General features: G+C 44.1%; 1 protein-coding gene and 1 long non-coding RNA gene across 2 annotated transcripts; one reads left to right on the forward strand and one right to left on the reverse strand.

Annotated features, from left to right (window-relative positions):
• Positions 1-1,748: 1,748 nt before the first annotated feature.
• ATP1A1 (ATPase Na+/K+ transporting subunit alpha 1) lies at positions 1,749-34,361 on the reverse strand. The gene is made up of 23 exons (XM_082458218.1): positions 34,065-34,361; positions 22,625-22,729; positions 21,870-21,929; positions 19,532-19,735; positions 18,765-18,878; positions 18,239-18,373; positions 18,009-18,126; positions 17,280-17,548; positions 16,552-16,750; positions 16,188-16,297; positions 14,129-14,263; positions 13,250-13,442; positions 11,808-11,983; positions 9,388-9,524; positions 8,383-8,533; positions 7,601-7,769; positions 7,301-7,455; positions 6,796-6,919; positions 5,464-5,609; positions 5,219-5,349; positions 4,829-4,930; positions 2,566-2,657; positions 1,749-2,106 (listed from the first exon to the last, which is right to left on the reverse strand). The coding sequence occupies exons 1-23, from the start codon at positions 34,074-34,076 to the stop codon at positions 2,078-2,080; spliced, it is 3,066 nt and encodes a 1,021-aa protein (XP_082314344.1). The 5' UTR covers positions 34,077-34,361; the 3' UTR covers positions 1,749-2,077.
• Positions 31,900-43,636, forward strand: LOC309660225. The gene is made up of 2 exons (XR_014263287.1): positions 31,900-33,615; positions 43,215-43,636. It is a non-coding gene; the product is annotated as an uncharacterized lncRNA (long non-coding RNA).
• The last annotated feature ends 28,453 nt before the right edge of the window (positions 43,637-72,089 follow it).

Consider the following 72,089-nt stretch of genomic DNA (forward strand, 5'->3'; position numbering starts at 1 on the left):
TTTTAGCTTCTCCTGACAGGGCTAAAGTTAGTGGGTGAATGTAAAGGGGTATGATGAGGCCAGGGCACTTACTCCTGCTGCCTGTAGGAAGCTTGGAAAAATCTGGCCCTTTGGGAGGCCTGGCTTTGGTGCCAGCTTTGCCTGCTGCTTATCTGCGGTCTCTAGATCAAACGCTTGGCTGTAAAACTTTTTATTCAAGGGATTGTCAAACAGAGAAAGGGCAGAGGTATTCGGGTGGAAAGAAGGCGGGAGGTTCCACTCTGCCCTTGTCCTGCTCTGCTTTCCCCGCCGTGTTCCCAGAAGTCCAGGGCTGCACAGAGGCCTGGCCAGAAAGCTATCCGGGGTCACCTCCAGAGTCTACGGTCTCAGGCTGCTTCAAATGCCTCTAAGTAGGGAATACCCATGACCTTCATCAGGGGTATGTTCACTCGTCAGCTGTCAGGCGTGCCAGGAAACAGACGTGTAGGGAGTAGAGAGGCCAGCAAGCCTCTGACAAGGCTGTGCCAGCCTAAGCACGTGGGGCAGCCTCATTCTTGCCCTCAGAGCTATGTCCTCAGGGAGGACCCAGAAACCACCGGCCCTGAGCCTGAGATCTCTGCTGGTTCTTAGCTTTATCCTAGTTTCCTTATGTTGGGCTGAACAAGTGTCTCTTTAAAAATGACTTGCCTACAGGCATAGAGATCATCCTGGAAGAAAGAGCCCCGAGAAAGAAGGGAAGACTGGTGGGTTGGACTAAGAAGGCACAGACCACCTGGCCCTCCCAGTGCCCCTAGCAGGAGAGGCTGGGGGTAACGACTGGCTGGTATGTGGGCATCACCTGTTCGTTCCCTTCCCATCTGCACAGCTTGGAAGTGAGCAGCACAAGAGGCATGAGCAATGAATTCAGCTTTTCAGAGAAAAAATACCCGAACCCAATCTGTGACCACCTGGCACATCATGATCATTGGTGCCAGAAGTACTCCTCATTGCACTGGCTTGAAGCAAGGACAGCCTTGAAGTACAGGTGGTTAACAGCACGCAGGATGGATTACTGAGCGATGGGACTTGAGGGGGCCTTTTACACTAACTCTTTGAAAGCCGGAGGTATACTTGACCTTGAAGTGAACAGATCTTTCACCTTTTTTCTTAAGTAGCTTCTGGAACATAACCACTCTCTGAAATGGAGCTATTCGATGCTAAATTAGGAACAGGTTACGTGGAAGGGAAGCACTTTGTGATGTCCCAACAGACTGTGTATAGGTGGGTTTCTGTTTCTCAGACAAATCTTGGTCTAGAGACACTTGAGGCTGTCGTGGTGGCGGTGATGATCTGAGAGACCACAGGTGGGGCTGTGACCAGGACGGGAAGAGAAGGCCCTCCCCTGAGGGTCTGAAAATCCTTCTCGTGACAGGTGTGTCCTTCAAGAAGCAGATGTGAAGGCCGCAGGGGGAGTTCCAGCCATACCACCCGCAGTAGCCCACGGGAAAATGGGGAGGTAAGCTCACCCACTCAGACCACAAAAGCACGGGCAGAAAGTTTCCCCTTAATCTGTGGTCCTTAAACTTGAATGTGAATCAGAATCACCTGGAGACTTATTAAACAGATTGCTGGTTAGCTTCTGGTTCAGTGGCCCTGGCTTTTCTGTGCTAACAAGTTCCAAGTGATGCCAATGAAGCTCCTGGCCAGGGACTCGTGCGCTGGGAACCACGGCTCCAGACCGATCACACAAGAAAATCTGGACCGTGGAAGTGATGAGGGCATGAGACCAATTCCATTATAATAGCCATCTTTATTTGTAAAAATCCAGATATAAAATGTATTCTTTCAGTCTTTCCGAGTTTTCCTTTTTACAAAAACAAAAAGGCACATAAAAACCTTTCCCGATGTTGTTCCCACAGACGGATGTTTCTCGGGCAGCCCTCCCCCCTCCCCCCCATATAGCTACATGCTTCATTCCGGGACATCTCGCTTCCCCACATGCTTTGGTGCTTTCCTACCAGGGTAGAATTCCGAATTCCGAGACTGAAGTACACAAAGAGGGGGTGGGTGGTGGGTGCAGAGTGTGCAGCGTGACGCTCCCCGGCGTGCAGGAGGGGGTCTAGTAGTAGGTCTCCTTCTCTACCCAGCCTGGGGGCCACAGAGAGAGACAGAGATAAGTGACAGTGAGTCTTCCTCCTCGGGAGGGGGCAGAGGGAAAGACAGAAAGAATGGACCTCAGGGGAACAAAGCCAATGGGGGTTGGGGTGGGGTGTTTAACCCAAATTCATCTGGCCCCTCAACTGTATTTATTTAAATGCTTTTAAGAGTAACGTGTTAATTGGAAAGATGGTTTAGATTTCTGACCAAGTTTCCACTGCATCCTATTTGGTTTGTATTTGGTCAGTTCTGAAACCTCAACTGAGATCTCCATTCTGAGGATGGGCTGTGACTCAAGTCAGTTTACAGTTGGCTTCCAATGGACTTAGCCAAGCAGACTGACTGTGGAGGAGCCCAAACAAACACTTCAAAGGAAACAGAGCAAAAGCCGGTAGACCCACAGGCGCCCCTCCGCAGCCCGCACCCCCAACTAAAAATGCCTGTACTTACCGCCAGGGCGTCGCCTGATGATGAGCTTTCGGACTTCGTCATACACGAAGATGAGAAGAGAGTAGGGGAAGGCACAGAACCACCAGGTAGGTCTGGAAATAGAATCAAGTGACAATTTATATGCGTACGCACAACTCAAAGGAAAAAGAAACTGCACATCAGCATAGTGATAATGAAATAATCAGCCTGAAAGGAGAAGCCAAGTACAGTCATGGGTAGCTGGCCGAGCATTAACACAGAACACGTGATAAAAACAGCCCGCTGCTGTGTGCTCAGGGCCCGGAGAGGCAGAAGAAAGCGGACTGCCACCTTCAGTTGGGTTTTCCTTGAGAACTGGTTTGTAGGTCAGCTTAGATTTTTTTTTGTTGACGATTCCAGAGCGACTGGACATTTTTCTTTCTTCTGTTTCTAAAGTATTTAAGAAGCTCACTCAAGTTTATCTGTTTGATGTCCTGGCATCTGAAGATAAAGAACTGCCGGTGTGGGTCACAACCAGTTTAATCATCCCCTGAATGTGGTCTCTGACAGTGGGGCTTGGGACAGTCAGGAGTGAGTTGAGTCCCAGACCTGGGGAATAAGAAGCTGAACCCCAGCAGAGATCCGAGGCCTTTGGGGGCCCAGGGGCTGCTGCCACAGTCCCCAGCCTGGAGACAGGCTCCCTAGGCGGCCTCCAAAGGAGGCTGACGCTTTCTTGACTACCAGCTTCCCGCAGCAACCACTGGAGGAAGACTGTCCCAGGACAGAGCTCTGGCATCTCTCCTCCTCCTCCTCCTGTCTCGTGTGTCCTCCACATGCTAGAAGATGACCTCGTTAGACCTGGGGACCCTTGTAACTAAGCCACCTTCCACACTGGATAGAACCTACTGGGAACAAGTTCTCTAGTCATAGCAAAAGATGTCCTGAGGCACCACCAGCCTGCTGTAGGCTGAGATTTTGTAGAGATTTTCCATTTTGGCCTTTTAGAGAGCTCTGATCCTCCTAGCCTCCTCTTAACAAACAATGGCCCAAGATGACAGAATTCAGCTTGGATAAAAGACTTGCCCCTGTTGTGTGCCAGCTCTGTGCAGGGGGCTGGAGACACAAAGTCAAAAAAGATGTCGTGGTCCATGCTCTGAAAATAACAATCTATGCGAGCAGAAGTGACTGACAACAATGGCAAAGGAGGGGTGCAGCTGCACGCGCCCAGGAGGGTGAGATCACATGGGGACAAGCTCTGAGAAAACCAACCTTGAGGAACTATCGGGACTGATGGGGTGAGAAGGGAACAGCCTTCCCAAATATGTAGGCAGAAGAGAAGTACTGAATTCACCCAACATAAGCCTGGATGGGTATAAGGCTAGGAAGACAGACAGGCTGGCACAGTAACAAGACCCTGGATGCCAGGCTCCCCTTGCACCACAGATGATGGGCAGTCAGGGAAGCCAACAGGGTTTGGTTACTTTTGGGATGAGATCAGTGAGAGGAAGTGAAGGGCAACAGGCTAGTCGAGAGAGTCCAGATGGGTCTGAGGGAGCACGGGAAGACTGATGTTTAGATCAAAAGCTTGACTCGTAGGGTCCCGTTTTCTGTGGTTTAGCATATTTTAACAGGTTGCAGCTGCCTAACCTCAACCAGTTAGCAGACACCACAAACACACTCAATGCTTCGAAACACTACTGGAGTTTGTGGCAAATCCTATACGTGAAAATCCAGGTCTATCCAAAGTGCAGTCATTCACCATGTTTAAGGCCAGTCTGGTTCTGGCCAAAGACTAGCGGTCAGCCTCCTCCGGTCCTCCGCCCATGATCTCCTAACACTACCCGTGCTCGACTGGAAAGTAAAAGGACCTCAGATCTGCTTCACCGTTGTCCTTCGAGAGCAGAAGAGTCAGAGGCGCACAGAGGTGAGCCGCTTGCCATGCGACGCAGTGACTGGGTGAGCCAATCAAGACTGGAACCTGTGTCCCCAAACTCCAGGATATCCCCCGCTGGCCTCAAGACGACGGGGCCGTGGCCATGGGGGACCTGAGTGCTCAGTGCAGTTGGCTGGCGAGCAAGCCCAAGGGCCAGAGCCCGCTGGCCCTAGTGACGGCAAGTCCTAAGCACAGTCTGTGGATTTGCTGGTCTGCATTACTGAGTCAGCCTTTCCTCATTTTCCAATCCAGAGGAACTCTTGTACACATCGCCCAAGAGTTCCCACAATAACAGCTACTAACGTGTGTCATGAGAGGAAAAGCCACACTTACTATTTCCCACTTTCTGGAGCTAGAAGAGGAGGGACTTACTTGAGGGGATACATCCTCAGGGCAACACCCATTCCAGGGCAGTAGGAAAGGAAAGCAGCAAGGGCCGTCTCTTCAAAGAGGCCAAATATTAAGATCTTGTTCCTAAAAAAGCAAGGAGTGGGGAAAAGTTAAAAAACACAAACAGAAGTGTATCTTCTAATGCTACGTGTCAAATGGCAGGTCGATGTCTTTATGTATTATTAGTTATACTTAGGAACTTGATTGAGGTCAGATGAAAAAACCTAGAAAACATTTTGCTTCCTCCATTTGCTCCGCAAATAAGTTTCCAGAAACTCTGCCCTGTGTGTCAGGTGCTGGGCTTTTGGCAAAGGGTTTAGACGTCACCAGACCCCTTCTTTGAGCCAGGACCCCTGACTGTGCCCTACTCACTTCATCCCCTGCTGGAAGACAGAATTCCTCCTGGTCTTGCAGATGACCAAGTCGGCCCACTGCACCACCACGATGCTGACAAAGAAGGCTGTGTGGCAGGTGAACTCCACGATCTTCCTCTGTTCGTAGGTCTGAAATGCATAAGGCAGACAGATGAGCCCGCGTGTCCGGAGGCCGTGTGGCCCCATCCCCTGGGGCTGGAGGAGCTCCGTCCAGCACTGGTCAGGCGGGCAGCCCTCACTCACCCACTGCTGCCCGTAGCTATCTTCCACGTCGTTGATCCAGCGGTCATCCCAGTCTACTCGGACGCCCAGCAGGTGAGTCGGGAGGAAGCCGTTCTCAGCCATAATCACAAAGTAAGTGAAGAAGCCCCCCAGGGCCTGGATCATACCTGAGAGGTTAGAAAGACAACTTGAACGCCAGGGCCTGGAGGAAGGTCTTGATCACTCACAGGCTATGACCGGTGGGACGGACGACCCGGGACACACTCCGTGCTCACGCCTGCTCCACTGTGAGTCACTTTTTAGAGCTTAAAAGACGGTGCCCGGGCCTTGCTCTTAAACACCCATCTCTATTACTCGATCATCTGCTTCTATCAGGGCACTTCTATCAGAGCCTTGGGGGTAAAAATCCATTTCCCTACATTTTAATTTCTGAAAAATTACGACTTTCCCTCCCATGTCTCAAAATTTTTACACATCGCCTTTCTGCCAGCCACTGTGGAAATCATGAATGTGGCACTTTCTGACCCCATCTTTCTCCTCCCCCACTTTCAGGCTCGTTCTCCCCAGGATCCAATCCAATCACTGTGCCCTCAACTTCTTGGGGTGGGATCTCATCCCACGCTCTGGACGTAGTCTTCCTTCTGCTCAAAATTAGAGGTCTTTCTGGCCACCAGCCAATCACTTTGTTGTCAGCCAACTGTCAAATCAATCTTTTCCATATCTCCGTAATGTACTAATCTGTCCCATTTTACCCAAGTGTTCGCAGTGATGCAACCCATTACTCCAGAAGAACAAGTTGCTGATGGTGGCTTCACCAAGTTTTCCTAAAGGCAGAGGATTTAGGATCAAAGGGTATTTTCACTGCCCACCACCTAGACCATGCGTTAGCTGGTCATGCGCCACTGGTGGAACAGAAATCAAGCACTGGGGGTGGGGAGAGTGGGCGTGCAGAGGAGCCACTTGGCGGTGACCTATCAGCCAAACCTGCAAACTCTGGACAGTGAGTTAGGGTTTGCAGAGTCAAATGAGTGACAGACACTAGGTTTCCCCAGGAAAAGCTGCCTATGAGTTAATAGGGCAGCTCCCAGGAACTGTGCCTGGCACTGGAAAGGCTCTGTGAGCAGGGGCGTCCTCAGTTCTAAGGCAGACGAGCTCAGTCGCAGGTGCCCAGTCTAAAGAACTATGGTTTCTTGGCAGACAGCAAAAGATTTATTCTCACTTGGAAGGGAATCTAAAAAAAATCCCCAGTCTCACCCTAGGTCATGGCTCATTGTAGATTTGAAAGTCACCCAACATTTGAAGTCTCAGAAGGCAGACATCACCCCTACAGATACTTTAAACCTGCCGGCTCACCAATCTGTCCGTAGGCCATGCTGATCAGCCGCTCGTTCACGAGTTTGTCCGTTTGGGGGTTTCTGGGCTGTCTCTTCATGATGTCGCTCTCAGCCTGCTCATAAGCCAGGGAGATGGCAGGAACCTGGGGAGGAGGGGCGAGAAGGGATTTCAAGTTATCAGAAACCAGCAAGCTGATGTTGTGAACCTTTTGTTTTAGAATTCTTGCCCTCCCTTTAAAAAATGTTTTTCATAACGTGAGATATTACGAGTCCCACTTTCAAAAACAAAAGGGGCAAAGTTATACAAAAGGGAAGATTTCTATCTGATAAATAGATGTTGTCAGCTGTCTCGAGGAATGATAACAAACACTCAATCTTTGATGCTGAGGCTGCCACACATCGGAAATGTCACTACCGAGCATTTCTTTTCCTTACGGTGGCCACGGGGACCCAGAGAGCACAGCGGTGAGTGCTAACGCCACACCTTAACACTGCGGTGTGTGGAAGCCGTGACGGTCACTCACCATGTCTGTCCCCAGGTCGATGCAGAGGATGGTGACAGTCCCCAGGGGTAGTGGAATGTTTGCAATAATAAATATCAGGAAGGGGGTGATCTCTGGAATGTTACTGGTGAGGGTGTAGGCAATGGATTTCTTCAAGTTATCAAAAATCAGACGACCTATGAAAGCAAAAGGTTGCTTTTACTGTAGAGCTTAATGAGAGAGACCAGATACTGCACACATCCCTTAAGCGTACAGAAACGGACACGGCTCGGCAGCATCTGAATGAGGTTTTGCTGGTCGCTTTACATGCAGCACTCTCACCTTCCTCTACTCCAGTCACAATTGAGGCGAAGTTGTCATCCAGGAGAATCATGTCGGCAGCTTGCTTAGACACGTCTGAGCCAGCAATCCCCATGGCAACCCCGATGTCAGCCTTCTTCAAAGCCGGAGAGTCATTGACACCGTCGCCAGTTACAGCCACGATGGCGCCCTGCCAGAAAAAGGAGGGATGCGGGTTAGGAATCGTGTAGTCTAGCGATGGGTATAAGGGAGGTGCGGCCTCCAGTCGCCTCTCAGGACAGACACTGCTCCTTTCCCACTGAGACTCTAGAGAGACGCGGAACCGTCTCAGCCGGGAATGCACACAGCCACAGCCAGATTCCAGGAGTGACAACAAACGTGTCCCCCGCCTTGTTCACAAGGGCTACTCAAAGTCATGACTTGGGCGAGTGGCACTTTGGAAAGCCCCGTTCCTTCACGCATCCCCCCACCCCCAGGTCTTTCCCAGGTATGGGATGCGAGTCTCCTGGACATTCACATCTCCGGTGTACACATTAGGACCCTGCTCTGCTATTCCAGGCGAGTGCCAAAGCTCCGACTCTGGGCCACAGCGAAGACCTGTACAGTGGAGTACGTGTCTCGGCTGAACCGTGATCCAGTCACCACCCTTCTCTCTATGTCTGGAGCATCTTACTGGCACATGTATACTGAGACTGAGAGAAACGGGCTCATGTTTCCACCACTGTTGCTTTTTGTTTTTACTGGAACTGCAATCACCGAGGTCAGTAGCACCTGAAAGAGCCCGGCCCCGGCTGTGCGCTGACCTGTCTCTGGCAGCCCTCCACAATGATGAGCTTCTGCTGCGGAGAGGTCCTGGCAAACACGATCTCCGTGTGGTACTTCAGAATGTCATCCAGCTGCTCGGAAGTCATGTCCTTCAGATCACTGCCATGTACCACGCAGGCCTTGGCATCCCTACCATTAGGACCGAAAGACAAGTCACCCGTCACTTCACCAGCACGATGCTCATCCCCAAGAAGGAATGTTGCCACGCTACACAGAACACTGCGTAAACACCACAAAGCCAGGGGGAACTGTCCCCATTATGTATTACCTGTGCAGTGTTTCACAGGTTACAAAGCATTTTCAGATATCTCATTCAAGACTCACAATAATCACTGGGCAGGCCTGTCTCTCATCCTCCTTTCCCCATCTTTGTAAGACGCATTGAAATAACATAACTCAGTTTTAGGCGGTGACAGAGCTGATGAAAAACCAAACCCAAAGTCGGGTTTGGCTGGGGGTGAGGGGTGGGGGGTGGCCCTAAACCTTAACAAAACATTAAAAACAAAGTTGTCTCAAGTTATCTATTTTACTTTATTACCAAAATCTCCCTTTCTGGCCTGAGCTACCTGGACAATTGTGCCTTGCCCATTTTATTTTGTTAGTGTGGACCTGAAAACGACAAGGTGCTTGGGTAAAGGGCAGTATGGCGCAGTGGTTAACAGCGTGAACTCAGAAGCTAGACTGCCGAGTGTACTGCGTGACTCGGCCTCAGCCTCCCTGCTCTGCAAGGTGGGAGCATCACCTGCCTTCGTGGGTACTGTAGCAAGTGCTTAGAGCGGAAGGCACCATCTAAGTGTGGCTTATGGTGACCGCTCTTATTGAAAACCCTCCCTAGGAACAACAAGGCTGTTTTCTGGCACTAGAGGGGCATCCCTAACCCGGAGCAAGCCTAGAAGAGAACTATGTAGAACACCAAGCTGAAGATGCCCAACTACCAGCACCTGCACATTCAAGGCAACAGTGCTCTGACCTTCCTGCCTTACCTGGGGTTCACCTGGCTCACGGGGATGTTGAGGCGGGCAGCGATGTCTTCTACGGTCTCGTTTCCTTCCGAGATGATGCCCACACCTTTGGCAATGGCTTTGGCTGTGATTGGATGGTCTCCGGTGACCATGATGACCTGTGACAAGGAAGAGGACAATTTATTGAACGCAGCAGCCAAGAAAATGACCTTGAGAAGTCTTACAAGTACGCAAGAGTAAGTGTCAAGGATGACTCGGCTGGAATATCAAAGGGAAAGAAATGCAAATATAAAACCGATAAACATGAACTAGCCCAAAATACAGACATGAGTTCACAGAAGACACAAAGCAATACCCAGTTTTTATCTTGGCACACAATCACACAGAATAAACAATATCTTTTTCCTTTTACACCATCACAGAAAAATACTTAAATTTACTGAAACCAACAAAAAAAATGATAAAAATCTGATGCTGGTGAGTAAAGGGTCAGCATCCTGAAACTGGCCCAGTTTGGAGGGAAAGCAGTAAGTAACAAGAATTCAAATCAGTCACTGCTCTTTTTGACCCCAGATTATATTTAGAATACAGTCGAGGTGGTAGGAGAATAATTTTTACAAAGCTTTTCAGGGCAGTAGTACTCATGAGAATGAGAAAGCGGAGAATCAAACAGCCAGCAACAAGGGAGACTACACGAACTACACTGAACCACACTATATCAGCGTACCTGAACAATACTCTGCAACTTAAGACCAATACAGAGTACGCCAAACATTCCTTCCAAAACCAGTTCACTGAAAACACAGAACACATGCCATTCACTGCATGAAGCGTATTAATTTAGAACAAGGCAAATATTTCAAAATAACACTCTATGACATAAATCACAGCAAGATTCTTTTTGACCCACCTCCTAGAGAAATGGAAATAAAAACAAAAATAAACAAATGGGACCTAATAAAACTTAAAAGCTTTTGCACAGCAAAGGAAATCATAAGACAAAAAGACAACCCTCAGAATGGGAGAAAATATTTGCAAACGAAGCAACTGACAGAGGATTAATCTCCAAAATATACAAGCAGCTCATGCAGCTCAATATCAAAAAAACAAACAACCCAATCCAAAAATGGGCAGAAGACCTAAACAGACATTTCTCCAAAGAAGACATACAGATGGCCAACAAACACATGAAAGGATGCTCAACATCACTAATCATTAGAGAAATGCAAATCAAAACTACAGTGAGGTATCACCTCACACCAGTCAGAATGGCCATCATCAAAAAATCTACAAACAATAAATGCTGGAGAGGGTGTCGAGAAAAGGGGACCCTCTTACACTGCTGGTGGGAATGTAAATTGATACAGCCACTATGGAGAACAATATGGAGGTTCCTTAAAAAACTAAAAATAGAACTACCATATGACCCAGCAATCCCATTACTGGGCATATACCCTGAGAAAACCATAATTCAAAAAGAGTCATGTACCACAATGTTCACTGCAGCTCTATTTACAATAGCCAGGACATGGAAGCATCCTAAGTGTCCGTCGACAGATGAATGGATAAAGACGATGTGGCACATATATACAATGGAATATTACTCAGCCATGAAAAGAAACGAAATTGAGTTATTTGTAGTGAGGTGGATGGACCTAGAGTCTGTCATACAGAGTGAAGTCAGTCAGAAAGAGAAAAACAAATACTGTATGCTAACACATATATATGGAATCTAAAAAAAAAAAAAAAAAAAAGGTTCTGAAGAACCCAGGAATAAAGACACAGACATAGAGAATGGACTTGAGGACACGGGGAGGGGGGAGGGTAAGCTGAGACGAAGTGAGAGAGTGGCATGGACATATATACACTACCAAATCTAAAATAGACAGCTAGTGGGAAGCAGCCGCAGAGCACAGGGAGATCAGCTCGGTGCTTTGTGACCACCTAGAGGGGTGGGATAGGGAGGGTGGGAGGGAGATGCAAGAGGGAGGGGATATGGGGATATATGTATATGTATAGCTGATTCACTTTGTTATAAAGCAGAAACTAACACACCATTGTAAAGCAATTATACTCCAATAAAGATGTTAAAAAAAAAAAAGTGCCAATATAACTGTTGAATTTGTTAAACCATACTACTTTTAAAATAAATTTATTTAAAAAAAAAAAACTTACCAAGTCTTCTGCTCTTTTTAATTTGCTACATTACATTTCCCTTAAAAAGGTGATTTTTTTTTTTTTCAATCCCTCATCTGCAGTTTACACCAACATCTTAATACCATTTGGTCTTCTCTGGTGGTAACTAAAAAGCTTTGGAGATGAGAAATTGATACTCTGGGTGAGAAACACCAGCTGCCACATGGACCCCACAAGGCAACGTCACTAAGTAGGGCGCCCCGAGCTGCTGAGAGGTGATGCCAAAAAGGGGGGCGGGGCATTACCTTAATTCCAGCACTTCGACATTTGCCCACGGCATCAGGGACGGCAGCCCGTGGTGGGTCGATCATGGAGATGAGCCCCACGAAGCAGAGATTATCAACAGGGAAATTCACATCATCGGTGTCAAACTGGAAGCCTTCGGGAAACTGTTCATCTGGCAGGAAAAGGTGGCAGAAACCTGCAGGAGGGCAGGGAGCCTGTGAGGTCTTCCAGTGACAGAGGCAGCAGCAGGACAGCGGCTTATTATTCACTTAGCTTGGAAGGTTTTTAAAAGTCTACTTTTATAACCAAGTGAGTTTTATCGAACGTTTATGAATGACACAGAATGCCTAGAAGAAAAACTGTGCAAAAGACAGAATCCATCACTAAGCCTCAGAGGAAGAGGCTTTGTTCAATGTAGAGCAGACCGACTCGGGCACCATGGTTTCCGGCTCCTAGACCTGCCCACTCAGTTACTGAGACGTGGCACATAGTGTAAGTATTTGTCTCCACTTCCGTCTCTGGGAAAAATCAAGGCCACATCTCTGCTCACTGTTCATCTAACCAAAGTATACTGCTGAGCACCACGTGGGCCATCGTGCCAGCTTCTTTGAGGATAAATGCAGATCAGACACGTTCTGCCCAAGGGGTTTATATCTAGTATTATTGTTCACACAAGAATCATGATATTTAAGATATTTCTTTCAATGTTGTGTGAAGGTTACAGTGGACTTTAAAGTGGTATCAAGTGGAGTTCATATAAGAGAGGCTGCTTCTACTTTGGGGTGGGAGATGCAGAAACAAAAATCACTTAAGAGCGACCTTCCAGTTGGATAGAGACCTAAGACACCTCAAGTTAGATGAGAGCAGGTAAGAACATGAGTAAGGGACCACTTCTAAGTTATCCAAACTAAGAACAGAAGAATTACATCAATAATGAATTTTTATCTGTCAACCTACAAGATTATAAATGCCACTTTCTCAGTGACACAGTGGGTCAATGTACTTCTAATCTGAGGTGGCTGACAGAGCAGGAAGGACAGGTGGCATCCTGGGCCCCGAGTTTACCGTTCATCTAATTTATGAGCTGGTGGCACAAGTGCCCGTGTAAATTCACAGCCATTCTGTGGCAGTCAGGAAGTGGCTTTATTCTAGATGCCCTAAGGAATTAATTTTCATTTCATTAAGTTTACAGATCATGGGCACAGCAACAAAAGCCAGATAATAAAACTCTTTTCCCCTCTTTTTTTTGAGCAAACAGAACTGACCAGCATGAGACCAAAGGTCAAAGTCTGAGTCAGAAGCAAACCGGCAGCATGTTGCCTTCCAGTGTCTCCAGCGCTTATTGTTTTCAAAACAATAGGGGGCAAATAAAGGGACGTTAAGGAGAAACAGAGGTTAACCCAGTAAGTTGCAATCGTCTCCCGGACTTGTCTGCGGCCCTGTTGCCAGGCTATCTGCATACCCAGCACGCGTTCTCCGAGGCCACCCAGCTCCAGGTAGGCGTTCTGAAAGGCGTCCTTCAGCTCCTCGTCCAGGGGCTGCTCCTTGCCGTGGATGAGGATGGAGCTGCAGCGGTCCAGGATCCTTTCCGGAGCACCTTTCATCACCAGCAGGTGCCGGGGCTCAGCCGTGTTGAGGTTCTTGTGGATGGACAACTGTGAAGGATGGTGGAGATGCAAACGTTGGATGGCTTGGGACAGGCAGCCCAGGGAGGGAATTTTTTTCTTTTTTTGGGCCGCGTCGCGCAGCTTGTGGGATCTTAGTTCCCCGACCAGGGTTGGAACCCAGGCCCTCGTTAGTGAAAGGGTGGAGTCCTAACCACTGGACCACCAGGGAAGTCCCTAGTAGTTGTTTTCAAAAATATCCAAGAGCCCCTATTTCTGAACTCTGAAGTGTCTCGCACGTTGTAACACACTTTGAATGCTACAGAAGAAACAAACGTGGTGAGGTGCTCATACATCCCTGACACGTGTTCATGTACACAGTTTTCCCGAAGAAAATTCAGAAAAGGGACTGGCACACATGTGTGCACCTGCAGCCCTACCCAGCCCCCTCTCCAAACGCCCACACCCACTCCAACCGACAAATGAGAATTCAAAAGGGCCCGGACAACATATTAGAAGAGGCTTCATTTATCCTACTAATACTCAAATAAATTCGGATTTTCGATACGGAGTCAGGGTAAGATGTAAAGTTAAAAGCATTCATAAAAGAGTGTGACTCATTCGTTTTTAGAAAGCATTTCAGTGTGGAAAATTCCAAAAGGGATGATGGATCTTTTCCCAGCGTATGTCCTTCTCTTCTGTCCCCTCGGGCCCCCAAGGTCCCCAGACCCTCAGACCTGGTACTTGTTGGTGGAGTTGAAGGGTATCTCGACGATCTTGGTGTATCTCTCTCTCATCTCCTTCACAGAACCGCAGCACAGCTCAATGCACTTCAGGAGCGCAGACTCGGACGCATCGCCTGCAACGGCCCGCTGTGAACAGAGACGCCTCTGTTAGTCACCCTGAAAGCGCTCTACCCAGGCACTGCTGAAAGCCAGAGAAGACTCAGAATGTCTTCCCACCCGTCAGGAGGAGAGGGGAGCTGGGCGAGGAGGAGCAGTTGTGGCGAGTGACCACGGCGTCACAGCCCCTAAACTCCAACCTCTTCCTTGCCGGCCTCCGGGCCTCCCGCCCCACCCAGAGGCCCCCACCCCCCGCCCACAAACCGGCACGAGAAGGCGTCACCTACGCTTGGAAGAAGCACAAGACACTCTTCCAACCTACTCCGGCCTTTTTTACCTTCCCTGGGCCTGCTGAGAAGTCTCAAAGCCAACCATTCCCAACCACCTATTTCTAGTTATGAATCTGAAAATACAGAGTGAGAATGTAAATATTTACGGTCCCCTTCACTGCCCTGCAATTTAAAAAAGAAAACGCCTTGCGTTCTCAGGACAGAGGGCAAGCTGTCTGTGTCAAGGGCAAAACAGGACTTTACATTCTAAACTAATTCAATTGTGCAGGATTGTCTGGGCCTGAATGATGCAAACTGAAAGCTATTATTAGCTCCAACGGTAATGTAATCAGCCACCATTGTAGTTAATGCATACATTTTCGGTCACACATATATTTTGTGTGATACACTGTAACACTTAGATTTTGACATACTAAAAACATTTTCGGCTACAGCCAACTTTTACACAGGTAAACATTTTAGAACTTTGGCATGCCAGGCCGCACGTGCAGATAGCAAGTTAATGCTCACTTACAAAATATAGTAGCCCTGTTTAATAAGAAATGTGGCCAGGTTTGGTAAGAAGCATGAAATAAGTGGGATCACTTTAATAAAGGCCAGTTACTAAAGCAGAATTGGGCTGCATGCCTTTTTTTAAATTTTTGATAATGCCATTAATATAACATGGCCCCAACCCCCGGAAATAACTTCTCATGCTACCTTTCTGGAGCTTTGAAATGAGCAAAGACTGGATACTTATGAGTCCCTGTTCTCAAAGCCTAGAAAATTTCCACTTTGAGGTAAGAAAAACGATGAAGCTGGCATCTCAAGTTTTATCCCAAGATCAACAACATCTTCCTCAAAACAACATCAATTCAAATGCCAAGAGGAGAATCTCCTTTAAAGAATAAAGGAATCCTATCTTCACAACAGAAGCCATCTCGGTTCCATCGGAGCCACATTCTCTTCGACAACCCAGTTTCTACCCAGAACCACCAGAGGCAGCTTTGGGGAGAGGGAGCCGCCCAGAGGGCCCCGTGCAGCTCCTCTTGTCCGCAAGGACCTTGTGCAGCTCGTGACCTTTCTGGGACCAAGTCTTTACTGGGCCACACAGAAAAATCTCTCAGTCATTTCAAATTTCATGCAAATTCCACGAGGCTACGCTTAGCTTATTTCTGCGTCATTAGTAGCCAACTAAGAACAAATAACATAAGAGAAATAGCTGAGTTATCTTAAGAAAATAAATGGCTTAAGGGATTGACTGGAATCTGCTGTATCCTAATAGGCAAATGCGATTATTAAGTCACAAAAGTAGCCCTCACTGTCTGCTAGGTTAGGCGATCACCACGTAAACTCAAGAGTAGTAAAGCTGGATTTTACTAATTAGGTTTTTCACCAGTAAAGATTGCCTCCCACCTCCCCCAACTCCTCTTTGGTCAGTTTTTTACTGTATATTCCCCCTTTACTGACCTATATTGACCGCAGGGTACTGAAAGTAGTTTGGGGTCTACAGGCAACACAACTCAAGTTACACATAGCAAAGCATCCCATGGACCATTCCAAGCGTCCCAGTTACTCTACAGCCCCCAAAGGCCACGTGCTATTTAAAGAGAACCCTCAGGTGGTGGTTCTTGGGTGGCATCTGCACACCTCGAAGGCAACCTTAACAGAACTGCTGAGCCTACCTTCAGGATAGGCAGGTTGTCCTGGTTAGCCTGAAACACGGCCCTGTTACAAAGCCCTGCAATTCTGGACAGAGCGAGCCAGGTGGCCGAGGTCTTGTCGAATGAGACACCTGGTGGAAGCAAAAAGAGAGGAAAATAATGCGCTAGCTTTGTACTAAGGGCCCACAGAAATGTGAGGTGACACGTCTCATTTCCCAATGAACGCAACCAGTCAGGTTTTAGGCATTTTGCAACCATGTTTGTACTGACACGCAAACAAAACCCCAAAAGACAAAAAACCCAAACCATCTAAAACCCTCTTTACCAAATGATAAAAAGCAAGCAAGCAGGTGAGGCTCAGGTGTGGGCCGGGCCCTGGTCTTACCACTCTGATTCTCCGTCGTGTCGGCCTCGTGGATTTGATTGTCGAACCACATGTGGGCCACCGTCATCCGGTTCTGGGTCAGAGTTCCGGTTTTGTCTGAGCAGATGGTAGACGTGGACCCCAAGGTCTCCACAGCCTCCAGGTTCTTCACTAAGCAGTTCTTCCTGGCCATGCGCTTGGCGGTCAGGGTCAGGCACACCTAAAGCGTTGGAGCCAGATTACTTCAAACTCAACCAGGCGGCCATTCCATACTAACTCTGGCTACCCCCTAACATGGGAGAAATTTGTCTAAAACTAAATCTCTCCAAGCTTCCTCTGAAGTTGGAGGAAATAATAATGGTAACGTGTATATTGGGGCTTCCCCCACCCCCCTCCAAAAAGCAGACTATTAAGAAAAGTGAAAATAGCCAGGATTTACCATAGTCTGTTTTCCCTACTTACCCCCAAGTTCTTCTCCTTTCTGTGCTACACTGTTCTGGATCATGTGATAAAATTCAAGGAAAAAAAAAGTATGCTTCTGGGTTACTATCTTCCGTATGAAAACATGCTGAGGTCTTTTCACTGTCTAACCCCACCAGGTGGCTCTGAAGAAAACCCACGTACAAACACATGCAAAAAAAAACCTAAGTCGGCAGCCCCCGCAGTCCCCGAGGAAAGGGTAGCGGATGAGTCTCACAATCAGGCAGGCCGTCGGAGTGAGCGAGCATCGCCTTCCCCAAGCCTCTCACCGTGACGGTGGCCAGCAAACCCTCTGGCACGTTGGCTACGATGATGCCGATGAGGAAGATGACGGCCTCAAGCCAGGTGTACTCGAGGATCAGAGAAAGGATGAAGAACGACATGCCCAGGAACACGGCCACACCCGTGATGATGTGGATAAAGTGTTCAATTTCCGCAGCGATGGGAGTCTGGCCCCCTTCCAGCCCAGAAGCGAGCGTGGCGATTCTGCCCATCACGGTGCGATCCCCCGTGTACACGACAATGCCACGTGCAGTACCTTAAAAGGAGGAGGAGGGGGAATTGTACTAAATTTTACCAATGAAGCCACAGAATCTGCACAATTACCTGGCAGCGTTTAAAAAAAAGAGACAGAAACACACATGTTTTTAAGGGCCAGCTCCTTGGTGGTATACGCTGTCTGTTTTAAACTATAGGGACTTTGGCACAGGGATTTCTCTCCATTAGCAGGACAGCGGCTCCAAACCCCATGCTAGCTTAGCACTGCCAACAGAAGAGGCACGCAGGAGGTGGAGGGAAGAGGGAAAAAACAGCCCCGAGGCTTCCTGGGTCTTCCTGCCAGCAAGTCAATTGCTTCTGTCCTGTGCCTAACTGAAGTGGTCAGAAATGGGGCCAGTAAGACAAAAAGAGAAATTGTGGCCGTGGGTTTTTTTGGTTGTGGTTGTTAATGCCCAAGATAAATGCCACGCCGTGCTGAAGAGTGCTTGAAAACGGTCTACCTTCAACGCAGTTGGTTGAAAAAAAGGCAATGTTCCGTGTCTCCAGCGGGTTTTCATTGGTGAAATCCGGAGACCTGGTCTGCGGTTCTGATTCTCCAGTGAGTGAGGAGTTATCCACCTGCCCGTGAGAAAAGTAAGACGCGCGACGTGAGCAGCACAAGCCTCGTCCCGGGCTACTGGACCACTCAACCCACTCTGTCTGGAACTACGGAGACTCTGTTTAAACCTACCTTGCAGCCGTTCGCAGAGATGATTCTGAGATCAGCAGGGATTCGATCCCCTCCTTTCACTTCCACCAGATCCCCAACGACAACTTCTTCTGCATTTATGCTCATTTTTTCACCATTTCGAATCACGAGGGCTTGCTTTGGAAGGAAAATACAGTTTACACCATTCCATCAGATAAAAACGAATAGCAGCAAGAAGGTAGTGTCAAAATTACCAAATGATCTGTAATCCTAATTATCTGAATGTATAGCAAAAATATTAATCTGTTTACTTATACAAGTTACAAAAGCTTGCTCAAGTTATCTAAGAGGCAGTCCTCATGTTGCCATTGTGCTGTGTACGTCCAGAGGGAAGACACTCACTTTTTGGGGTATAAGAAAAACAGATCTGGTTTTGGGTGTGGGGAGAAGGCATCCCCCCCCCCCCCACGATGGAGCCACTGAATATTTGGAAAACCTTAGCTTCACACCAGCTCACATTCTTGGGGCTGTCAAGTCACCTGATGGGGAAGGACAAAGCGGCAGGTACCTGAGGAACCATGTTTTTGAAGGACTCCATGATCTTTGAGCTTTTAGCTTCTTGATAGTAGGAGAAACACCCAGTTATGATGACGACGGCGGACAGCACCACACCAAGATACAGCTGGGAAAGAACAAACAAGTTAGGATGCATGGCTCTTAGTAAAGAACTGGGAACACTCAGTTAATTTTCGACTGAATAAAAACCAGACTTTTAACAGAGATCAAGGCTTCAGAAATACAAAACTCATGTCTTCATGTTTGTCTTCCAAGAGATGGTGTACAAGAGTGTCAGAAATGGAGTCACACTGACGCTTGGTCACTAGCTTGACAGACTTTGGGAAATATTCTACATGAATCAGTTTCTCCTGCTTTATTAAAGAAAGATATTTTCAAAACAACTTGTGACTTCTGAAGAATGGTTACCAAACGTTTCTGGATGTATGTAATGTCCCAATATTAAAAGCTGTGCTCTGCCACTCAGTGGCAGCAAGACCTGAGCCAGGGCCTGAGCAGAGCTGCTTGTTCACAGCAACAACATGCAGGGCAGATGCCCAGCTTGGAAGAACATCTACACACAGGGCAGGAGATGGGAGAGAGAACTTGAAACGAAGAAGGAAGAACGGATGGGCCTTGAAGGCAATCGTTGCTGATGCTACTTTTTCCCGGTGTTTAAAACCATCAAGTAACCAGTGGTAACTGAAAATAAGTAGGTGGCAAAGACAGAGGATACTTTATGCATACCTAATAACCCAAATTAGAAACTATGGCACTCACATTATCATTTTGAGGTTCCTCTTCTGTAGCAGCTTGGATGCCATAGGCCAAGAAACAAAGAATTGCTCCAATCCACAGTAACATTGAGAACCCCCCGAACAGCTGCCGACAGAACTTGACCCATTCGGGGGTCGTGGGTGGGGGAGTGAGGGCATTGGGACCGTCTCGAGCCAGGATCTCAGCAGCTCGGGCAGTTGTTAAGCCCTGAGAAATAGAGCAACATAAATAAGACAAACTGCTTCAGGACTTACAAGCTAATACAGCCACCAGACAGCTGGGAAGCTGCAATAAAAGAGCTGGGGAGAAAACTAAATGTCCCAGGGCAATGTAGAAGCTGGAAAATTCTGATGATTCCCCGCCTAACTCCCGCCCACGTCCGCAACAGTTCAGGCAAACAACAGCCTAAGTTTCCTGAGGAACCTACAACACCCAAACTAAAATTCTTTTAAAATTGATCCACGGACAGACTGGAATCTGGTCCGGTCTCTTCCGAGTTTTAGATAAGGGATTCATGTCAAACTGCATTTTTACCAAAAAGATATCAATCTTAACTAATCGATTCAGTTTTGCAAATTAAGAGCTTAAGAGTTTCCTATGTTTTGAATCTGTCAGGGAAGGGGGAGAAAAAAAAAAAATCACTCTATAAATATCAAAGGAGGAAAAAAAAAAATCTCTGTCAGAATCCAACCTGTTATTGGGTTAACTTGCCAAGCTTCAGTATAGAACTTTATTCTCTGGATGGCAATTAAAATACTTGTCTGGCAGGGAAGGGTTCACACATGTGCATATTTGAGCTAACCCCCTGGACACCTGTCAGTTGAAAAGTATTCACTGGAAGAAGCATCCACTGTACTGGGGCCCTGCTGTTTTCTAATGGGCCTTAAAACCAAGATGCAATGACAGCAGACAAGAGACACGAGGCTCCGGCCATGAGGGGAAAATGTGATTACTTTCATCATAGAATACCAGCTCATAAAAAAGACAGAAAACACATTTTTGCCTGAAGTGTGTATATATATTGTGTTTTCATGTTATTTTTAATATTGCAGTTAACTAGGGAGTATAGGGAAAGGGATAAAGAACATCGAATGGTTCAAGGAAAACAAGGACTTATTTACGACCCTCCTCTGCCTCAAGTTCGTGATGTGATCCCTGCACAGAATCACCACCACCACCACCAGCCATCCGAGCTGTCTCTACTTGTTGAGCACTGAATCGATCCAGTGCTTCCAATTAATTGTTTAATTCTCACCACAACCCGTTTTACAAGTAAGAAAACAGACCCGCAGCATTTGAATAAGTAACTTAGGGTCCCAAAGAACATACTTCTTAGGAATCTAGTGAAAACCTCAGTGAGATAACCCATGTCATGTGCTCAGAGAGGAACTGCCCGCTGGGTCTTAAGAGTCAGGCCTCCTCTCAGAGCTTAAGGCCCCCAGACTTCTCAGAACTTCTTGATAATTTATTGAAACAATAGCTACATATTAGCTGGCACTCTAGTCATTCCTCAGACTTTTTAGTGACTGTCTAGAAAATAACAAACTCCACCCCTGCACCTGACTGTTTACTTTTATATTGTTTGTGGCGAAGTTAGTATCAAAATCCCCTCGATAACAAGGATACACAATACATACTTTATTTAAAGGTTTCTTTGAGCTGTTTAAAAAACAGGTTTCAAATAAATGATAGAATAAACCAAAGGCTCTGACATACAGCAATGAGCTAGCTGATAAAAGTGCAAAAATCTGAATCGTTCAAGATTCAACTAGTTGAAATAATCAACTCAATTTAACAAATGTAGAAGAATAAAGGGAAGATTTGTAATCACAAGGTCAGGGGATGAGCATGGCTTTGGAGCTTTTCAGTTTCAAATCCTGGGACTCCCACCTATGGGCTGTCACCTGCTACAAGATGGGGAAAATAACGTGTACTTCCAAAAAGTTTCAAGGGAAACAAAATAGTAAAACAGCATATAAGAGCCCAGGCTCTGGGACTTCCCTGGTGGTCCAGTGGTTAAGACTTGGCCTTCCAACGCAGGGGGTATGGGTTTGAGCTCTGGTCGGAGAGCTAAGATCCTACATGCCTTGCGGCCAAAAAACCAAAACGTAAAACAGAAGCAATGTTGTAACAAATTCAATGAAGACTTAAAAAAGAAAAAAATTGGTCCACATGAAAAATCTTTAAAAAAAAAAAAGGGCCCAAGCTTTGTACACGTCATGTAGCAGACACTCAGATGGTGGCTCTCATTGTTCTCCTTGAGTCCCTAAGGTTAGGCCTGTGATACTGGGGAAAACGGGATAGGGGAAATCAGGATTCTATACAACAAATTAGAACATACTCGGCTCAAGTCCGTTCCGTATTTGCGATGAAGCTCATCAAGGCTAAGTTTATGGTCATCCTAAGGGAAAATAGAAGGAAAAGAATTAAACACTGTACCATTAAAAAAAAAAAAAAAAGAAAGATTTAAAAAAGCATCAATATCACTACTCCTCACTATCATTAGGCTCAGAAGACAAGTTTTTCCTCAGTGCACAAGTTAGTATACTTTCACCATTGCCCAATGGCTTGGCAACCACACAGCTACCTACTGAATGGTCTTCACTGGAGAATGGCCCAAGCTGTGTGACAGGAGCTCGACTGCCTGCCACCTATCGTCAGAGAAACCCGACAGTCTTAGAGACCTACTAGACCTCATCTACCTTCTCTGATGACCAGGCAGACTATAGACAGGTTGCATCTGTGGACGCCTCCGCAGCCTGCAGAGGTTGGAAGTTCCCCGTGTTCCGTAGGATGCAGAAACACAAAAGCAATGGCCCACGATAATATCAACCACAGTTCCTCTGTGGACCTTTGGTTATGCCAGAGTGTTGAGTAACTTGTCCAACCCTCTAACGGCTTTTATAATGAAATTTTTCCATAGCAACCTCTACGATTCAGTAAAATCTGTACGACTGCTATAATCTCTTTACTTTGAAAACGAAGCAAGTCTCTGACTGAAGGATGACTGGGGGGAGGGGTACCATACACTCAAAAGATGTAAGATACAATTAATTTTTAAGGTGAACAAAGAGCAACCTTCCTCCTAGTACTTACCATAGAAACTTCTTTCTTCAGCTCGTCCATATCCCTCTCTTTCTTGGCCTTCTTTTTGTCGCCATGCTCTGAAACAGCTGCGGGTTCATATTTATCACGTCCAACCTATAGAGGAATGTGGGAAATGTGCGGTTGTGAATTCGGAACAGCATTTCGAAACTCAAGATTGTGGAGAAAGGATTTTCAGCAGTTTTAGGAGAGCCATCATTGTGAACAGTCACTGGGCTAATATCCATGGAAATATATGTTCTAATGCTGCATACTCAACAGCAGTCGAGGATTAATACTGCCATCATTAGCTCAGGTCAGGCCATCTGCACCCTAGGGCATTAAGACCAATGGGAAAGTCCTGTCAGGCCTCGGAATGGCCCTGCCCGTTGCTTCCATTTGGGGTAAATGGGGGGAGAGGGTTGTGTTGTCAACATTTCCATGCCATGGCCCTCCATCTTCCCCACTGAAAGAATGAAACTATCTTCACATCACTAACTTAAGAGTACAGTATAGTACTTATGCACTTGGATTCTGAATCAGACAGGTTCATACCCTGGGCTCCACCACTTAATAGCTGTGTGTCCTTGGGCAAGTCACTAATTCTGAAATTCTTCAGTTCTCTTCCCTAGAATGGAGATAATGGCACCTACCTCCTTAGAGTTTTGAGAGGATTAAATGATATATACACCTAAATGTGAATGACTTTTATTATGATGTTTAAATTCTTATCTTTGCAAAGAAGTCATTATGTATCAACTTTAAATATCTTTAGGGTTTGCCTTAAGAGCACTGACCTTTTCATCTTATTAAAAAAAAGTCCGCCCAAGGATCCTTCAAATTCTTCAAGTGAAAGACAAAAAAGGGAGTCCCCACCCCAATCTGCAGCCTGAGAATAAAGCCCCCAAATGAAAGTCCCTGGAAATGTTTTGACATAAGCAGGATGTAGGAAAAGCATGTGCATTATCACACATATTGCAGGATCCACCTACGTCTCTTGAAAACTGGAACAATTTTTAGAGAAAACGTTGATTCCACAGTTTAAATTTAGATTGTTCCACTCCTCCACCTCCTGTTGAAAATGCCTGAGCCCAGCTACACAAAGCCTGAACTTGGTGCTCCCAAGGGTAGTGGTCCCTGGAGAGAAGACCCCTCACTCCAGAGGCCCCCAGCCCACACACTGCCACTATCACCTAAGAAGGGCAAAGAAAGGCAATTACATTAGCAATTTTCTTACAGTGGAGGCTATGTGGTGCTATTTGTATTCATTTGTGTCTCTCCCTTAATCATTTCTGATTTTCAGGAGTACCTCACCAGCTACTAAAGCAACAAGTAGAAACACTGTCTAGATTAAAATTGTACCGTGCTGGGCTTCCCTGGTGGCGCAGTGGTTGAGAATCTGCCTGCCAATGCAGGGGACATGGGTTCGAGCCCTGGTCTGGGAAGATCCCACATGCCGCGGAGCAACTAGGCCCGTGAGCCACAATTACTGAGCCTGCGCGTGCGTCTGGAGCTTGTGCTCCGCAACAAGAGAGGCCGTGATGGTGAGAGGCCCGCGCACGGCGATGAAGAGTGGCCCCCACTCGCCGCAACTAGAGAAAGCCCTCGTACAGAAACGAAGACCCAACACAACCATAAATAAATAAATAAATAAATGAAATTTTTAAAAAAATTGTACCGTGCTGAATATAAAATAAATTTAAAAAATCAAAGCATATAGGTGTCTTTCAGTCATAGCTGATATGGTTGCAAATAAATACAATATTCACTTGAATTTGAAAATACCCTCTTAAGACTCTAAAGCGATCCTGGCCCCAGGTTAGTTAGTGTTGCCAAAACATAGAGACATGTACAGTATTCACATTGCTCAACCTGTGTGGTCACATTTACAGCGTTCCCTGCCCATTAACTTTTTCAGTGTTCTTTAGTTTCTGTATCTTATCTGCTACGAATGAAGCAAGTCCAAAGATAGTCAACATTCTCCACATTCTCTCCACTATGGAGCAACCACTTTGGTGACAGCCTCTCTGGGAGAGCCCTGGGGCCAGACTTAAAATCATCACACACACTGGAAGCAAACAGACAAACAAAACAAAGGATGGGGCTCCCACCAGAGAGGAACTAAAGTGGGACTTCCTTCATGTATTTAATAAGGAAGCACAACACTAAAAACTCACGTTAAAGACACTGACTAGGGATCTCTAGAAGACTCGCATAGAGCGTTTGTATTGATTTTTTTAAATCCAGTTCACAAATTCTCGTTAAGCAAGTTGAGTATCATTAAAACATTACTTAATTTCAATATATGAAAATCAGAGTTAAAAGCCCTCTGCCTCACCATCTGTAGGCTTTGATTATTCTCTGACTTTCAATATTTTCCACTCCAAAAGAGGGGGAGAGAATTATTGGAGCAGGCTAGACCTTGGACATGTTCCAGAGTTCTATCCCCATTTACAAAACACATCTCCTGCCTGAAGCTTCTCAGTTATCAATGGTTAAGGTAGCTGGAAATCAAGATTCCCTAATAACCCTCCCCATTCTTCATCCCTTCACGGCATAAAAGGGGTGGTGGTTTAAAACAGGACAACTGTGAAAGAGACAGGGGAAGTGCTAACAAGTGATATTTCTTCTCCTTCAAGATTTTAATTGTTTCACTAGGCAATGTCCAGAAGACCAGGCAGCTTATGCAATTCAGTGCTTCCCTACAAGTAAAACAATAGTACTAGCTTATCTTGATGGGAACCAAATATTACTCAAGTCCCTACCAATCTCAATTACTAGTTTCAAAGCAGAAAAAAAAACTGTGTGTGTGTGTTTGGGGTGGGGTGCGGTGGTACAGGGTAGGACAGGGAACAACCTAAAATTGGGCAGACAGCATTTTCTTTATTTCTTTTAAAAGCATTAGGGAAAAACAAAGGTCATGAAAAGGGAAATGATAATATGGTCTCCCGAATCTACTGTGATGACCTGCCCACTCCTCTGGGCACTGGGCACACAATTCCCACTGTTCCCATTAGGAAATGCAGGTCAGTTCTCCTTCCTCCACGGAAGACGGGCAGTGACCAGACTCCCTGTGACAGCACCCTTGGGCACCGCTGTGCCGTCTCTGAGGAAGGGTACGATGGAGGTTCAAGGCCACTGTCATTCCACCCCCCCAAAAGGGCCAGTTGTGAACATTTGTTTTTCCCATTCTAATTTAGGAAGTGGGAGGTCACAAGGGCAGGGGCTTGCCCAGTGTGACACAGCCTAAAATAAAGGGTGTCATTACTTCGCCCTGTGCTTCCTGGGGATTTCATCCTCTCGACGGTTCACTATGAGTTTTGCCACCAGTTGGTCTGGGTAGAGGGAAAGGGTGCTCAGGAGACGGGGTGAGAAAATTCTTGACAGGAGGAACCAAGGTTGAAACCTGGAGCAAGGTGCGCTTGTTTATTATGTATTTTTTTAAGTTGTTTCAAACTAGTTTATTTAGGGGTTCCATTGTCACTCCTCAATGGATTTTATGCATTTCTCAGATGCTTCTTCACTCATGAGCTCATCTAGTTCTGAAGGGTTACTGAGTGTCATCTTGATCAGCCAACCAACTTCATAACAAGATCTGTTGACAAGCCCTGGATTTTCTGCAAAAGCTTCATTCATTTCAGTGACTTCTCCTGATAGAGGAGAATAAGAGTTCACTAGCAGCTTTTTCACTTTCCAAAGCACTGAACTCCTCATTTGTTCAATTCTGTCCCAACTTCAGGGAGACTACAGTCAGTAAACATCTCCCAAAGCTTCCTGTGCAAAATTGCTGATTCCCACTATTCTAACGCTATTTTCTGTTGTCATCCATTCACGTTTGTCTGTGAATTTACGCACAGAGTGGGCCTGGTGTGCAGCGTCGGGAAGGCGCCCACCCTCAGCCTCCAGGGTTGAGGCTCCAACGTTCACTTTTTTAAAAACATAGACCAAACCCTTACAATGAGCAAGGCCTGCTAGGGCTGGAGATGCTCCTTCCTCTTCTTCAGCAATTAACAATTTAAAGGGGGTGGAGTGGGAAGCGGATATGACAGGTGCAGAGAAACATCCCAAAAATTTTTACAAAGGCACACAAAGAAGGTGCAATGAGTTTAGGAGACAAGCTTCCATCCTAGAGGTGAGTCACTTGACGTCTGCATAAGCTGAAGCTGCCCCGAGGCCTTCGGACCCATCTCAACTGGCCCCCATGAGGCCTTAGAGGCTTTCTCAACTGTGCAGTGTGATGTCTGGCCACGGTTCCCACCACACATCAGCACAATGCCCTGTGGCCAGCCGGGAGGTCAGAGGCCTTCAGACTTCAGAAACTGCTGCTGATAACGTCTGGAGGGTACTTGGAAGCAGAGATGTCCACACCCTTTGGGCAAGACTATGGATGGTACTTTTAAGTCAGTCCCAAGTCATTCTAGCTCTGCCATGTGCCAGCTAGACGACCCTGAACAGTCAGCCTCAGTTTCCTCGTTGCCTAAAATGGGAATAACACTTGGTGTTAACTACTAAAGACTCTAGAGAGGCATTCTGATAGTCAGATGAATCAAGGGGCTGCCATCAAATTCAAAAACAAAACAGCTAAAAACAGCACTGTTTCCAAAACTGACAAAGCTTTGGACTATCAAGAGGGGCCAGAAGGAGGGTAAAAGTAACTGCCCCCAATGCAGCGCATTTCAAAGCTGGCCAAGAGGGTTGTCGAAAGGATACCTCTGAACCGAATTTGGCAAATTCCACCTTAGCAGGAAGTTGGAGGGATGGTCTCCGATCCTCACTGGTTGCCTAGAGGCACTGCCTAGTCTGGGCTACATCTTTCCTTTATGTAAAAAGGGGGGCGCGGGTAGGCTTTCCAGTCTCCCTGGGATGATATATTATTAATCATTATCAAATACAAATGTGTATGTGAAAGTACTCTGCAAAGCACTACACAAAGGTTATTATAACTTGGTTTTAATGAACATGTAAATCACTGCCACTCGTCACTTACTATGAAAAGTCCTCATGAATTAAAAAAAAAAAAACACACCTCGTTTGGGGCATTTTTTATTTCATCATCAATTGAAACTTATAAAGATATAAGACATGACCAATCCCAGTTCATCACACCTCCGATGGCTCCTAAATGATTAAGTAGTTTAGTTTATGTACAAGGGATTTTCCAGCCAGGGAGCTGAGGCTGGAGACGGCTGGGGCTGAAAGAGGACGGCACTGCCGTGACACTGCAGGGCTCTGCAGCCCAGAGCAGCGTTTAGGGCAGAGAAGGAAGAGGACGTGACCCGAGGGACAGACACCTGGCCTTCACAGTCCTTCTCTCACTTACCTAAACCTGCCACGAGCTGGGGAATATCAAGTAGCCAGGCCAAAGCAGTGGGTCTCTCTGTGAGCCCAGCTCAGTCCCTCCAAACTTGGGCTGCAGCCCATCAGCCAGCAGGGGGCAAAGAAAACAGCTCCAGCTCTAGCCAGCGGGTTCCCTCAGCCCAAAATGAACAAGGCTTAACCTTCCTCCCCAATCTGCCTGCATGTGAAATTTCAATGGGCCTGCCAGCCCACCCTACCTGCAATAGTCAGTGTACATCCGTGACCATTCAAAACAATTCTAAAACATCTAAATAATCACTATACTTTAGATGTATGACCTTTTTAAAAATGCGCTTTTTCAGTTATCTAAAATAAAAAAACTTGTCTTTTCAATGGGGTTTTCTACCTCTACATTAGGTACCTGGGTTATGAAGAGTTAAAATGTTCTGCCTGTTTCCCCCCACTTGCTGCCCTCCTCATGCCTTTTTTCATTTTGTCAGACCACTCTTTCGCTAGTGCTACTCAAAAGAAGTTGTTGGTTTGAGAGACCCTGGCTTAATAACCAGCACAAGCATTAAAAGGGGACTGAATCAATTTCCAGTAAGTCCAGATCACTCCTCAATTGGTACCTTGAAGCCCAGGGTGGGAAGTAAAACAGCTGCAGGGCTGAAGAGGACAAAGGCAGTGACAGGCCCTAGAGGAATGCCACCTGAGTTGAAACCAATAAAACCAATATGGCACCATGGAAGCATCATGTGGAGGATAAAGGAAAAACACAAGAAGGTAACACCCCAAAGTGCGTGAGGCCCTGCCCTCACCATGATGACAAACTGGAAAGATAAACCAAGCACCAAGTCCCAATGACCCACAAAACCTTAACACACTGATTATCAGGCCCCCAAACAATACAGGTCCCAAAGACAAAAACACAAGCCATCAAGGATCAACTTTTCAGATCACCAACCAAAAACATCTAACAGCTGTTACTGAACAGGGTTTGAATAAAACCAGGTACAGAGATAATTAACGTTCAGATATAATCCATTGTAAAGTCACAAAGGAACTAAGGTATGGGGTCCACTGGCCAAAATTCCCTTGGCTCAGGATCCAAATGAAACCAGAGAGAAAAACTGCAGCGTGGGTTGGGGGGGGTAGAGTGGGGTGCTTCTATTCTCACTGACAGAATCTGCTATCTGAAACATTAGTCAAATAAATGCGAAGAACTGCTTGTGGATTCCTGACGACAGATTTAAGCACAACTAAGGAGGTGACTCATATGCAAAGAACAGTCTCTCTATGACTACAGCCAAAGAATACACTTCCTCTCACACACATTCGATTCATAGCAACGTGAGAAAGTTCAGACCTGACTTGGTTATGGCTCCTTTTCCAAAAATATATAAACGAAGGAGAGTTTTAAAAAAAATAGTGGATTTTAAAATTCTCTGTCCTTCACATTATCACTTACTGGACACGTAATTTCAGCGGAATCCAGAATTGGACAGCTCTGGCAGGGGTGGGGAAACATTCTGCCCAGTGTTTTGCTGGCCAAAAGCAGCAACTCTGATTACCGTGAGCCCATCTGATCTGACACTCGTGTTTCTTCTTCTGGCCTGCTGGCTGGCAGAGCGCCCTGGGCGGCTAGAGGAAGGCACCACAGCACAAATGTTCACCCTCCTGCCCCTCACAGAGGGCTGAAAAGCCCATTTTATTTCGCAAGACTTTGACCAAGACTCTAAAAGCATAAAGCCTTTTACTTGGAAAGTGAAAGTAAATGAGAACTTGAAGATGCCGTTCAATAGCATCCCAGCAGTGTCCAATGACACTTCCACTCAGCTTCCCTTTGGAGGGTAATTCATAGTATTCAATATTTCCCATTCTTTTCAATCTTCAGTATTTTTTTTTCAGGTGAAAGAAAAACCGTTCTCTAGTTTTGAAAAGACTTAAGACTGACGAACAGCAAAAACCCATAGTTTATAAAGATTAGATCTCTCAACGCCAAATGCTTTAAAACCCCAACAACAGCTGCCACTCACACTTGCCCTGGACCCTCTCTAAACGGAACACAGGTGACTTTCACGTGGGTGAGTATTCTACCTAAGGGCCAGATGAGAAACTGACACTTCAGGGCTTTAAAAAACTTTCTGTTTTAAATAAAGAAACTAATTTTACTTACTTTTCCATACAAAATCCTTCGAATCCTATTTTCCTTAAAGCCTCTTTCATTCTTAAGTTTGGATATACTATGTGAAAGAACATAGCCTGGACTTCGCTGGTGGCAGTGGTTAAGAATCCGTCTGGAGACACGGGTTCAAGCCCTGGTCCGGGAAGATCCCACGTGCCACGGAGCAATTAAGCCCGTGCGCCACAACAACTGAGCCTGTGCTCTATAGAGCCTGCGAGCCACAACTAGTGAGCCTGTGCGCCACAACTACTGAAGCCCGCATGCCTACAGCCCGTGCTCCACAGCAAGAGAAGCCACCACAATGAGAAGCCCGCGCACCGGCACGAAGAGTAGCCCCCGCTCGCCGGAGCTAGAGAAAGACCGCGCGCAGCAACGAAGACCCAATGCAGCCAAAAAAAAAAAAAAAAAATGGAACACAGCCTGACTGAACAGAAAGTCACTTATCTGTTCATTTGTTGCTAAAATAATCAGAAAACAATGCTTTAGAAGGGTTCTGGGATGGAGAATGGATGGGTACCCAGTCTATTGGGCTTTATAATGTTGAATTCACTTTTTAAGTGCAATTTAGGAATAACACTTCCAGGGGTCTGCATATTTTAAGTTTTATTCCTCACCTGAATAAACATTTCACTGGATTTTTAAAAATTCCTCGCCCTCTTTTGGGGACGGGGGTTGTCAGGCTTAGCCTACTCTCAATCTTCTCAGACTTATGATGCAGACCTCCCCCTTTCCTACCCTCCCACCCAAAGGTGAGTCACCAGAGTGTTACAAACTTACTGGCAGAGAAAACTACAAATTAACAAACAGTAAGTTACCCAAAGAGAATACACCCTCAGAGCAGGGTACAGAAAGGCGAGGGGGGTGGGGGGGTGTTCGTCACTCATACACTGAACACTTGATGGGGGCAAACGGTGTGATGCATCCCCAACCTTCTTCTCTGTCCCTAGGGCTAGTCACCAGTTCCTCCCGTAACCACTCCACTTGCTCAGGCCAGGCCTGGGCAACCTTCCACTCCGAGGACGCTGCCGTGCGATGTTTTCAGTCTAAAGTACTAGCTTTATAGCAGCCAGAGGGAATTTAGTCACACTTTCGAGCTGAGCTCCCAAAGGGCAGCTGATAGTGCTACCATACAACCAGGATTTCTGCTGACATCTGTATCCCTTGTGCAACCTTCACCTGCACCTTTTTCCAGGCTCCTCTTTAAATCACTACCCATAAGCTATGGTTTCTTTTCTAGGTAACTAAGTTAATGTTCAAACAATGGAGAACTGCAATGAAAGACCAGGTGACATCCCCCCTCCCCTCATCTTTTGTAAACTTGAGAAAAGAGAAAGTTTCTTGCGTACCTTTGGTGAGCTAAAGGATTGTGGGTGGTAGGCCTAGCTGTGGATTTAAGCCAAGTGACTGGCAAAAACAACCAGTATGAAAAAAAGGACAAAATCCTATTTCATCCAGGAATGATTCAGCAGGAGCTGTTCTTCCATTTCTTTACCAAAAGCTTAGAAGATCGATTTTTAAGGAGAAATAAAATCACCTGAAATATCGTCAAAACCTGGGCTCCCAACAGTAATGGGAAGGGGAGGGGAAGAAATTAACAATGACCTTAAAAATTAGCTGCCAGCACTGGCTTCCTGGTTAACCAATTATCAGCAGGGCTTTAGTCACCACTCCACCCACATTTTAATCCCCATGTGGAAAAATCCCAACATTTGAGCATAAAATATCCTTCTGAACATTGGACTATCACGGTAAGTCACTGGGGACAAAGGGGTAACTTTATCCCAGGGGAATCACCCCCCCACCCCCCCTTGTTTAATTTATCAGAGTACCCAAAATACTAACTACAACCCAGCAGATAAGCAGCACATCAGCCTGTGTTAACCAGTTACAATTCAATTTTGTGTTTGCCAGCTACTAGGCATTTTATTAAAAATTCATAAGGCATCTAGGTTGAACCTCCACGACCCAGGTATGTTGCTTTACCACCACTGTGCATGTGTGTGGTTACGAAAGGGACATATAGATCTATGGACATAACTTAGTTATTCAAACATCTCTCTGGTCCATTAATCCAGCCTCACAAACACCCCAGTTTCATCGGAAAAATAACTTGAGAGTTCTGCGTATCAGGCAATGTTAAGGAGTGAGTGAGTATTCAGGCTGGGAGACCACAGGCTGTTCACGAATCAGGGACGTCTGGTGTGTCACTAACCAACCATTTGACCTTGAGCAAATCACTTCACCTTCCTAGGCCCCGGGTACATATCTACGATCTCTACAGCCCCCCCCCCAGTCAGTAATGTGAGGCTCAAGAAATAAACTTTTTTTGAGGGGAAAGAGACAAAGAAATGAGCTTTAAAGAGCTTGTTTACTGGAATGACTTAGGGTTTGATGGTGTGGTACAAGCACAGGCCACTACCCCAGTTTTCATCCTGGAAGTACAGAGGCTGGCACTCAGCTCTTTTCAGCTACTTGACCTGAGCCAGCCCTCCACATTTTGTGCTTTTATAAGATGCAAGTTGTGCATTCCCACTTCTCCTTACTTTCTCGACCAGGTCCAAGCCTTTCAATGACCTCCTTCAAAATCCATTTAGAGTCCCCAAAGAATGCACCGTCCCTCTTCGCCCATCACTCACTCCACACCGAGGAGCCCTCAGAACCTTCAAAGACCTACTAACCGCCAAGGCACTGTGCAAGCCCTGGACACAATGGAGCGGATTCTCTCCTACCAGTATTCTCATGACCTGGTCATTTTATCCCATCAACTGATACTTCTGATTGTTCTTTGGTATAAACTTTTCTCGACTGGACTTTGGCCCCGTTGGGGTCTGGCACCCAGTCTCTTGCCGTGGCTACGGGTTATCACAACTCGAAGTTACAGAAATGCAGGAACCAGCCGTCGTTCTGGTATCACCACAGCGCTCGCCTCTCCTGCCCAGGGGACCCCCTCGTTCCTTCGGGAACCCCTCTTCCGCAGGTCGGCACTCCTACCGCGTACTGCCCCGGCTTCCCGTCCTTTTTCGTGTTTATAATACCCGGAGACCCTGGTGGATCAGCCTGTGCTCCTTCCTGGCTCATCCCTCCAAAAAATCTACACACACTCTCCCCACCATTAAGATAACCATTCCAGTTGCTCCAGCTGCCCCGGGCGCATCCCATGTTTATGGAAAGGGGCCCATTAAAGCTCTCAAAAGTATACCTTAAAGGCCATCCTAGGGCAAAGACACACCCTTTCTGGCACCAGCCTGCCCGACCGGCTCCACAGTAAGGGGAAGCCAGTTTATTCCTTTAGCGGAGGGCGGCCGCCTCTGCGGGCAACTGGCTAAGCCCGGCGCCTCCAGAAGGAGCCTGGGACCCTAAGGCCGCCCCCGCGTCGCAAGCCCCCCAGCGCCGGGCCGGAGCCGCGGCGGGAACGGCAGCCCGGGAAGGGGCCGAGCAGAACGCCCCAGGGGAAGGGGAGGAGCACGCCTTTCCTCTGGGCAAGAAGGGCGGAGAAAAAAAGGAAGGCAAGAGACGCGAGGTGAGGGCGGGCGGAGGGAGGGAGGGAGGGAAGGATCGGGTTGGGGATGCCGCCGGCGGCCCGCTCCTTGCCGGGGCCGCCCAGCAGCCGTCCTCCCTCCTCCTCCTGGGCCCGCGGCTCCCGAGCGCCGCCTCCAGGAGCCCCGGACCCCGGGCGCGCTCGGACTCGAGGGCCCGCAGCCCCTCTCCAGGGTCTGCGCGCTGCCCGGCGCTGCCGCCCTCCGTCCCCCCGGCGCTCCCTTCCCCCGCCCGCCCCTCATTACTGCGCTTCCTCCATTTCCAAAGTGCGTCGTCTTTTAAGCCTCGCCGCTCTGCCAACCCATTCCGCGCCCCGCCGCTTCCTCCTTCTCCGCCTCCCTCTGGCTGTGGTCGCCCTCCTGACTTCCTCCTCTTCCTCCTCCTCCCCTCCAGGGCTCCCCGTGCCCCTCCCCTGGCTCCCCGGACACTCACCCCCTTCCCCATACTGGCGGTGGTTTGTGCCCCGCGCCGGGTCCTGTTGCTTGAGAATCAGAGAGAAAAGAAGAGAGCGGCTCCCGGCCGAGAAAGCGCGACCGGGGGAGCGGAGAGAAGGGAGCTAGGGCTGCCGCGGGGCGGGAAGGAGGGAAGACGGCCGGCGGCTCGGGCCGATGCCTTTTCTGCCGCCGCTGCCGGGGCTGCTACCGCTGCTGCTGCCACGTGTCCGCCTCCTCCCGCCGCTGCTCTGAGCCCCAGACCCCGCCGCAGCTCAAGCCCGCGCCTCCTCCTCACTTCCTAAAATATGCAACCTGCGTGCTAGCCCCGCCCACGCCGCGGCACGTCACCGTTACCGGAGCAACCTGACACCGGCCGCGGGCCTGGCTCCGCCCCCGCCCCAAGCCCCACCCCTAGGCCGGGGCCGCGCCGGCTGCGGCCGGTCGCGGCTCCCGGCAGGAGGGCGCCGGGCCCTGGGGCGCGCGTGCCCACGTCCCGGGAGGCCGCGGCCGCGCCACTCCTGGGCGCGCCGGCTGGCTGGGCAGCGGGGACTCGGCGGCCATGCAGCTCCCGCGCCCCCCTCCCGCCGCCCTGCGTGACCGGCCTGCTTTGGAGGGCACGCAAGGTCCACAGTGGGTGCGGGGACGTCCACGGAACTGGGTCCCCGAATCTCCGCGGACCCGGGGCAGAAACCTTGCGCGGAGGGGCCTTTCTGGGCATCGGAAAGCTCTTCTGGGACTAAGGGAAGCACCGGGATGGGGGTGAGGGGTCGGATGTGCCTGCAGCCAGCGCCCGCAGGAGGGACTGCGCCCCCCTGCGGAGTCCAGGCCCCCGCGCCAACCTGCGATGGCGTCCCCGGCCAGCCTCTTGGTGCCCTCCCGAATGCCTCCTGTGGTCTTGGGATCCCCGTTATCCATATCCCCACAGGGCCTGAGCTGGCCTTGCCGGAGGTCCCAAGTGCCTTCTCCCTCCTTTGCTTCAAGACCCCCAAATGATAATCCAAAGTGCCTGCTGTGAATTCATTCACGCTACTGTGTGAATGAAAGCTGCTTTTCCAGTTTGGGGGATCATTTTTGGGGGGAGGAATAACTGAAACCTCAGGGAATGCATATCCTTAGCAAAAGGGGCTCCTCCTCCGAGGAGATGTTTGAGGGCCTGTCTCATGCCTCTCCTTGCCCCCCACCTGGCACAGCAGGGCCTCTTTCACCGCAGCCTTTGGTGCTGTGAGGGACCTGGGCCTGGAGTGTGGTGAGGAGTCCAGGAACCCCCCAGAGGGCCCTGGCCTGGCTGCGCTGTGTGGCTTTCTCCCATTACAGCTTCTGCAGAGGCTGCAATGGCTGAAGGTCTCCTACAGTTAAAAAGCGAAGTATTATTAACAATGTTTTGGGGAAGTCAAGCATACTCTGGGAAAGCACAATTTGCAGGAGAAAGTCACTCCATGTCTCTGGGAATTCCGACTAGAAACAAGGAAAACATTAACTTCCTAAGCAAGTTAAAACCGGCCCTATCAACTCCAAGTATTAATTTAACATGAGTGAAGATGTGAAACTTGAAAGAAACGGGAAGGAGGGAGGAAGAAAGAAAAACAAAGGGGGAAAAAGTAGCAACTGTGTTATCAGTTAGACCATTAGCCTAAGTCTTGTTCCTTCTTAGAAGAAACTGTTTCTTTCCTCTTGCCCAAGAATGCATTAAGGGCTGGTGCCTCCTCCAGCGACCTTCAAGCTTGGTTAAATCAGTGCGGGCCCTGAAGACCAGAGGAATTGCCAACTGAATTCAAATTCGTGACTGCTGGGGAAAGAACCCCCAAATCCAGAACAGAGTTCCCAATGCTGCTTATTCAACAGAAGGAATTTATGAAGAGTTATCAGGGCTCTGTCTCCAAGGGTCTAGGAAATGCTTCATTTACATGCGCTACATCCACCATTACTGCTAACCTGTAGGAGGCTTTTGCTTGCTAAAGATCTCTCAGCTTGTTTGAGATTCATTATCCCCTGGGCCCTGGTCTGAATGGAAAAAGCACAGCAAGAACAACAACAAAATGTAGAAAGCAAAAGTCTGAACAATGTAGTTTTCTCCTGCTAGCGGATCACCTTTTCCTCCGTTCATAAGTAAAATTATCATTTTTTTTCCCATTCAACAACATAAACCTGATAAATCAAGGCATTTCCCTTGGTCTCTACAACTGTTCATTTGGTAGCTGAAGATTACCGAAGGTCCTTTCAGGAGGACCTCAAAGTTCTAGCTATATGCCAGAGAGGGGAAAAGGCATAAAAATAAATATTAAAATCCAAAGATTGCTTTCGCCTCCACATAGCACTTGTACATATCAAATCCGCTAGAATTCTCACAAGTCCGAAAGGTAAAGGGCTTTAGCCGCATTTTCCAGCGTGGGAAACTGGAGGTTTGAGGACTTTCTTCTAACAAGGCCACTCAGCTAGCAATGGGGGAGCCTGGCCTCACAACTGCAAGATGGGAACCCATCTTCCTGCTTGTAAAATGTGGTCTCTGAGCATAGCACCAAGGAAGTTTTGGTGGAAGAATACTAATTGCTTTCAACATGGCTGTCCTCACAAATACAGAGAGAGGGTTTCCATGTGCCTCTCCTCTCGGCAAGAGCCTTTTCTGCCTATGCCTACTCTTCATCAGTCTACCGTGTGCATCATCGTGAGGCAGAGAACCATTTCTTTTACAAAAATGACTGATACAGATCAACAAACACTCCTCCACCACTGTTCTGGCCCACCTGATCCCACCTCTAGAGGCAAATCGCATTCCATTTTCAAGTCATTTGATAATCCATTTTTCATTGCAGTGCTGTTGAAAGAAACATAATTCGACAAAAAAGGGTCAGAATGTCAGAAAGGGCCTTGCTATTACTCCTCTAAAGTTGGTGTTTCTACAAATGCTACAGCCAAGTGTTATGGTCTAGGCACTTCTGGGCAATTTTCAGGGGTGTTTTTAGGGGTAAAGTTTATTGCCAGGTGTTGAGGACAAATTTTAAGAGGTGAAGGGAAAAAACATGATAAGGAAGCAGGAGCTGAAAACTTTTTATGGGAAAGAATGATGTAAAGAACGCCTGCCGGGTTGTACTATGGAGCCCTGAACACGCCTATAAAATTAAGACAAAGGGACATTGTGGCCAGAATTGAGGTGCAGAAGTCTCAGATGTGAGAGAGATGCTTTGGGACATAGGTGACCAAAGGGGGAAATATCCTTTTTGGGGGACAGGCTTCTTTCCTCCTCTTGGGAGAGGTTTCTGAATGGAACCTTGGAGAGCAAACATTCCCCTTATTTTACATGAAGAAACTGAGGCCCAGGGAGTGATTGGTACTGGATAGTCCCAGGACACTGGCAGAACAATTGTGCATCTTTTCAAACTCCCAGAGCAGTGCTGAGGATAAAAGAAACTTCCAGAAGAGAAGGTGGGGCAAATTCTGCCTCTCTATTCTATCTACCTCTTATTCTATCAGCTCTTATTAAGCTCCTAGCTTGGGAAACAATTAAACTGATTGGTCCAGAGACTCAGCATTTACAGCCCTCAAGGCTGCCAAGTGTGGATGGCTTTGAGGAGGATTTGACACACCATGGAGGGCTGGCCCAGTCATTGTGAATAGTCAGCAGATGTCTGAAAAATATGATGCAAGTCAGTATTTTGAGCCAAGTGTGCTAGCACTTTGAGTAAGTACTTGCTGAAATGAATAAACATGCCATTGCAATTAAGGGCTTTAGAATAAGAGTTGGAACCTACATGAAGTTAGCATTTTCCACTGGAAGCAAACATTTGCGAGATCAATGAGCTAGGGATCTGGAAGGACAGAAGTCTCTTTGGCCCAGCTTGCACTAAAGGTTGCATGGAAACAATCTTAAGCATGCACCTTTATCTTTTACCATTCCCTTGGTACCCCAGGAAGCCACTTAGCTGCCACTATCACTGTATTAAAATAAAGCCAACCCTTGTCACCATTCCAAAGTTCCTCCTAGCCAATGTCTATCCCGCCATTGCAAATCTCTTTTTTCCTGTCTAGCAGCAGACATATTACCTCCTGCTTTAAAAGCACAGTTCTAGGCAGACCACTGACCATCAGAAGTCTGTCAGCTAAAGAATTCTGACCCCTGAAACTTTTCCTCCGACTCCGTTTTCCAGTCATCTCTTAACTCCCTATAAAACCTCTTTAGTATGCTTGTAAACATATTTTCTTCTGTTAATGATTTTTGAAGCCCTTAGGTTTTGCCTCTGGATATTTAGAAAAGTCAACGTTTTCTTGGTCCCTGTCTTGGAGGCTGTTATTAAACACACGGAGTCAAGTCCTCAGTCTTTTCGTCAGCATTCCTTTAATACAACTGCCACTTAAATAATTTGCTCTTATTAGTAGCAGTCTTTGTAAATGAAACAATTATAAAGTTGTTCCCCAGGTGTTTTACGCTGAGTCCTGAAATTCAGAGTCAGGTTGAGTCTTCTTTTCTAGCACTCTCCCCACAGTACACTGCTACTCCCCTCACCCCAGTTCAAAACATTATTAAATGTTATAATATCCTGGAATGTAAAAACTCATCCCTTGTAAAACTCATGTAAAAACTCATCCCTTGTTCTCTATAAATCAACAACCACTGGGGCATTGCAAACAAAAATTAAATGGCAACAAACAAGGGATCTGGAACTTAAAATAGTCTATTGCCAGAGTCCTATCTGCACCCAGGCAGTAGAGACGTGGCCTCAGACAGGCTTACAAGCCAGCATGGGCAAGCTGAAGGCAGAGAAGAGGCAGCAGATAACTGTCATCGAACTCGTCTTGTTCTCAGGGGAATACAGCATGAGCACTAAGGAAATGAGTGCTACCATTGGGATAGATAGATTTGCTATTCTTGGTCTTTAAATCTTGCATGGAAAAACAATCGAGAAAGTTCTGTGAAAGCTGGTTCCACTGAGAACAGCACTCTTCCATAGATGACTTTGCACTAAAATTGGGTTTCAGGGACTGTGCAGATTTTCCCTTCAGCGGAGTGAAAAGCCACCATAATAGGAGAGAATACAAAACCATCCAAAAGTGGTTTGGTTCATTTACAAGAGTCTGGGAGTTTTTGTAGAAAGTAACACAAAAGTAGGTCAGGTACAAAAATAGTAACCAGCTCAATTCATTTTTAACAGCTTAGGTTTTACTCTGGAGTCTGCCATTTGGTTGATGGGTAACCTCTACATGTGAACTCTTACTGATAAGCCCCTAAGAAAGTTCCCTCTCTTTCTTCCCTTCTCCAACCCCTACCTCTGGCACTCTACACTGTTTAACAGAAGTAAGAGCTAGTTCATGCAAAAAACAAACAAAACAAAAAACAAAACAAAACAGAAAAACCCCAAGAATAGCCATTACTGGGCATCTACTCTGAGCCTAACGTGGTGTTTGGTGCTGGCATAAAATGACAACTAAGACGCATTCTCTACCCTCAAAGAGTTCACCATTTGGCATAGAGAAAGACAGGCAAAGAGATGTTAGCAGCACAGTGAGAGGTGCTATATCTATGCAGCGTATCATGGGGGCATAAAGGAAGGAGTGGTCAGTTCTGCCTGCGGAGCTGGAAAGACTCCCTTGGCTGGATCTTGAAAGATGGATGGGAGTTCATTAAGTGGAGCCTCGTGCGGGTGCATGGGTGTATGTGTTTGTGTAGCGGAGGTCGGTTGCAAGCAAAAGCAGCAGCATGGTTAAGACCCTCAGCACCTAAACAAACTTAGTCTGTTGGAAGACTGGCCGGTAGTTTAAAATCGCTAGAGCGTAGGCTGTGAGAGAGAACGCAGCAGGAGATAAGCCTGGAGAGGTGAGCAGGGTCCAGATTGTGGAGGACTTGGATGCCCATTCTAAGGGCTTGGACTTTATCCTGTAGGCCACAGGGAGACACTGCAGGATTTTAAGCAGGGAGGTGGCATGATCAGATTTGTGCTTTGGAAATATTCCGCTGGTAGTACCAGAACTGTGGGATAAGCTTTCACAATCAGTGCGTTTACCAAAGCTCTTCTGATGGTATTATTGATTTCAGAATCTCAAGACATCCACGTTGCCCCATATAGCTTTGAGATGGCATGTTAATTTTATTTTCTTCCTCCTTTGTGTACACACATGCGTGTCTTGATCCCCATTATAATCCCAATCATGCACCGCTTCTCCCAAACAGAGGATTTCAAGTGGCTGGACGCGGTGGAAAACTGGAATTTGGACATAATTTTAGCAATCTGTTAGTATACAAGTCTCTGACCTTGGAAGATGGTTCAATTTGCAGGGACGGTACCGGCAGTTTAGCCAGTTTTCCTAATATTTTTTTGCTATGCCGAATTCCAAATAGACCAAGGACTTTGTTGGCTTCCACTTCTCCCAGAGACCAGTTCTTGATGCAGTTCCACTGACTAAAGAAAATTTAAGCTGCCTGGCTCCCCATCTCACATATAAGGACCAGCAATCTCAAGGATAGTGACGATAGAGTAAGAGGCCAAATGAATGAATAATTTGGCTTCCGTGGTCGAGACAGTTCAAATAAAAGATGTCCCTGTGTCAACAAATTTCAGCTCTTTATTTCTTTGACAACTCTGTTGATTTGACAGTTCGCGTCTGGTAGTGGGCATGGCAGTAGAGGCAGGGTGGAGATGCTGGTGGGGTGGTGATGACGGAGGTGGTGGGGAGAGGCGGCAATGATGCTAAAGGGGGTGGACCCAAAACAGTTGATCCAATAACAGGATCCCAATCGAATAATTCCTTCAAGCAATTGCATCTTCCTCCTCACATGAAGCTTCTGAGTCTATTTTATCTGTAACCATATCACCGGGCTGCCGTGAGAGTCAATTGACATGACACTCTTAAGGAAACATCACGCCTGTCGCATAGTAACTGTTCAAAAAGTGTAAGGAATGATCTTGTCTTGATTTCAAATTCCTACTCAGCCTGGGAGAAACAAGGTTCAAGGAAGGATGAAGGCATCCATGAAAAATTTGTCTAGAGGAGGAGGGAGTGAGAACAGAGTCTGCTTTTTGCTGGCTTTCCTCTCCCCCCCACCAACCTCCTGTATCCAACAGCGGGCCTGTCTGCGGATACACAGCCAGCTTGTAGCAGAAACCAGAGTACAGAGTGCAGGAGCTAGGTGAGCAAGGGTAAGGCAACACTCCACCTATCTGAACTGGTCTAGTTATCACCAAACCACAGGTGAGAACCAGGGAAATAAGCCCTGCACTAAAGCACTGCAGCACTGGCCTCATGGAGAAATTTTCACCTTCAGAATAAGAAGCTTGACTATCCATGTTCTGGACTGCAGGGGTTGATACAGCACAACCTCCTTGGGAAAAAGAAAGCATTGTCTCCAAGTGCAACTTAAAACCATCAAAGCCTTTTCTTATTTTTTCCTTTTTACTTAAACAAAAAACAAAACAAAAGAAAGAAAGAAAGAAAGATACCATCTGCTAATGCAGTTGCTAATTGGCAAGGGAGAGTTCTTCCTCTTCCTAAGAACAGGTCCAAGAGAATGCTGTGTTTCGGGGCCATCACTCCCGATCCTGGAAAAAGCAGCTGAGTCTGCCAGGCACCACGCGGCAGGCTGGAGCTGCAGGGAGCTAGGGGGGCCCAGGGATCCACTCCCCTCTCATGCCTTTAACCTCATCAACCAGAGTGCTCAAACTCAATGTATTCTCTTCCCCCTTTGCTTTTTTCATAATGGAAGAAAAAAAAAAAAAAAAGGTGATGTTAAAGTTTTGAATTAAGAAACAGTTGCCATCTGGGTAATTGAATTCTGCTTGAAGTAGCCCACCTGGTTCTCATCAGTGGCTCCTGACAGGTATGGAAGTGTCAGCTGAAGTCTTGCATTGACTTCTAAACGCAAGCTCGTGGTCCATGCACAATACAGAAACCTTAATTCCTGAAGAGCGAAAGCAGTTTTCTATCAGGTTACCTCAATGCATGGTAGATTTCTTAGGTAGATTCTAAATGCAGACATTTAGAATGAAAGCAGTCATGTTGGTCTCATCCATTCCTGGTCATATGCTGCCTTAAAAAAACAAAAAATGAAAAGCCAGTTTTCTTTGTCTTCCTGTTTGGACATCCATGTGATAGAAATACGTATGACTGAAATCACCTTGCTCTCTTAGAGGATTCAGGAGGCTGAGTGTTTCCAACTCCTCAAATAGTGGAAAGAGGGGTGGGCAGCCTGGGAGGAATATCAGGTGTCCATCTATGGGTTGGATGCCATGCCCTGCCCTTCTCAGCAGGCTTCACGGTTGCCAGCCACTCCTGTTCCCCAAAGGGAGGCACCATCAAGCAGCACGAATGGGGTTGCCGTCCCGTTCCCTGACCTGAGATGCCCGCATGCCAGGAAAAGAGTCACTAGCTTTGCATACAACTCGCAGCCTCACCTTCTGTTTTCGTGCACAGCAGAGCTGGTGTCAAGCAGGACGGTTAGCAAGGACAAGATATAAAAGGAAACAGAATGCTGGGAACTTGGGTGGTCTTGAGCAAGTCCTTGTACTTTCCTTCAAGTCTATTTCCCTGTATCTGAAATGTCTAGCACTGAGTACAATTAGGAGCCGTGCTCAGGCAGCATGGGATGCTTGAGTTGGGAGGGGAGCTCTGCATTGGACAGAAATCTCGCTCGCAGGCAGTTTGGGTTTTACAAGGGACACTGAGCTTATGAAATGAGAATTCTACACTACAGATAACCTAGTCTGCTCTCCTCTTTTACAGAGGAATTGAGTCTGTGAGGCTGCATGTGCTTTTCCCAGGGTCACAAACCACCTGCTTAATGTCAAATTGAGACCCCAGCCCCCTCTCTTTCCACTACACCGTGCTGTTTCCTTAGCTTTAGGACAACTCGGAAACATCTACTTAAGGACAGAGATGTTTTGCTTCCAAACCAAGAACTGAGGGTTATCCAAAACATGCAATTTAAAGGATCAGCTTTTTGAAAATAGAATTTTCCATGATGCTCTGGGTACTCATATAGGTTCATCTTAAAAATCTCGCTCGACCTCTTTTCACTCATGTCTCAATGGAGCTACGTCTGAATACACACACACACACACACACACACACACACACAAACACGCACGCTATTGTTTTGAATTTGAGAGAATTCAAGGAAGCCTTGAATGGTGTCAAGGTAAAATTAAATTAAAATCTCTTGCAGGGGTCCCAGGCTCAGGACGAGACTCCTCTTAACTCCTTTCCTGGGAAGCCTGCTCTCTGTCCAATGACAGTTTCCTGAACTCTGCATCACACCTGTATGGGGTTTCGTCGAGCTGCTGGGTGACAAGCTCCACTCCATGGCCATCTTGGCTCCAACATCCTCAGACTTTTCTCTTCCTTCTGCCAACTGATGGAGGAGCACGCTGAAGAGAACATGGAGGGCAGTAGCATGGGGGCAAGGGCCTGGGAGTGGAGCTGGGGTAAGGCTTGGGCAGGTAGTGGAGGCCGAGGGGGGAGTCCGAGGCAGCCAGCGCAGCCTCCAGTAGCCTGGTCCAACTCCCAGCAGGCTCCCTTCTGCTTCCTTGGCCTGGCTCAGATCTCTTTTCTTAATCCAATAAAGGGGCACTTGCCTAAATTTGAAAAGGTGCCATAAGATTGTTTCATCCACCATATCCTGTCCTGAAGCAGTTAAGCTCCAATTTCCTCTTCAAAACTAGTTTCTGTCTGATAGGGCTCTTTTGATATTGATCTAGAATCACTAATATTTTATAGCCTCTGAGGCATTATTGTCTCTTTACTCTCCTGTTTCTTGCCAAATGGACAGTGTCTCAGATCTCCTTGTTCCTTCGCCCACTCTTGTTTCTCTCTCTGCTGCTACAGCATCCAGCTACCCACAGCCCTGCCTTTCCACAGAGCAGCCTCTCCTCCTGGTTCCTCTGAAAATTCTAATCAGAAGAACTCCATCTACCCGCATCTGGATCATGCTTAATGTACAGAAAATCAGATCCGCACACTTTGGAATAGTGATGGTGGATGGTGAAGTACTGATTCTAGATCCTTTTGCAGGGGGGCTGGTGGGACCTATAAGCCCCAATGCCCTGGGGGCAAGAGTTGCTGGTATAGCAGCAAAATTCCTACCTTTTTCAATGCAGGGATCAGAGATTTCTTTGGTGACCTTATTTTCCTATTTAAAGCTGCCCTTCTTCCCATAAATCATACCCCACTGATAATAAAAGGTTGCCTTTTTGTGGTAGAACCATATTGTGATTTTGCCTGGGTATTGCCTACAGCCTCTAAAAACATCAAGAAAACAGATCTGGTGAAATATTGAACATTTTCACCCTAAGGCTGGGAATGAGTGACTGTTACCCATTATCACCACTTCTACCATCATAACAGAAGTCCTGAGACCAGCTGTTCAGCCCATGCCTCTAGCAACTTTCCCCTCCACTCAGTGGCAGGCTATTCCTACAACTCAGCTGTAGCTCACACCCTCCTGTTTTTCCATCACTGGTGGACTGCATGTTTCTATGGCAGCCACACCTCCAAAGAAGTCTGAATCTCAGCCCCTTTTAAGGGGGTCCTTTGAAGTTTCCAAGTATCTTCACATTCGCTATCCCTCTGCCCCAGAGGTCACAGCTGCTCTCTGCAGTGGCTCCTTCTGTACCCCTTAGAGGCATCTTCTACCCTTTTGAATAGTTACTCACCTTTTTACTAGTTGTAAAAGATTTTTTATATTAAAATTTGTCTGTTCAAAGTACTGGTCTGGTTTTCAGCAATTCACTGGACCCTGACTGATAACAAGACCTAAATAAATGCAGGAATAAATAATGTTCATGGATTGGAAGACTCACTATTGCAAAGAAGTCATTCTCCCTAAACTGAGCTATAGATTTAAGAAAACACGTCTCTCCTAGGTGCTTCTTTTGAAGGTACTGGGGTGTTAGACAAATATAAAATATCCAGAATTACTTGGTTGTTGCTGCAGTACATTTCTGGAAACCACATGGAAAGTCCTAAGTCTGATCTTACCCATGGAATCTGTGTTCTAATTGGATGTTGCATTCTTGACCAAAGTCTTGGCATCAGATAAATCAGAGATACTAAATATGTCATAGAGGCAAAGATTCAGAGTTTAAATTAGTAGTTCTCAACCCTGGATGAGCATTAGAATTATCAAGGAAGATTTAAAAAACAAACAAACAAACCAGTGCCTGGGCCCCCGCTGGCACCCAGTTGAAGCCAAATCTTTATAGGTGAGCCCAGGTCATCAATATTTTTTGTTTGTTTATCAAGAGCCATGACCAAAGGAAAGAAATAGCTGTCATTTGGCACTTCAAGAAAAAAAAAAAAAAAGAGCCACCTGAAAGCAAATCATAAAATTTATTGCTTCTCCAAGTGGAAATTTAGAGATCCCACACTGATGAATGAGTCATCGCACATGGTAATAAGACATTGCGTATTGCACCTACCATCCACCAAGTCTGAATGTGATCTAGTGCCCTCAAGGTACAATGTTCTAAGGCTGATGGTCAATGAGTTAATGAGTATTTAGAAAGATTCCACGGCAAGTGTAATATCACTGTATGAGGAATTTGCCTAGGAGACTCTGGAAAGGAATACACACAGTCCCTGTTCTTAAGAGGTGTTCAAGGTGAGAAGAGCACGATGATTCGAAAGTTAGGCTTCCAGTAATTTACAACATGGAATGTTGGCCTTTGCTGATGATAGCATTTCTATCTGAAGTGATCTCAACCACGTAGATCCAGTTATTTGGAAATTGTGGTAATCCAGAGATACATTTCCGGATTCTTCCCTTCCCTTGGCAAAAGGCTGGAGAGGGCTGACCCAGGGAAGGGGAGACTCTGCTCAGCCTCGGGGTCTCCTCCAGGTGCTGTCAGTGCAGAGAGGAAGGCAGTCCCCGAGAGCCAGCCACCAAGAGGCTCCGCGGAGAGACCAGCCCTGGAGCTTATACAAACCCAAGAGGTTGGCTTCTCTTGTTATTTTTTTAATTAAAAAAATTTTTTTGGCTGCGTTAGGTCTTCGTTGCTGCGTGCAGGCTTTCTCTAGTTGCAGCGAGCGGGGGCTACTCTTCGCTGTGGTGAGCGCACTTCTCACTTGCGGTGGCTTCTCTTGTTTTGGAGCTCGGGCTCTAGGCGTGCGGGCTTCAGTAGCTGCAGCACGTGGGCTCAGTAGTTGCAGAACATGGGCCCTAGAGCGCGTGGGCTTCAGTAGTTGTGGCGCACGGGCTTAGCTGCTCTGCGGCATGTGGAATCCTCCCGGACAAGGGATCAACCCCGTGTCCCCTGCATTGGCAGGTGGATTCTTAAACACTGCGCCACCAGGGAAGTCCTGGCTTCTCTTTTAGATTCCAGTTCTCTGTCAAGAATTATGTGATTTGAAGCAGGGCACTTCATGGCACCTCAGTATATCCACTTTAAAATAGAAAAATGGTATCTATTCCCTACCTACCTCTAAAGATACTTTAAAGACAAATTAAGTTCTATTGAAAAGATATCTGAGCATTTTAATAGTTTTTTTTCTGATTATAAGAGTGACATTTATTGAACAGAATATGGAAATTACAGAGAAATAGTTATATAATTAAGAAAATAAAACTCACTCATAATCCCACAATCACTATTTTAAATAAAACAGATGAAGAACATTCTCTATATGCAGTTTTCTATCCTGTTTTTTAATATAAGATTATATAATGAACATTACCATATATCTTAAAATTTTCTTTAAAAGTATTATTTAATGGCTGCATAATATTCCATTTTATGGCAATAGCATGATTTGCTTATTCATGGTGAGATATACAACATGAATATTTTAAAAATATAAGGGAAAGTTAATAATCCAAGAAATTTTGGTTACTATTATTTATAACAGTATATTTGGAGATTTAAAAAATATACAGATAACAGTTGGAAACACATCTCAGAAGCGCAGAAAATGAGATTTATAAAACACAATCAAGAGCAATTTTATTTTTAAAGGTCAATTTGCTTACAAAGGACACAGAGAACATGCAATAATTGCCTATAACTACATTTCCATTGACTTCTGAGTGGTAATTTTATCTTTAATACCCCCTACTGGTTTGCCTTATGGTTGTAGTGTTATCATTTTCTTTTAGAAAAGAATTGTGATTTCATTACAAATCTGCCACCTTTCCAGTCCTATGCTCTTCATTCTTTCTCTCAAAAAATAAAGTGAGAGGGGTAGGAACAAAGGAAAAAAAGAATAACTGATTATTGCTTTATATAAATCCTTCCTCCCCCCTCCCCCACCCCCCACCATATGCAATGAGTAGAGGCTGGAGAAGCCCAAGAGAATAAGGACATATCCTCAAACTTTCTTTTAAGAACTTTGTAACTTGTTGCATTACTCATTCATCCAAGACCATTGCCATAGGCTCTACATCTCAGATTACTTAGTTTATCTGAAAGATAAACTCAGGAATGTGTGGATTTCCTGGAACCAAGGGGTTAAGTCAAGTCAGGGCCAATGTGTGTTTATCCTTCTTAATGCTAGAATTCCAGGCAGATCAATTCAAAGTACTTCTTGAGATAGCACTTAATTGAGTAGTTGCTTATTATAGCAAGTTCTATTCAGCAACTCCACTTCCTGCCACAAAGGTCAGCTGATGCCCATGTGTGATGTGAGGAAACAAGAAGGAGCTATCGCTCCATTTCTGATAGATCTGGGCTCCCTTCATTCATTCAAAAAGCATTCATTGAGAGTCCACTCTGCATGGCACCAGTCTAAGCACACTAACAAGACAGACCAGGTCCCTGCTCTTGTGGAGTTTCTAGCCTAGTGGAAAAGATGAACAATAACAAAGCAAAAAGAGGGATTCCTATTTGTTTCAACTATGCTTTAAACACCTGCAACATCTGCATTTGAATACAGATAACTCTAGGTATTTGGGATTCTGCTCAAACTATCTCTTTGCAGAAGAGTATCTCATCACCCACAGCAGCTTCCTCCTACACCTAAAAGACCAGATTTTCAGAGTAAATGTTTTCTGGACTTCTTTAGAAAGCCCAGGGCCAGTGGTGGTCTTCATGGGATGGAAGCTTCTCCTTTTAGCCACAAATTTTAAAAACCTCTGATGAAAGCATTTGGTTTCTGGAGACACAATTATAAATTGTCTTTGATGTCCTTGGCTGGTGTAAATGTGGTAGGAATTTTTAATTGTTGGGAACAGTTTTTGGAGTTCATAATTCTTTCCTGTCATTGCTCTTCTTTTGGCTACAGCTGATTTAAGTATTTTTTGCCTTTAGATTCAAATAGCAGGTATTGCCTCTACATGCCAAATTCTGTGCAAGATACATCTGTTTCTTCTTTGAATTTTTCTAATAACTTCATTAGTCCTGTGCTAGGAATGGGGAAGGAGAGACTCAGAGGGATTAGGGACTACTTCAAAGTCAGAGATAGAGGAAGGATTACACTCAAGCATTCAGATTCCAAGTCCACTGTGTGCCCCTGAGGCTGAGGCTGTCTCCTTCTGTCTATGTGCATATATACACAGCACTGAGCTAGATCTTGAGGAAAGTAATATGAAATGCAATGGGCAGGTACCCATCTTAATGAAGATTATGATCTCATTGGGGCCACTAGCCACCAATGAAACATTAGGTTAGAGACATTGAATGTGTATTTGAATATATTAAATATACCCTCAGCTATTGGCTGCTTCTCCTCAAATACAACTGTGAAGAGACCAAAGGAGTATAAATAGAAAATATAATATTAATTTATAAAATTATATCTATCAATATGATATAATTTACATATACTGTAAGTCCAATCAAAATCACAGCAGGAATTTCTGGGATTATGATAAACTGATTTTAAATTTTATATTGAAGAGTAAGTATCTTGAGTAACTAAGCAACTTTGAAAAAGAAGGACAAAGAGAAGGAACAATTCTACTTGAAAATGAGACATTTGAGAAAGACATAGTAACTAAAGTTATAAGATTTAGGTGCAGAATAAGAAAATATATCAGTGGAAAGTATAAAGAGTCTCAAAATGAAACTATGCATCTATGAGAAATATATGATAAAGACAAGTGTGTGGTAAAAGCATAGACTATTTAGAAAATTTGGGAGAAAATGATCTTACTATATGGAGAAAAATAAACTTGAATCCCTAACTTGACCCATTTTAAAAAGCCCTCAAAATGTGAAAGTAAAACTATAAAGCTAATAGAAGAAAATATTGGGGAATATCTGTTAGCCCTTGGATGGTAGAGACATTGCTAAATAAAACCTCATAAGTTTGAGGTGACAAGAAATAAATTGATAAATTTGACAATAATAAAAAATGAAAGACTTGAGTTCAATGAAGGACATCATAGACAAAGTTAACAATGACAGGTGGCTGGTGACAGCGTAGAAGATATTTGCAATACCTAAAATCTTTAAGGTATTAACGGCCAGCATGTACAGGGAATTAGTGCAAGTCAGCAATAAAAAGGTAGAAAAAAGGACAATGGATATGCAAAGGCATGTCACAGAAGAGGAATCCTGAGTGGCTAATAACCATACAAGGAGATAAATGTTCAACCTGACCAGCAATCAGAGAAGAACCATACTGAGCATCACTGAGATGTTACTTCACATCATCAGACTGGCAAAAACTCTGAAGTCTGACAATACCAAGTGCTGGTGAGAATGACTTGAAACAAACCTTTGCACCACTGGTGTGGGAAGGTCAACCACTGCAGCTCTTGTAAGGAACAATCTGGCAATTGTTATTGAAGTTATGTAGGCATGATCCTATGACTCAGCAATCGCCCTCCTGGGTACATACCTCAGAGAAACAGTCCATAAGGAGAAACTGCAACTTTCTCTCTATGGACAGTTTCTCTGACCAGCATAGAGACCACTGCAAGTACAGTCAATTTACATGGACGTTCATGGAAGTGTTTTGGAGGCAACCTGAGGGTCCATCATGAAGAATACAGGTAAGTACACTTTGTATGTGCATTTGATAGAATAGTATGCAACAGGCAGAAGTGTTATACTAGATTTACATGTAGCACATGGATATCTCTCAAAAACATGCTGGAGGATTAAAGTAAGAACTAAAAAAAAGATTTGTAACACAATATTATTTATGTAATTTAAAAACATAGACATATAAACAGTTTTTTATGGATGCACATTTATCTAAACAAACATATACGAGTCAGAATGGAAGGACACACATTAAATGCACCAGAGGGGGTGCTGGAGAAGGGAAGGAAGTGGAAATTGAAGAAGAGAGTGAAAGGGAGAAAATAAAACAAAGATAAACCATGAAGGATATACTTTGGACTGAGGAGAATGAGGAATTCTGTTCTGCATAGGAACTGCAGAGAAGGGAAAAGATCAGAGTGGTTTGGGAAGACCCAAAAGACTTTTCAAGAAAGATGTAGGATGTGAGTGGGTTAGGGGTAAAGCAATTAGTGCATAAAGTGGCAACAAATTACGTCCAGCATTTCCAGAAAAAAAATTCCCATTAAAAATGAAATCAGAAAGACTCAAAATATAATAGAGTACCCTATATATGAAATATCTGCACTTCAGTGACATTGTATATCTTTCTTTTCTCATTTTCAATCTCATTTTTAAAAACATAAATTCAGGGACTTCCCTGGTGGTCCAGTGGTAAAGAAACCACCTCCCAATGCAGGGGATGTGGGTTTGACCCCAGTCGTGGAACTAAGATCCCACATGCTGCGGGGCAACTAAGCCCGCGTGCCACAACTACTGAGCTTGCGTACCTCAACAAGAAAGCCCACGCGCTCTGGAACCTGCGCACCACAACTACAGAGTCCACACACCCTGGAGCCCGTGCGCCACAACTAGAGAGATAAAACCTGCACGCCACAACTAGAGAGAAGCCCACACGCCACAACAAGGACCCAACGCAGCCAATAAATAAATAAATAAATAAATAAATAAAATATTTTAAAAACCCATAAATTCATTAAAAGTGGCTACTACTATGAAGCAAAGTTGAATGTCAGTGCTTACTTTTAACAACTTTTCATATATTAGAGATATGTTCCTGTGTTGAAAAATAAAAATGTAGATTTTTATTAATCTATATTAGTTTTATTTTTGAGGTACTTATTTTTTTTAACAAATTTCATGCACTGGAATTGAGTCTTAATATTGCTTATGGAAAGTGTGAATTCATTTTGATTCTGAAAAGATAAAAATGTAATGATTTTTAAAAATCTCCCGTTTTTAGATATTTTGACATAAAAAATGAGGTTGCCAGGTAAGCAAAGTCTGTCATCTGACAGACAATATAAAATATTTTTACAGGTGGCAACATTAGGTCTACACTGACAAGATAAAATTCAATAGGGATAAATGTCAGCTCCAGCATTTAAGCTCAATAAAATCAATTACTCAAACAGAGAATGGGAGAAACCCAGCTCCACGATAATCAGTGAGAACAGGATCTGGGGGATTTAGTTAAGTGCAGGCTTAATTTGAGGCTATAATATGATGTGCCTTCTACAAAAGTTGCTCAATATTTGCCTGCATTAGTAAAAGTGCACTTGTAAGTCATAGGCATCCACACTTACTGTACTCTATGCTGGTCAGACGTCATCCGGATGATTATGTCCAATGCTAGATACCAAGTCTTTTTAAATGATAGTTTTGTTTGTTATAAAGATAATACATATTGAAAGAAAGATTTACAAGTGGTCAATAAGCACAGGAGAAGATTCAATATCATTAGTCATTAAGAAATGTAAATCAAAATCATAACAAAATACCACTTCACAACCACTGGAATAGCTATAATAAAAATGATGGACAATCACAAGTGTTGGCGAGAATGTGGAGAAATCAAAACATTTATAACTTCCTGGTGGAAATGTAAAATGGTGCACTTACTTTGGGAAAACATTTTGACAGTTTCTTAAAAAGTTAAATATAGGACTTCCCTGGTGGTGCAGTGGTTGAGAATCCGCCTGTCAATGCAGGCGACACAGTTCAATCCCTGGTCCAGGAAGATACCACATGCCGTGGAGCAAATAAGCCCGTGTGCTACAACTACTGAAGCCTGCGCACCTAGAGCCCGTGCTCCACACAAGAGAAGCCACTGCAATGAGAAGGACATGCACCACAATGTAAAGTAGCCCCAGCTCTCAGCAACTAGAGAAAGCCTGTGCACAGCAACAAAGACCCAATGCAGTAAAAAAAAAAAAAAAAACTATGTGCTGCCCCAATGCCTCTTTAAAAACAATGAAAAAATGTTAAATACAGACTTATCATATGACCCAGCAATTTAACTCCTAGGTATTTATCCAAGAGAAGTAAAAATATCTATCCACACAAAAACTTGTTTACAGAGATACATATAGCAATATTATTTACAATACTTAAAAAATGGAAACAACCAAATTTCCATCAACTAATGAATGAATTTTTTTTAAAAAGGTGAGGTGATGAATATATTAATTAACCTGAGTGTGATAATCATTTCACAAACTATATATACGTCAAATCATCATATTGTACACTTTAAATATATACTATTTCATTTGTCAATTATACTTCATTAAAGCTGAAAAATTAATTGAAAAACCTTGTGAATGGATAAATAGTACAGTATATATCCATACAATGAAATACCATTTCCCAATAAAAAGGACCAAAGTACCAGTACATGCTACAACATAGGTGAACCTCAAAAACATGTCCAGTGAAAGAAGACAGACACAAAATACCACATATTGTATGATTTCACTTTCACAAAAAGTCCAAAAAATGAAAATATTTAGAGACAGAAAGTAGATCAGTGTTTGCATAGGGTAGGAAGGGGAAATTGGGAGTGACTATAAATGGGCTTAAGATTTCTTTTTAAGATGATGGAAATGTTTTAAAATTAGATTGTTGTGATAGTTTACAGTTCTGTCAATATACTAAAATGCATTAAAGTATAGACTGGAAATGAGTGAACTTTACAGTATATAAATTATATCTCAGTAAGGTCACTGAAAAAGACAAAAAATATAATAAAAACTCAAGGAACATAAAAAATATAATAAAAACTCAAGGAACATAAAAATGCATTGAAGTATAGACTGGAAATGAGTGAACTTTACAGTATATAAATTATATCTCAGTAAGGTCACTGAAAAAGACAAAAAATATAATAAAAACTCAAAGAACATAAAAAATTAAGATTATTAAGAGAAAACTCTAAAGTCAGGCAATACCATGTGCTGGTGAGAATGACTTGAAAAAATTAACAGATTTCTGTAGAGCACGCCATCCAACAAGCACAGAACACATATTCTTCTCAAGTGCACATGGAATATTCTCCAGGATAACCATATGCTAGGCCATAAGGCAAGGCCACAATAAATTTAGAAGGACTGAAATTATACTAAGTATATTCTCTAGCCACAATAGAATGAAATTAGAAAGCAATAACAGAAAGAAATTTGGGAAATTCTTAAATATGTGGAAATTAAACAACAAACTCCTAAATTACCACTGGGTCAAAGAAGTTACAAAGGAATTTAGAAATACTTTGAGGTGAATAAAAATGAAAACATAACATACCAAAACTTAAGGATGCAGTAGTGTTTAGAGGGAAACTTACACATGTAAAAAAGATCTCAAATCAATACCCTATCTTTTCACCTTAGAAACTAGAAAAAGAAGAGAAAACTAAACCCAAAGGAAACAGAAGGAAAGAAATAATAAAGATAGTGTGGAAAATAATGAAATAGAAAATAGAAAAGTATTAGAGAAAATAAACAAAACTGAAAATTGGTTTTTTGAAAAGGTCAACAAAATTAGTAAATCTTGCATTAGACTTACCAAGGGGGGAAAAAAGAGAGAAGACTCCAATTAATAAAATGAAAATGAAATGAAAGAGGGAACATCATTACCAACCTTACAGAAATATAAAGGATTATAAGGGAATACAATTGTATGCCAAAAAGTTAGATAATCTAAATGAGATGCACAAATTCCCAGAAAGACACAAACTACCAAAACTAACTCATGAAGAATTAGAAAATCTGAATAGACCTATAACAAGAGATTGAATCAGTTCAAAAACAAAACAAAACAAAAAAACCCACAACACAATACAACAAAAAAACCCCAGCAACTACTTACAAAGGAAAACCCTAGCCTAAATTGGCTTCAATGACAAATTACACCAAAGGCTTAAAGAATTCTTAACATGAATCATTCATACACTCTTTCCAAAAGTAGATGAGAAAGGAACACTTTCAACTCATTCTATGAGGGTATTTCATTGATAAGGAAACCAAAGACAATATGAAAAGAGAAAGAGAATGAAAGAAAGACAGACAGACAGACAGACAGAAAGAAAGAAAGAAAGAAAGAAAGAAAGAAAGAAAGAAAGAAAGAAAGGAGAGAGGGAGGAAGGAAGGAAGGGAGAAAGAGAGAAAGAAAGAAAGAAAGAAAGAAAGAAAGAAAGAAAGAAAGAAAGAAAGAAAGAAAGAAAGAAAGAAAGAAAGAAAGAAAGGGAGAAAGAAAGAAAGAAAGAAAGAAAGAAAGAAAGAAAGAAAGAAAAAGAAAGAAAGAAAGAAAGAAAGGAAGGAAATGGTAGATCAATATATCTTATAAATATAAAAGCAAAAATCATTAATAAAATATTAGGGCTTCCCTGGTGGCGCAGTGGTTGGGGGTCTGCCTGCTGGTGCGGGGGACGCAGGTTCGAGCCCTGGTCTGGGAGGATCCCACATGCCGCGGAGCGGCTGGGCCCGTGAGCCACAACTACTGAGCCTGCGCGTCTGGAGACTGTGCTCCACAACAAGAGAGGCCGCAATAGTGAGAGGTCCGCGCACCGTGATGAAGAGTGGCCCCCACTTGCCACAACTAGAGAGAGCCCTCGCACAGAAGCGAAGACCCAACACAGCCATAAATGAATAAATTAAAAAAAAAAAAAGTTACTCCTTTCTCTTATTTGAAAAAAAAATAAAAAAATAAAAAAATAAAAAAAATAAAATATTAGCAAACCAAATCCAATAATTTAAAAGGGATCATTACCAAGTGGGGTCTATCCCAGGAATGCAAGCCTGATTTAACACATGAAAACAAATTAATTTCATAGACTACAATTAATAGAATAAAGGACATAAGCTACATGATCATCTCAATAGATGCTGAAAAAGCATTTGACAAAATCCAATACATTTCATGAAAAAAACATGCAACATACTAGGAATAGAAAGGACCTTCCTAAACCTGAAAAAAGACATCTATGTAACACTCATAGCTAACATTAGACTTAATGGCAAAAATTGATAACTCTCTCTAAGATCAGGAACAAGACAAGGATGTCTATTCTCACCACTTGTGTTCAACATGAAGGTTTAAGCAAGAGCAATTAGGCGAGAAAAGGAAATAAAAGCTATCCAGATTGGAAGGAAGAAGTAAAACTATCTCTATTTGCAGATGTTATAATCTTGTATATAGAAAACCCAAGGAATCCACAAAAATATTATTAGAACTAATAAGTGATATTGTAGGTAAAACATCAATATAAAAATTGTATGTCTACATTAAATTGTATTTCTATACAGTAACAATGATCAATCCAAAAAATAAAATTAAGAAAATAATTCCAGGGGACTTCCCTGGTGGTGTAGTGGTTAAGACTCCATGCTCCCAATGCAGGGGGCCTGGGTTTGATCCCTGGTCAGGGAACTAGATCCCGCATGCATGCCACAACTAAGAGTTCACATGCTGCATGCTGCAAATAAAGGAGCCAGTGAGCCACAATTAAGAAGCCCACCTGCTGCAACTAAGACTGGTGCAAATAAATAAATAAATAAATAAAATAAAATAATTTAAAAAACAACCAGACAGGGATTTCCCTGGTTGTCCACTGGTTAAGATTCCACACTTCCAAAATATAAATAAATATTTTAAAAAATGAAAATAATTCCATTTACAATAGCATCAAGAAGTATAAAATACTTGGGAATAAATTTAACAAAAGGGGTATAGATGTAAATAGATGGAAAGGCACCCCAGGTTCATCAACTGGAAAACTTAATACTGTTAAGATGGCATACTCCCAAAATTGATCTTCAGATTCATCACAGTCCTACTTAAGATCTCAGATGCCCTTGTGGTTTTTTGTTTGGTCTTGTTTTTTGTTTTTGTAGATATAAACAAATGCATTCTAAACTTCATATGGAAATGCAGGGCCAGTCACCGAGAATGGTCAAAGCGATCTTGAAAAAGAAGAACAAAGTTGTAGCACTCACATTTATCCATTTCCAAATTTACTACAGAGCTACAGTAATTAACACAGTGTGGTACTGGCACAAGGACAGACATATAGATCAGTGGAATAGAACTAAAAGTACAGAAATAAACCTCCACATTTATGGTCCATTGATTTTCATCACAGATGCCAAGACAATTCAAGGGGAAAACACTAGTTTTTTCAAGAAATGGTACCTGGACAACTGGATATCCACATGCAAAAAAATGATGTTGGACCATTATCTCACACCATACACAAAAATTAACCCAAAATGGGTTACAGGCCTAAAAGTGAGAACTAAAATTATAGAAGAAGATATACGTAAATTTTCATGGCCTTGAAGTAGACAATGATTTCTTATATACAATTCCAAAGGAATAAACAACAAATAAAAAATAGATAAATTTGATTTCATCAAAATTAAAACACTTTGTTGCTTCAAATGGTGCAATCAAGGAAGTGAAAAGATAACCCACAGAACGGGAGAAAATACTTGCAAATCACTTGCCTGATAAGGGATCTGCACCTAGAATATATAAAGAAGTCTTACAATTCAATAATATAAAGACAAATGTGGGGGACCTTCAAGATGGCAGAGGAGTAAGACATGGAGATCATCTTCCTCCCCAGAAATACAGAAAAAATACATCTACATGTGGAACAACTCCTACAGAACACCTACGGAATGCTGGCAGAAGACCTCAGACTTCCCAAAAGGCAAGAAACTCCCCACGTACCTGGCCGTGTGGCGGACAGGGTCTTGGTGCTCTGGCCGGGTGTCAGGCCTGAGCCTCTGAGGTGGGACAGCCAAATTCAGGACATTGGACCAACAGAGACCTCCATCTCAATGCTAAGACCCAGCTCCACTCAACGACCAGCAAGCTCCAGTGTTGGACACCCCATGCCAAACAACTAGCAAGACAGGAACACAAACCCATGCATTAGCAGAGAGGCTGCCTAAAATAATACTAAGTTCACACACACCCCAAACCACACCACCGGATGCAGTCCTGCCCACCAGAAAGACCAGATCCAGCCTCATCCACCAGAACACAGGCACCAGTCCCCTCCACCAGGAAGCCTACACAACCCACTGAACCAACCTTACACACTGGGGGCAGACACCAAAAACAACAGGAACTATGAACCTGCAGCCTGCGAAAAGGAGACCCCAAACACAGTAAGTTAAGCAAAATGAGAAGACAGAGAAATACACAGCAGACGAAGGAGCAAGGTAAAAACCCACCAGACTAAACAAATGAAGAGGAAATAGGCAGTCGACCTGAAAAAGAATTCAGAGTAATGATAGTAAAGATGATCCAAAATCTTGGAAATCGAATGGAGAAAATACAAGAAACCTTTAACAAGGACCTAGAAGAACTAAAGAGCAAACAAACAATGATGAACAACACAATAAATGGAATTAAAAATTCTCTAGAAGGAATCAATAGCAGAATAACTGAGGCAGAAGAATGGATAAGTGACCTGGAAGATAAAATAGTGGAAATAACTACCACAGAGCAGAATAAAGAAAAAAGAATGAAAAGAACTGAGGACAATCTCAGAGACCTCTGGGACAACATTAAACATTCGACCAAAAGTCGAATTATAGGGGTCCTATAAGAAGAAGAGAAAAAGAAAGGGACTAAGAAAATATATGAAGAGATTATGGTTGAAAACTTCCCTAATATGGGAAAGGAGGAGTCAATCAAGTCCATGAAGCACAGAGAGTCCCATACAGGACAAATCCAAGGAGAAACATGCCAAGACACATATTAATCAAACTATCAAAAATTAAATACAAATAAAAAGTATTAAAAGCAGCAAGGGAAAAGCAACAAATAACATACAAGGGAATCCCCATAAGGTTAACAGCTGATCTTTCAGCAGAAACTCTGCAAGCCAGAAGGGAGTGGCAGGACATATTTAAAGTGACCAAAGGGAAAAACCTACAATGAAGATTACCCAGCAAGGATCTCATTCAGATTCAACAGAGAAATTAAAACCTTTATGGACAAGCAAAAGCTAAGAGAATTCAGCACCACCAAACCAGCATTACAACAAATGCTAAAGGAACTTCTCTAGGCAGGAAACACAAGAGAAGGAAAAGACCTACAATAACTAACCCAAAACAATTAAGAAAATGGTGGACTTCCCTAGTGGCACAGTGGTTAAGAATCCGCCTGCCAACGCAGGGGACACGAGATCGAGCCCTGGGCCGGGAAGATCCCACATGCCGTGGAGCAACTAAGCCCGCGTGCCACAACTACGGAGCCTGCACTCTAGAGCCCATGAGACACAACTACTGAGCCTGCGTACTGCAACTACTGAAGCCCTTGTGCCTAGAGCCTGTGCTCCGCAACAAGAGAAGCCAACGCAATGAGGAGCCTGCGCACCACAATGAAGAGTAGCCCCCGCTTGCCGCGACTTGAGAAAGCCCATGCACAGCAATGAAGATCCAACACAGCCAAAAATAAATAAATAAATATTAAAAAAAAAAAAAAGAAAATGGTAATAGGAACATACATATAGATAACTACCTTAAATGTAAATGGATTAAATGCTCCAACCAAAAGACATACACTGGCTGAATGGATACAAAAACAAGACCCATATATATGCTGTCTACAAGAGATCCACTTCAGACCTAAGGACACATACAAACTGAAAGTGAGGGGATGGAAAAAGATATTCCATGAAAATGGAAATCAAAAGAAAGCTGGAGTAGCAATTCTCATATCAGATAAAATAGACTTTAAAATAAAGACTATTACAAGAGACAAAGAAGGACACTACATAATGATCAAGGGATCAATCTAAAAAGAAGATATAACAATTGTAAATATTTATGCACCCAACATAGGAGCACCTCAATACATAAGGCAAATACTAACAGCCATAAAGGGGGAAATCGACAGTAACACAATCATAGTAGGGGACTTTAACACCCCACTTTCACCAATGGACAGATCAACAAAAATGAAAATATATAAGGAAACACAAGCTTTAAATGACGCATTAAACAAGATGGACTTAATTGATATTTATAGGACATTCCACCCAAAAACAACAGAATACACTTTCTTCTCAAGTGCTCATGGAACATTCTACAGGATAGATCATATCTTGGGTCACAAATCAAGCCTTGGTAAATTTAAGAAAATTGAAAATGTATCAAGTATCTTTTCCGACCACAATGCTATGAGACTAGATATCAATTACAGGGAAAAAACTGTAAAAAATAAAAACACATGGAGGCTAAACAATACACTACTAAATAACCAAGAGATCACTGAGGAAATCAAAGAGGAAATCAAAAAAATACTTAGAAACAAATGTCAATGAAAACACGATGACCCAAAACCTATGGGATGCAGCAAAAGCAGTTCTAAGAGGGAAGTTTACAGCAATACAATCCTACCTCAAAAAACAAGAAACATCTCAAATAAACAACCTAACCTTACACCTAAAGCAATTAGAGAAAGAACAAAAACCCCCACAAAGTTAGCAGAAGGAAAGAAATCATAAAGATCAGATCAGAAATAAATGAAAAAGAAATGAAGGAAATGATAGCAAAGATCAATAAAACTAAAAGCTGGTTCTTTGAGAAGACAAACAAAATTGATAAACCATTAGCCAGACTCATCAAGAAAAAAAGGGAGAAGACTCAAATCAACAGAATTAGAAATGAAAAAGGAGAAGTAACAACTGACACTGCAGAAATACAAAGGGATCATGAGAGATTATTACAAGTAATTATATGCCAATAAAATGGACAACCTGGAAAAAATGGACAAATTTTTAGAAAAGCACAACCTTCCAAGACTGAACCAGGAAAAAATAGAAAATATAAACAGAACAATCACAAGCACTGAAATTGAAACTGTGATTAAAAATCTTCCAACAGACAAAAGCCAGGACCAGATGGCTTCACAGGTGAATTCTATCAAACATTTAGAGAAGAGCTAACACCTATCCTTCTCAAACTCTTCCAAAATACAGCAGAGGGAGGAACACTCCCAAACTCATTCTATGAGGCCACCATCACCCTGATACCAAAACCAGACAAAGATGTCACAAAAAAAGAAAACTACAGGCCAATATCACTGATGAACATAGATAAAAAAGTCCTCAACAAAGTGCTAGCAAACAGAATCCAACAGCACATTAAAAGGATCATAGACCATGATCAAGTGGGGTTTATCCCAGGAATGCAAGGATTCTTCAGTATATGCAAATCAATCAATGTGATAAACCATATTAACAAATTGAAGGAGAAAAACCATATGATCATCTCAATAGATGCAGAAAAAGCTTCTGACAAAATTCAACACCCATTTATGATAAAAACTCTCCAGAAAGTAGGTAGAGAGGGAACTTACCTCATCATATTAAAGGCCATATATGACAAACCCACATCCAACATCATTCTCAATGGTGAAAAACTGAAACCATTTCCAATAAGATCAGGAGTAAGACAAGGTTGCTCACTCTCACCACTATTATTCAACATAGTTTTGGGAGTTTTAGCCACAGCAGTCAGAGATGAAGAAGAAATAAATGGAATCCAAATCAGAAAAGGAGAAGTAAAACGATCACTGTCTGCAGATGATGTGATACTATACATAGAGAATCCTTAAGATGCTACCAGAAAACTACTAGAGCTAATCAATGAATTTGGTAAAGTAGCAGGATACAGAATTAATGCACAGAAATCTCTTGCATTCCTATACACTAATGATGAAAAATCTGAAAGAGAAATTAAGGAAACACTCCTATTTACCATTGCAACAAAAAGAATAAAATACCTAGGAATAGACCTACCTAAGGAGACAAAAAACCTGTATGCAGAAAACTATAAGACACTGACGAAAGAAATTAAAGATGATACAAACAGATGGAGTGATATTGGAAGAATCAACATTGTGAAAATGACTATACTACCCAAAGCAATCTACAGATTCAATGCAATGCCTATCAAACTACCAATTGCATTTTTCACAGAACTAGAACAAAAAATTTCACAATTTGTATGGAAACACAAAGGACCCCGAATAGCCAAAGCAATCTTGAGAAAGAAAAATGGAGCTGGAGGAATCAGGCTCTCGGACTTCAGACTACAGTACAAAGCTACAGTAATCAAGACAGTATGGTACTGGCACAGAAACAGAAATATAGATCAATGGAACAGGATAGAAAGCCCAGAGATAAACCCACGCACATATGGTCACCTTATTTTTGACAAAGGAGGCAAGAATATACAATGGAGAAAAGACAGCTTCTTCAATAAGTAGTGCTGGGAAAACTGGACAGCTACATGTAAAAGAATGAAATTAGAACACTCCCTAACACCATACACAAAAATAAACTCAAAATGGATTAAAGATCTAAACGTAAGGGCAGGCAGTATAAAACCCTTAGAGGAAAACCTAGGCAGAACACTCTATGACATAAATCATAGCAAGATTCTTTTTGACCCACCTCCTAGAGAAATGGAAATAAAGACAAAAATAAACAAATGGGACCTAATGAAACTTAAAAACTTTTGCACAGCAAAGGAAACCATAAACAAGACGAAAAGACAACCCTCAGAATGAGAGAAAATATTTGCAAACGAAGCAACTGACAAAGGATTAATCTCCAAAATATATAAGCAGCTCATGCAGCTCAATATCAAAAAACAAACAACCCAATCCAAAAATGGGCAGAAGACCTAAATAGACATTTCTCCAAAGGAGATATACAGATTGCCCACAAACACATGAAAGGATGCTCAACATCACTAATCATTAGAGAAATGCAAATCAAAACTACAATGAAGTATCATCTCACACCGGTCAGAATGGCCATCATCAAAACATCTATGAACAGTAAATGCTGGAGAGGTTGCAGAGAAAAGGGGATCCTCTTGCACTGTTGGTGGGAATGTAAATTGATACAGCACTATGGAGAACAGTGTGGAGGTTCCTTAAAAAACTAAAAATAGAACTACCATATGACCCAGCAATCCCACTACTGGGCATATACCCAGAGAAAACCATAATTCAGAAAGAGTCATGTACCACAATGTTCATTGCAGCACTATTTACAATAGCCAGGACATGGAAGCAACCTAAGTGTCCATCGACAGATGAACGGATAAAGAAGATGTGGCACATATATACAACGGAATATTACTCAGCCATAAAAAGAAATGAAATTGAGTTATCTGTAGTGAGGTGGATGGACCTAGATGCTGTCATACAGAGTGAAGTAAGTCAGAAAGAGAAAAACAAATACCGTATGCTAACACATATATATGGAATCTAAAAAAAGAAAGAAAGGTTCTGAAGAACCTAGGGGCAGGACAGGAATAAAGACACAGACGTAGAGAATGGACTTGAGCACACGGGGAGGGGGAAGGGTAAGCTGGGACAAAGTGAGAGAGTGGCGTGGACATATATACACTACCAAATGTAAAATAGATAGCTAGTGGGAAGCAGCCACATAGCACAGGGAGATCAGTTCGGTGCTTTGTGACCACCTAGAGAGGTGGGATAGGGAGGGTGGGAGGGAGACGCAAGTGGGAGGGGATATGGGGATATACGTATACATACAGTTGATTCACTTTGTTATACAGCAGCATCTAACACAAAAATGTAAAGCAATTATACTCCAATAAAGATGTTTTTAAAAAAAGAAAAAAGACAAATGTGTCCATTAAAAATGTGCAAAGGGGGATTTCCCTGGTGGCCCAATGGTTAAGAATCCGCCTGCCAATGCAGGGGACACAGGTTCAATCCCTGGTTGGGGAAGATTCCGACATGCTGTGGAGCAACTAAGCCCATGCACCACCACTACTGAGCCTGCACTCTTGAGCCCACGTGCTGCAACTACTAAGCCCACGTGCTGCAACTACTAAGCCCACGTGCTGCAACTACTGAAGCTTGCACACCTAGAGCCGGTGCTCCGCAACAAGAGAAGCCACCGCAAAAAGACCATGCACTGCAACGAAGAGTAGCCCCTGCTTGCTGCAACTAGAGAAAGCCCGTGTGCAGCAATGAAGACCCAACGCAGCTAAAAAAAAGTAAGTAAAGTGTGCAAAGGATTTGAATAGACACTTCTTCAAAAAGATATACAAATGGCCATGGGGACTTCCCTAGCAGTCCAGTTGTTAAGACTCTGTGCTTCCACTGCAGGGGGTACAGGTTCAATCCCTGGTTGGGGAACTAAAATCCTGCATGCCACATGGTGTGGCCAAAAAAAAAAAAAAGATATACAAATGGCCAGTAAGTACATGAAAAAATTCTCAACATCATTAGTCATTGGGGAAACGCAAATCAAAACCACAAGATACCACTTTGTACCCACTGTTGATTCCTGTAATAAAAAGGACATAAAATAAAAATTGCTAGTGAGAATGAGGAGAAAGCAGACTCCTCACACACTGCTGATTGGAATGTAACTTTGGAAAACAGTTTGTCAGTTCCTGAAAATGATGAACATAGAGTTACCATATGACTCAGCAATTTCACTCCTAGGTACATAGTCCCCCCAAATTAAAACATAGCCACACAAAAACTTGTACGCAAATGTTCATAGCAACCTTATTCAGAATATCGAAAAGTAGAAGTAACCCAAATGTTCATAAATTGATGAATGAATAAATTAAATATACGATCTATCCATCATGGAATACTATTTGGCAATAAAAAGGAATGCAGTACTGATGCATGCTAACAACAGGGATAAACCTTGAAAACATTACGCTAAGTGAAAGAAGCCATTCAAAAAAAGACCCCATATTATATGAGTCCATTTATGTGAAAAGTCTAGAATAGGCAAATCTATAGAGGCTGAAAATAAATTAGTGGTTGTTTAGGACTAGGGGTGGGCTGGGAGGATTAGGGGGTACTGGTGAGAAATTGTTAATAGATATAGTGTTTCCTTTTGGGGTGATGAAAATATTCTAAAATTGATGTTGGTGATGGTTGCAAAACTCTGTGAATACACTAAAAACCATTGAATTGAACACTTTTTTTTTTTACTAAAATAAAAATTTCAATTAAAAAAAAAAGTAGAACCAAAATGTAGAAGTCAAAAACTTATGTTATTTCACTTTGAGAAAGAACTTTCCAGTAACTAGATCTATCTGAAAATGGAATGGGCTGTCTTTGAGTTGGCAAGCTCTCCGTGTAAGCAGTAAGTATTCAAGTGGAAGTTGATTATTGTCAGTTAAGAATCTCAACCCTTCCTTTCCAGATGTGCATGGTCCTGGAGCTGGCTACACAGCCTTTCATCTAAAGAAACCTCTTACCCAAAAAAGGTGTGACCAGGGTGTCTTCAATCTCACCCAAGGCTCTAGAAACTCAAACTCACTGGAGAATTCTGGGAGATTGTATAGACCATGCCTCAGAGTTATCCCAACTGAAGGATGAAAAAGTTGGGTTATTGATCTACCAACTTCCTTTTTCCTTTCCTTTTTTTTTTTTTTTTCTTTTTGGCCACACTGTGCGGCTTGAGGGATCTTAGTTCCCTGACCAGGGATCAAACCTGGGCCCCTGCATTGGAAGCTCAGCGTCCTAACCACTAGACCGCCAGGGAATTCCCCCAACTTCCTTTCCATCGCTGGTTGAGGGTTGCTCTGGGGCATTAACTCTTTGGCAATTCCAGCTTGCCCTGTGTATGGGCCAAATCTATTCCTGAAGCCAGCACAGGCAGGGAGTTACTGGTGTTCACATAAATAGCCTATAAATAGGGTTTATTTGTATTTATTTATATTTATTATAAATAAATACCCTATAAATAGGGTAAAGAGTGAATGTCAGGGGCCAGCACCTGCTGCAACACCCGGTGTCTAACTATAGCCCAGATGCCTGTTCTGGGCACCAGACCCATAAAAGCAACTAGTTACTAGATTTCTCCACCTATATCCACGAGCAGGGAGATTGGACTCCAGCGGGGAGTAAAACAGCCCTGGTCTCTGCCTCTTACTATGCCTCCAAAGGCATCTCAAATTCAACCTGCCCAACAAAAGACTCATTGCTGCCTCCTCCAATCCATTCCTCTTTCTGTATTTCCTGTCTATGTAGATGGCGACTCAAGCCCCCAGCCCAGAGATCTTCCTTGACTTCTCTTTATCCCCAACATCCAATCATACTATGCTTGTCAGAGCCACCGTCCACCTTTTTGGACTTTTCTAAATCAGCTATGTTTTTATTTATTTACTTTATTTTATTATTTAAAAAAAATTTTTTTATAAATTTATTTATTTTTGGCTGCGTTGGGTCTTTTGTTGCTGTGTGCGGGCTTCCTCTAGTTGTGGCGAGCGGGGGCTACTCTTGGTTGCAGTGCGTGGGCTTCTCATTGCAGTGGTTTCTCTTGTTGCGGAGCATGGGCTCTAGGCACGTGGGCTTCAGTAGTTACGGGGCATGGGCTCAGTAGTTGTGGCTCATGGGCTCTAGAGCACGGGCTCAGTACTTGTGGCACACGGGCTTAGTTGCTCCACGGCATGTGGGATCTTCCCAGACCAGGGTTCGACCCCATGTCCCCTGCACTGGCAGGCGGATTCTTAACCATTGCGCCACCAGGGAAGTCCTCAGCTACGTTTTAAAAATATGTTATTTATTTAAATGGGAATGCAACTAAGCTAGAAAGGGGCCTTGATGATTTTCGTGGTGGCTGTCAAGATGAGTTTCTATGGCTCAGTGATTGTATTGGGTTGGGCAAAATGTTCATTCGGGTTTTTCCATAAGATGTTATGGAAAATCCCGAACGAAGTTTTTGGCCAGTCCGATACTCGTTGCCTTTGTTTTTCTGCCCAGCTAGGCTGGACGCCCCTTGAGTGCAGGCATAACACCTCACATTTTTTCTAACCTCCTGACTGAGCACAGGCCTGGGCACCAATCCCAGTAATGCCTGTGCATGCTGGCCTGCTCTCAGCATTAGGCACTGCAGGCACAGTGGCCTGGACCCACAAGCCTTTCAGAGGCCCATGAAAATGTTTTTTTTTTTTCAATCAGAAAGAAGATGGACAGAGCATAATAAAAATAATGAATATATAGTAATGAATCCAGCCTGGATCATATTTGTCTTTATACCCACATAGTAGTGAAATACAATTGTTAATATCTTTTCGTTCTTTTTGTGGTCAAAGTGGCCCAGGATGGCAAGAGTGCCTGGGGCCCATGACAGGGATATTGCAGCCCTGGCTCTCAGGTCAGCATCACCTTCTCACCATGAAGCTGAAGCTTCTGGGCTTGTCAGGGGCTACACTAGCTGCACTACTGTTGCCCCTTTTTATTTATGCTTGAAAGAATAGCTCAGAGAACTGTGTATTCTGCCCTGTCCTACCTCCCTTTAAGACTCTGGGACAAAAATAGCCCCAAGGCCTTTTGGACTGGTTGAACTGAAGATAAGTTTAAATTTTAGAGGCTCTCAGCTTCTAACATAGGAGATAAGATGAAAAAAGAAATCCAGACAGTCTACTTTAGTTCTATCCCAATCAAACTTTCATTTCAAAGAACTATTTAAAGGACCTGACATATGTGAAACACAAAACTCTTTTTTAAAGCCTTCAGGGATATGACAAAGAGCCTGAAACGAGACCTTCTCCTTCCCACAGCCTTAGATACCCTGTGAGTGCCAAGGTATGGGCTGTGCAGGGAGAGCAGCTCTGTTTTGCCTGCTCTAAGGCCATCTGCGATACAAATTATGTGATTCCTGGACTTCCTGCAAGTTGCAAGCTGCAAGCATTTGCCCTGCAAATCAGGTGGAAATGAACAAAGGCAGCCTTGAAGGGGGATGTCTCAGAGGGCATTGCAGGCCACGGGGTGTGTGTAATGTGCGGTGGGTAAGGATGGGGTGGAACAGGTTGGAGAGGCAGAAAGTTGTTGCTAGGCAACCAGCCCGGGTGCCTTTGTAAATGTGGATATATTTTGTTTGAAGCAGCAGCTGGCAGCCACCACCTTCTTTTCTCTCCCTCCTCCTATTTATACCGAGAACATAGACCTGATCTAGAGCTCTCAGAGAGGTCCTGGGAAGATGGAGTAGGGGAGCTGGTTGGGGCTATAGGAGAAACATGCACATGAAAAGGCAAATGACTCTACAGTTCAGTATAGACCTGGATGTTGACACTTACTAACCAAGATCTTAGGCAAGTGTATTTAATCTCTCTGACATTCAGTTTCCCCGGTTGGAAACCTGGAGACATAACTCTCTAGCAGGAATGTTGTGAAGATTAGAGAAAGTGCGTGCAGAGGACCCAGTACCTAGCACATAGTAGATGCTCAGTAATCGGCAGTAGAGTGTGAGAGCGTGGGCTCAGGCACCAGACTGCCTCGTCTCAGCCCTGCCACTTAGCTGTGTGACCTCAGGCATGTTTCTTAACCTTTTAGTGCCTTCACTTTTTTTGCATCTCTGAAATGGGGGATAATAATAGTACTTACTAACAGGTTTGTTTTGAGGATTAAATGCATTAATAATACAAAGTGTTTAGAGTAGTGCCTGATCCAGAGTAAGCACTCAGTACATGTCAACGATGACTTGTAACACCATATGTACCATGTCTGAGTGCATCTGCAGACCAGGTGCTAGTGAAGCAAACTTGCAAGAGCTCATTTTTAAGGGGATTTTGATTTTGGCCAGCGGAGACCGAGGAGGAGGTGGGTACTTTGGTACCTTCAGAGCAGTATATGTGTTAATTAAGCAAGGACTATAGCAGAATGAGACTCTGATAAACTGTGTGACCTTGGGCAAATTACTTAAACTATTTTAGCTGTCAGAGACCATTTTGTAAAACGGGTATAATCAGGATCCCTATCCCAGCTGGTGGTGATGAGGATTAAACAAGGTAGCTTGTCAGGTGCTTAGCATAATGCCTGGCCCAGAGTAAGCAGTCGAAACCTGGTGGCTGATATCATTTCTAGAAATAGAGACAAAGAAGAAAGGGAACAGCATGGGGCCTGTGTCCATTCCAACAGAGCCACATTAGGAAAGAGCTGCAGAAGGAGGCTGAAGAAGCTGTTTTGCCGGGCTCTGTCTTTGGGGGCTGAGATGGATGAGCTGAGGCACCGGCAAAGCCGCTTTGGCCTCCAGGTAACCAAGAGTGACCTAGACTAGGAGAGGTATCCTTCCTTCTTCAGTGTGGACCACCACGACTGGCCACTTGGGGACTGTGAGGGTTGAGACCCTGGGCATTAGGACGCAGCACTCTTGCTACAGACGTTGGAGTTCTCACAGTGAGAGGGGTTTCAGGAATGGGGGTGAAGCTCCCCAAAAGGAAGACCTCAGTGAGGAGGGCTGAGAAGAAGTTGTATGGTGATGGGGTCCATATAAGCAGGTGGGGACCAGACTGGTGAACCTTCTTATAATGACTACTACTATTAGCACCCCATACGGTGAAGCTGAAGGACATCTGGATGACATGCACGCACTTAGTAAATAATCTAAGAGGTAAAAGGAAGAAACCTCACCAAAACCTTGGGCTATTTTGCATAATTTCAGTTCATCATTTATAAAATGATGAACTAAGACAAGTGGAGAAGAAACAGCAAGCATCTCTACTTCTATCTATGGGGGAAGCCCAAGAAAAGATCCAACTGGAGTGATTAGCTGGAGTGATGAGGTTACATAGTTTGGGGTGATGAGTAGAGGTGGGTTTATGGAAATTTTTGAATCCTTAGCTCAAAAGCGTGAACTTTTTCCTAGAGGCAATGGAATGTGTTGAATATTTTTGAGCAGGAGGATGATAGGAAAGAAATCATAGTTCAAAGAAATACGGGGGAAAGTATATCTTGCATCAGAAGACCTGGGTTTAAATCTTGACTCATCCTTGTAACGATGGAAAGCCATTAACTTTCCTGAGACATAAGATGAGGGTAATAGTGCATTCTTAGGGGTAGTGTTAGGAACAAATGAGTGATGTGATTTGACACCAAAAGCAGAGGCAACAAAAGCAAAAATAAACAAGTGGGACTACATCAAACTAAAAAGCTTCTGCACAGCAAAGGAAACCATCAACAAAATGAAAAAGCAACTTACTGACTGGGTGAAAATACTTGCAAATCATATATCTGATAAGGGGTCAATATTAAAAATGTATTAAAAACTCATATAACTCAGTACTAAAAAGCCAAGCAATCTGGCTAAAAAATGTGTAGATGTGAACAGACATTTTTCCAAAGAAGGCATACAGATGGCCAACAGGTACATGAAAAGATGCTCAACGTCACTAATCATCAGGAAAATGCACATGAAAATCACAATGAGATATTACCTCACACCTTTTAGAATGGCTATTATAAAAAAGACAATATATAACAAGTGTTGGTGAGGATGTGGAGAAAAAGGAACCCTTGTGCACTGCTGGTGGGAATGTAAATTGGTGTGGCCACTCTGGAAGATGGTATGGAGGTTCCTCAAAAACTTAAAAATAGAAACTACCATATGATTCAGTAATTCCATTTCTGGGTGTTTAATCTGAAGAAAATGAAAACACTAACTCGGAAATATACATGCACTCCCATGTTCATTGCAATATTATTTATAACAGCCAAGATATGGAAACAACCTAAGTGTTCATAGATAGATGAATGGATGAAGGAAATGTGAATATATATATATATATACACACACATGTACGTGCATATATATACACACACACATACCCACACAATGGAATATTATTCAGCTGTAAAAAGGAATGAAATCTTGCCACGTGTGACAAGATGGATGAACTTTGAAGGCATTACGCTAAGTGAAATGAGTCAGACAGAGGAAGACAAATACTGTATGGTCTCACTTATATGTGGAATCTAAAAAATAAATAAATAAAAAACCCCCAAGCTCATAGATGCAGAGAACAGATTGGTGGTTGTCAGAGGTTGGGGGTAGATGGTAGGTGAAATGGGTGAAGGGATCAAAAGGTACAAATTTCCAGTTACAAGATAAATAAGTCCTGGGCATGCAATGAACAACATGGTGACTATAGTTAATAATACTGCATTGCATATTTGAAAGTTGCTGAGTGTAGGTCTCTAAAAAAATGTGGTGTGAAAACACTCTGTGACTGTGTTCCCCCAGGTCTACCTCCTTTTTATTTCTTGACTCAGCTTCGTGAAGTGAACCTGCCTCTGGGCTTCAATAGCAGCTTGTACATTGGCACCAGCCAGGCAACTCTTGACTGCAAAACCCAGATACCCCTTGAACTCTCTTGAACAATCTCAAACTATCTTCAACAATAAGGAAATTGGCTCACGTAATTTAGAAGTCTAAAGGTAAGGTAGGTTTCAGGATTGGCTGCAGCATCCCCAGGACTCAATCTGCGTACAATAATGTCTACAGGAAGAGAAACAGAGTTACTTCCAGTGGCGTTCCCTGAAGAAAAAGCTTTTCTCAGAATTCCCCCCAAAACCTCTCTTTACAGCTCATTTTCCCAAAGTGATCACATACTTATTCTGGACCTTTAGATCAAATGTTCTCAGCTGGGGGTGATTTTGCCCCCCACCTGCCCATGCCCGGGACATTTGGCAATATCTGGAGACATATTTGATTGTCACTGCTGGGGTCAAAGGAGTGTGTGTCACTGGCATATAGTGGGTAGAGGCCAGGGATACTGCTGAACACCTTACAACGCACAGGACATTCCCCCACAATAAAAATTATCCAGGAGGGACTTCCTTGGTGTTACAGTGGATAAGACTCCACACTCCCAATGTAGGGGGCCTGGGTTTGATCCCTGGTCAGGGAACTAGATCCCACATGCATGCCGCAACTAAGAGTTCCCATGCCACAACTAAGGAGCCCACATGCTGCAACTAAGGAGCTGGCAAGCTGCAACTAAGGAGTCCACCTGCCGCAACGAAAACCCAGCACAACCAAATAAATAAATAAATAAAATATTAAAAAAAAATTATCCAGGCCAAAATGTCAATAGTACCAAAATTGAGAAACGCTGTTTTAAACTTATTTATTTATTTTTATTTGTTTATTTTTGGCTGCACTGGGTCTTCGTTGCTGCGCACGGGCCCTCTCCAGCTGCAGCGAGTGGGGACCACTCTTCATGGCAGTGCGTGGGCCTCTCACTGTGGTGTCCTGTCCCGTTGTGGAGCATGGGCTCCAGGCACAAGGGCTTCAGTAGTTGTGGCTCACGGGCTCTAGAGTGCAGGCTCAGTAGTTGTGGCACACAGGCTTAGTTGCTCTGTGGCATGTGGGATCTTCCCGGACCAGGGCTCGAACCCATGTCCCCTGCATTGGCAGGCAGATTCCCAACCATGGAGCCACCAGGGAAGCCCTGAGAAACGCTGTTTTAGACTAATCAGCCCGCACTTGGAGTGCAGGTCGCGGCCATGAATGTATGTATGGGTGAACAGTGGCCACCTGAATAAAACTGAGACTTACTTGGGAAAAAGAAGGGAAAAGTGGGTCTGGAGTCAACAACCATGTACACTGCAGCTTTGCCCCATCAGAGCACTTATTGTGTGGCTGCTGTTTATTTATCCTCTGTGTTAGTTTTCTATTGATGAATAAGAAATTGGCACAAACTTAACGTAAAACAACACAGATTTATTACCTCACGGTTTCTGCAGGTCAGAAGTCTGGGCATGGTAGGCTGCATGCTCTGCTCAGGGTCTCACTGGGCTGAAATCAAAGCGTTGATTGGGGCTGTGGGTCTCCTCTGGGGTCCTCTTCCAAGCTCATTCTTGTGGTTGAATTCATTTCCTAGAGGTTTTAAGAGTCTGTTTCCTTTCTGGCTTGTCAGCTGGGGACCCCTCTCAGCTCCTAGAGGCCACACACACTCCTTACCATGTGGCCCCCTTATCTTCAAGCCAGC

Source organism: Balaenoptera physalus (genome assembly GCF_965194825.1).
Source record: "Balaenoptera physalus genome assembly, chromosome: 1".
Taxonomy (NCBI): Eukaryota; Metazoa; Chordata; class Mammalia; order Artiodactyla; family Balaenopteridae; genus Balaenoptera; species Balaenoptera physalus.

Excerpts from the sequence above, each read along its gene's own strand:
- ATP1A1 (XM_082458218.1), bottom strand. Across the intron at positions 6,920-7,300 it reads TCGACCTGGGGACAGACATG|GTTCCTGCCATCTCCCTGGC; the intron begins GTGAGTGACCGT and ends CCTCCTCCCCAG. Across the intron at positions 2,658-4,828 it reads CTGAGGATGTATCCCCTCAA|ACCTACCTGGTGGTTCTGTG; the intron begins GTAAGTCCCTCC and ends TTCTATTTCCAG.